Source organism: Bombina bombina, chromosome 6 (assembly GCF_027579735.1).
Source record: "Bombina bombina isolate aBomBom1 chromosome 6, aBomBom1.pri, whole genome shotgun sequence".
Taxonomy (NCBI): Eukaryota; Metazoa; Chordata; class Amphibia; order Anura; family Bombinatoridae; genus Bombina; species Bombina bombina.
Window position 1 is genome coordinate 208,379,015 of NC_069504.1, and position 72,089 is coordinate 208,451,103.

Genomic DNA, 72,089 nt, shown 5'->3' on the forward strand with positions numbered 1-72,089 from the left:
TGTATTGGTGATGGTGATATAGGTAGTGTGTGTCTTGTTGCGTGTTGTCTCTATCATTCCATGTTTCTAGTATCTGTTTATATGTTTGTCTTTCAGATAATACCTGTCCTGATGAAGGCCCACTGAGGGCCGAAACGTTGACCATGTATTAATGTTCTAGGAATAAAGAAAATATTTGTCTCTATACAAACCCTGAGAGTGCCCTTCTTCTACATTGTTCTTTAACTATCTCTTATAAGGATTGCACCCAGGTTGTGGCTGCTCCACCTGGTTGGAGTTCTGGGCTATACGCTATTTTGACTTTTGAGATATATATATATATATATATATATATATATATATATGTATACCTATCGCAAAATAAGCATAGCACATAAATTATAATAGTAAAACTATATAGCAGAAGAGTGGAGGTAAAAACACCTTAAACGTGTTTCACTCCCTACTTTATCAAAGTCACACCTGCTTTTCTAAGCTATTTATGTTTGAATATTTTTTATTTTTCATAAATAATAATAATGATTATGGGATCCAGAGTGTAGGTTTGTACATAATCCTTTCTAAACAGTATATGCTACAGTTAATAATTATTAAAATTACTCAGACATTGCTACTGAAGTTTACACACCTATGGAGGGTTAACAGTTAGAGATTAAAAACTTTATCTTCACACTGTCGTGCAATCCTTGGTAAGAGATAGTATAGTACTTGTGTCTGATAGAAGGTTTGCCCTTCGCTGAACCCCACCAAAGCTTTTAAGTCGATCAGAGCTAACCTACTCAAGTCACATACTGCTGAACTATTAAAGAATACAACTCTAAGGGGAGGTGAGGTGAGGTAAAATAGGTTATCAAGGGTCAAAGGGGGAAGGGACGGGGAGGGGGGGTGACGACACATTGTATCTCAGTGTTTGTTATATATACTGTGATAGATAGAGGAATCGATGTGCAGAATAATCACCTAAGGTTGACTTTTCCATTAGTTTCACGTGTCTAACCTTCATTTCGCTATCCAATAGTACCATATTGCCTGGACTACTTCCTTATTGTCTAAGGCGTTGGATGTTAAGTCGTACATGTTATATGTGTACTGAATTTTATTGTATACCTCTGTCCAGGTGGGGCTACCTGTCTTCCAGTACCTGGCTATACATGTCCGGGTAACTGTACATACTATCCTAATAAATGTATTTATGTGCTTGTAAAATCTATTAATAGGGATGTGCAATAAGGCTTGTTGAATTGTGAGATCTATCTTTTCGTTCAGGATCCGACTAAGGAAAGAAGATAGAGTTTTCCATAGGCCTGATATTATTCCGCAGTCCCACCACATATGTCTATATGTTCCTCTTTCTCCGCACCCTCTGTAACATAGTGGGTTTCCCTGTGCATGCATATGGGCCGTTCTAGTGGGTGTCAGGTACCATCGGTGTATAGTCTTGGTAATGTTTTCCTTTAGGTCCACACTTAGGAGTCCTTTGTCTGCCCTTTGAAATATTAATTCCCATTCTTTGTTGTCTTTACTAATATGTAATTCCCTCTCCCATGCCAACATGGTAGTGGTTTTGGTCGTGATCTGTGAATCCTGTATGGCTATATAGAGAATGGATATAGTGTGTCTAGTATGGTCCTTTGTTTTACACATGTCTTCTAGTGGTGTTGTGTGGCCAACTCTAGTTTTCCTTATATATGAGTGCATTGCGGATTCTATCTGCAAATATAGATACCAATGAAGTTTAAGGGGGCTCAGTTTTGTCTGCAACTGAATGAAGGATAGTATAGCTCCGTCTTCCAGAAAGTCTGCTACTCTATACAATCCCTTGTTTTCCCATTTCTGTATTTGAACCCTGAGTTCTTCAGGTAAAATGTATGTGATCGGGATGTATAGGGAATGTTGTGGTAGAAGCTTAAATTTATTACTTGTTTTTTTCCAAGTGTTTATAGTGAGATTTGTAGTATAAGGTTTATCTGTCTCACTAGAGGGCGGTGTTTTCCCCGGGTCCCAAAGTATAGCGTCAGTCTCGTCCCATCCTCCTAAAGTCGCTTCTAAAGTGGGCCATATGACTTCTGTGTTCCTTTTTAATAAGAGGCTATCTTGTGCTAATCTGGCAGCATTATAATATTCTAGTAGATTAGGGACCCCAATACCTCCTAGATTTTTATGTCTGTATAAAACTGGCCTCGCTATTCTATTTGTTTTGTCTCCTCTGATATAGCCTAGTATGTCTTTTTGTATTGTCTCTAAATCTGTTTTAACCATTTTAACAGGAAGGGTTCTAAATAAATATAGTATCCTTGGTAGGATATTCATCTTAACCGAGGCCACTCTGCCTAGCCACGAGAACTTGTAAGTTTTCCATTTTGCTATATCTTTCCTAATCTGCCTGAACAGCGGAGGATAGTTAACTTTATACAGTAGTGTCGGGGAGGAGGGGAGGTGGATCCCTAAGTATTTTAGAGTATGCTTCATCCATTTAAAGTGAAAATTTGTTTCTAGTATCTCCTGGGTCTGTCGAGGGATCGCTATGGGGAGAGCCTCACATTTCTCTGCATTAATCTTAAATCCTGAAATAGATGAGAATGTGTCTAGTGTTTGGTGGAGAATAGGTAATGAGATTAGGGGGTTCGTCAAAGTCAAGAGTATGTCGTCCGCAAATAGGGCCATTTTATATTCCATCTTATTTGTCTTAAGTCCTGTTATATCTGTCTGTGAACGAATTTTAGCAGCTAGGGGCTCTATGCAAAGAGCAAAAAGCAGTGGAGACAGAGGGCACCCCTGTCTGGTTCCATTACGAATTGGGAAGTGTTGAGATTTATATCCCGCTGATGAGACCTGAGCTCCCGGCGTGGAATAGATGGCCCTCAATGCTTTCATAATGGCTCCCTCAAACCCCATCTTATGTAAGACCGAAAACATATATCCCCAGTCAATGCGATCAAACGCCTTCTCCTCATCCAACGATAGGAGCAGAGAAGGCGTTTTTGATTCTGTCAGGGCCTGTACCAGGTTAGTTACTTTGCGTATATTGTCTGGGGCTTCTCGACCTTTGATAAAACCCACCTGATCCGGGTGTACCAGGTGGAGTATGATATGTTTGAGTCGGTTTGCTAATATTTTAGTAAAAATTTTAAGGTCCTGATTAATCAGGGATATTAGACGGTAGTTTTGACATTTTTTGTGATCCTTCCCAGGTTTAGGAATTACCACTATCTTTGCAGCCAGGAGCTCTGGTGGAATGACCCCTCCCTCCATAATATGGTTACATATTTTAACTAGATGTGGGATTAGTATGCCTTTAAATAGTTTATAGTATTCGCCGGGGAATCCGTCCGGTCCCGCCGCCTTCCCTGGTTTGAGGTCTCTGATAGCCCCAAGCACCTCCATAGAGGATATGGGGGCATTTAGGGTTTCTCTCTGTTCCTCAGAAAGAGTCTGCAATAGATCTTGACTGAGAAAGGTTGAGGTTAGTTCCTCTGTCTCTTTATCATGTGAGATCTTTTTGCCATCATATAGTTCCCCATAATAAGTTGCGAAGGTGTCTACTATTTCTTGGGGGTGTGAGGTCACTGAGTCACTAGATGTCTCTATTGATGAAATGACTGAGGCTTTGCATCTTTCTTGGATTTTATGCGCCATGTATCTGTCTGGTTTATTTGCGAATAAAAAGTATTGTGCCTGATAACTTTGACTGGCTCTAATAGCACGAGATTGTAGAAGAGCGGCCAGGGCAGTTCTTTTGGATTGGAGAGTTTTCTGAATGGCCACTGTTCCACTAAGTCTATGCTTCCTTTCCAAGTCTTCTATTTCTGTATGTAGTTGTTTTAACTGTTGTCTGTACTTTCTAGTTTGTATTGCTTTCTCCTTAATAAGTATCCCCCTTAATACTGCTTTGTGGGCCGCCCACGTGATCCCTGGGTTAGTCACTGTATCAGTATTAATATTCCAGTATTCAGTGAGAAGTCTAATTATATTGTCATGTGTCTGGGGGTTTCTGACACACGACCCATCAAAGGTCCATGTCTTACTTCTGTGTGGGTCACAAAGTCCTTCTAGCTGTAAAGTAATGATCGAATGATCAGACCACACACAAGCATGGATCTGTGAACCGTGTAACAGAGGTTGCAGTATTTGACTTACATATATGTAATCCAATCTGATGTAGGATTTATGTGGCGCTGAATAAAACGTAGTGTCATTAGTCAGGCCATAAAGTGTGGTCCATGTATCTATCAGGGAGTGAGGTAGTAATGTGTCTTGTATTGTTTTGACAATACGGTTATGTCTGGTTTGTTTGTTGGTTAAGGGTCTTTTTGCTGTGGGTTCGATATTTAGCATTGTAATATTAAAGTCTCCTGCCATAAATATTTTAGTATGGGACCATTGTGTAAGTAGATATGATATGTGTTGGAAAAAGTTATGTTGGTTTTCGTTCGGTGCATAAACATTGCATAGAGTAATTTCAGTGTCTAATATTCTCCCTTTAACTATTATATACCTCCCTTCAGTGTCTGCAATTACCTCTTCTTTTATGAAATTAAGTGAGGAGTGGATAAGGATAGATGTGCCTCTTTTTTTAGTTGTTGTTGTGGAGTGGAAGTGGGAATTAAAATGTTTTGCCCAATATTTTGGAATTCTATCGTTAAGTAGGTGGGTCTCTTGGAGAAATAATATATTGGCATGTAGGGAGGTATATTGTGTCATTTCCATGCGTCGTTTTACGTCAGTATTTAGTCCCCTTACATTATGGGACAATATCTTTATCCTAGGGATCATGTTATTGTATCTATTGTGGGCTGGTGCAAAAGGAAGATTGTTACCTGTGGATCTCTGGTCTGGAAATCTAATGGTATAGAGTGCAGGTACTTGGAAATATATATGGTGAACTTTTCTGTGTCGTCACTGGGGATGGGGAGGGAGCTAAAAGAAAAAAACAGTGTTAATAACATCAAAAGCAATATTTCCGGGTCTCCAACAATAGGACCCTTAATAGTTGAACTTTGGAAAAACATAGGAACAATTTATAAAATAAATTAACTTATATTATTATACTCTGGGGGAAACTAAAGGCCCCGCAACATCTTATTACATCTATATCAATAGATTTGTGAGAGTCTCTGAGAAGGAATGTCAGATGAGAGGACTACGCCTCCTGGGGAAGGAAACCTAAAACAGTGGCTTCAGATAGTGTAATGGATGTCCAGAATTATCTCCGTTTAGTGTTTCTTCTGTCAGCCTTCCCACCTCTCAGACTCTAAGAAAAGAAAGAAAAGTCTTCAAGAAGGAGATGCTGTCATCTATGATGTTTTCCCTCTTGTTTCTTTAATTTTTTGTTTTTTATAGTTGATATTCTGCCATTTAGATGGATCTGGTGGTCTGCTTGGGTTTTTATTCTTCTCTGGGTTCAGTTCTGTGGTTGGGGTGATAGGTGTCTCAAAAGCCAAAATCTTGCAAATTTCAGGGATGTCTTCTGGGTCTTTAAGTGAGATTGTTTTAGAGTCTTTTGTAATGTGTAAAGCAAATGGAAATCCCCATCTGTATAAAATCTGATGTTTCCGGAGTAGAGTAGTGAGAGGACGAAGGGCATTCCTCCTTTGCAATGTCCTGACACTGAGATCCTGATAGAATTGTATCACGTTGCCTTGATGTTTATATGTGGGATGTTTCCTGGCCGCTTGCAGGATTTTCTCTCTATCTGGGAAGAAAGTTAGTTTGATAATAATGTCTCTTGGAGGAAGACCTGTTTTGGGTTTGGCTTTTAATGCCCTATGTGCTCTCTCAATATGGAAGATATAATCAGCTGGGGAATTTGTAAGCTGCATGAAGAGTTGAGTGAGATAAGCTGGGAGTTCTGTAGGGCTCACTTCTTCTGGAACTCCTTTGAGGCGTATATTGTTCCTTCTGCTCCTGTTTTCCAGATCTTCCAATTTATCCTGGAGCTCTTCCATCAGTTCTTGTTGAGAGGACACTGATTGGGACATTTCATCCATCTGATCTACCATGACATCCTTTTGATCTTCTAGTGTCTCAATCCTGTTACCCATCTCCATCAAGTCAGATTTAAACTCAGAAAGGCTATTGGTGACAGATGTGTGTATAGAATCAATTTTCTCCCATAATTTTTCAAAATTATCTGTAATATCTTTCTTGGAAACCAAATTTCTGAGATCAGCTTTCGTTAGTGGGCTTTTGTCTTGTGGAGCTAATTGAGAATCGATGTCAGATTCTTCTTCCATTTCTGCATCTGTTTGCTGTTTATTATTTTGAGAACTCTTAAAGAATGTGGATACAGGTGTAGATTTTATTGTTTTATCCCCCTTAGTGGGTCTTCTAGAGGTCATGGTGTAGGGGGAGGATCTAGATCGCTATTGATTGAAGTTGTTCGTTCAGATTGGGTAGTCAGTTGCATAAACAGTGACCCTGTGCAAAAGAAATGACCCTGCAAAGTTGGCTTTATATTAGTTAGTCAGGCAGATAGTTCATTTAGGCATACAAGAGGTTTTGTTTTCCCTCTCAATACATGGTATGATTTATTTCGATGTTGCAAGCATTATGGAATAGAATTTACAGGTCCCCCCACAGTAATTAGGTTGTTATTCACATTATCCTCTCTGATATGATTATCAGTCAACTATCAGCAGATATAAGCCACTGTGGGTATAAAGGAGGTAACTTTGTGGCTCTTATCTCCCCAGTGGTTATGCTAAAATAACTTTCCAGAAGCAGCTTTTGATGTAGGGTGGGTCCCTGACTCCCCTCTCTCCAGAATGTATAATCTCAGATGCAGTTGATATATTGATATTATATAGAGATATGTTGGTATCTCCCCTCTCCCCAGGGAACTTATCCTCACAGGATGATCACGGCAAAAGGTTTGTGGGGTATGACCTATCAGCACTACGGTCTGACAGGAAAGGGGGGGGGGGAGAGGGTGAGTAGAGAGAATCAGGCCAAAAGAAAGGAAGATGAGAGGAAAAAAAGCTGTCTTCCCTTTAAAACTGTCCCTTAGATGTGTGATAAAGTATTGCTGATAGATCTTAATAAATCCAGCAGGGGTCAGTGTTGTACTGCAGCCGAATGGAAAAGTTCTTAAGATGTATCATGGAGATGGGACAGTGAATGGGGTGTAGCATAGATTTAACCCTTTTCCTTTTTATTGTTAAACTTGTGTATCTGGTGTAACAGTGGGGGTTGGCTATCAAGTGGTTGTTCCTCCGCTTTTCACTTATTTTAATTATCCAGTTGCGGTGCGGTTATTTTGCCTTCTAGCTATTCTCTAATACTTCAGAGCCGTCAAAGTAGCTGTGTAAGAGGCAAGAATCACTAAGGCAGCTCAATGTGCACATTTATATCCGCTGCTAGCTTGCACTATGCTTTCAAATGTGAGCCCCTGTGTTCCGCTTCTCTTCCCACCTGACGCTAGCCCACAGCTTTACCAGTTAGGCGTCCGCCACAGAACTCACCCCCTCCTTCTCTTCCGGTTTATGTATGTGACGGCTCCGAGCAATGGCGCTATTTCGCGCCCTTTTACCGCTTTCCAGCTGCACTTCTCTCAGGTAAGCTCCTCAGTGTTTCTGGGACCCACCGGGGTTTTCTTGAGTGTCCGCTCTGTTAAGTTGTATCGCAGGTAGGAAGGAGTGAAGAATCTCCGGTCCCCGGAGCAATATGTAGACAGCTGGAGGGTCCGTTAAGGTAGTTCTTATTATTTGTATGCTGAGGCAGAAGTCTCTTATCCGCTCGGTTCCTCAGGTCTCCCCTCGCTCAATAGTGTCGATAGTTGTTCCAAATATGTGCAATAAAGCACTTTTATTGTGTAGAAAGGACCAACTTTAGCGAGAGCTCAGACACAGCACGTCTGCTTCCTTTGCTAGGCTAGCTCCCTTTTCTAAGCTATTTAAGGGGACAGTTTAGCCTAAATTGATATTCCCTTTAATTTGTACCCAATAATCAATTTTACCTGCTAGTGTATTACATTGTTTACTAATAGCTCCTTTGCCTTTATATCAGCATTTAAAGTAGCTGATTTTTCCTGTGATATCCCTACTGAAAGTTTCTATATTTCAGTATAGACTATTGACAAGCTATGTAAACATAGCCAGCAGAAGTAGTTACACTCCCAGTGGGGTGCAGAAGAGATAAGTAATAAAATGTTAATTTTCAATTATTCTTTCTAAGTATTGTATAGAGACAGAGATAAGAATGGAAATACAAAAGAAGAAAAAGGGCGCCTCCTAGTGTAGCCAATAACTCACAGAAAATAAACGTGTGATAAACTCATACTCACAAATTGTGAAGGCAAAGATAATGCCTAGGTAGACGGACTGGGAACTCAGCAGTGTCCCAGTAGACTGTGCACCAGTGCAATGGCAGCTCCTCCTGGAATCAGAATCGATTTCTGTAGTCTAGAATATGGAAGGAATAAAGAGGGCGACTCCTAGTGCAGATCAATTAGGTATAAGGTACCCACCAGCTGTTCCCAACAAATGGATACTCACAGATTGTATTGCACACTGTAGTGCAAATGGAACATACTGGGTATATTATAGTGACCCAGTGCACATAAAAGCCAAGGTTATACTCTGCTTCAGTGGTAGATAGCTCCAAACAGCAAATAATGAAAAGGAGACTCCAGTATATTAAAAGAATATATATTTTTCAGATAACATACCTTGTAAATAACACTTAACAAATATAAAAAATATAAAAATATGGTCAGTACAATACGCTACGCGTTTCTAAGCGCTAACCACACTTTTTCCCCAGGCAAGTTGTATTGACTAATGCCTGGAGACTCCTATTTATACAACCTAGAGCCCATGTTGTTACAGGCTGCACCTTATTACACAGGTGTTATGTTAATTAATTAACAGACTTGCATTGTATAGCAGTATGATAAAATAAACATATTGAAAGAACAACATTTGTGACAAAAAAGTTGAAAACAAATAACAAAAACATTGTGCATTACATTATAACAAAAGAACCGAAAATAATAAAAAGTAATCTTATAATAAAAATAACTGTGTGTGTTTGTTATATTTTTCTCAGATCTGTCCGGGAGAGGTATACGTCATATAGGCGGTTTTAAGGCTAACATAGAAATGATCCTCGTAAGAGTCATGCTATTATTTTTAAGCTGATTAGTAATATAGTTGTTCTCCAAAGTTCGAAAAAAACTAACAGCCTCAAATATATATTATAATATGTTCGTGAACAGCGTGTTGGAAATGTTACCATGCTGAGTCAATCTACCAATTGTCATGATGATAATGGGGGTGTGTAAAACTCAACCAATAACGATGCACCATATACCCTTTAGGCTACACCTCCATTGCGAGGACTGAAACCCTGTGTGAAAAAAACAAGAGTAGAAAAATGAAAGCTATTATTTGCAATTAGAAATGTATAGGCTATTAGTCAATTCATATGTTGCATAATGTCATTTAAACAGGTTCATATAGATCATATATATATGTTTTGAACAGCCAATAGGATTTAAGTAGCTCTCATCCTATTGGCTGATTTGAATTTTAAGAATCAAATCAGCCAATAGGAATGCAAGGGACGCAATTTTGAAAAGTCTCCCTCGCATTGAAGATCCTTTGTACGGCGGTGACCGTATGAAGAGGACGCTAGCAGTGTTAGGTTGTTTTTATTAATTAATTTCATTTTTTTAATTGATAGTTATTTTAATTTTAGTATAATAGTTTAGTATAATAGTTATGTCAGGTTAATTGTTAGTTAAAACTTAGGCTTTTTTACTTTCAGAGGTAATTTTTTATTTATTTTAAGATAGGAATATTGTAATTTTATATTAAAGTTAGGGGGTGATAGGTTTAGGGGTTAATAGTTTAATTTATTATTGGCGATGTGGGGGGCTGGCGGTTTAGGGGTTAATAGGTTTAGTTCGTGGTGGTGGAATAGGGGTTAATAACTTTATTATAGTGACGGGGATGTGGGCGGGCGGCAGATTAGGGGTTAATGAGTTTTAAATAGTGTTTGTGATGCGGGAGGTTGGCGGTTTAGGGGTTAATAGGTAGTTTATGGGTGTTAGTGTACTTTGTAGCACTTTAGTTATGAGTTTTTGATTGTGTGATTGATGTTGCGTTACAGGCTAAAATGCTTGCGGTATAGCTATACCGACACGAAACGTAATGGCTGTGTTACTGTTTTAACACTGAATTTGCCATTTTTTTCAGCATTAAAACCGTAACGCAAAACTCGTAATCTAGGTGTCTATTAGCTGTTCCCATTGGAAATAAAGGTAAGGAATCAAAATTCAATATTTTTCCGAACAAAATGCCTGCAAGGACGAAATTCGGCTAAACCGAACGTTTTGAAAACAAATAGAAATACATTTTTGCACATGACAAAATTAATAATATTAGAAAAACAATTATTTTTTAAATAGATTATAAAAAATGTCTGCATTCAATTTGCCCATTTATGGCCAGATTACAAGTGGCGCTCTATTTAATGCTCAAGCGTTAACTGTCTAGAAGTAAGCTTTTTACATGCGACGGGTTGCCCTCATATAACAAGTTGTAAGTAAACTGATTTCGCTCTCGGGCTAACCTCACACATGTAAAAAAAGCCAAAATTAGGATATTGCACACGCGATAATACATCCCCCATAGAAGACAATGGAGAAAAAAACTTAAAAAAATAAAACCGTACTCCCATGCAAACAAGATCACATATTCTCAAGTGCACCAACCCAGCATGAAAATATGAATATTTCACATTTCAATATTCTTCACATAGAAGAATATGTTCTATTTATTTATAAATACATATTTCTATATATGTCTGATGGTATTTTGCACAAATATATATACTGTAGATGATGATATATAGGTATAGATATATACAGATATATAATATCTATTTATAAATACATAGAACATATTCTGCTATGTGCAGAGCATTGTAATGTGAAATATTTACAGTACATACAAACTATAATACTTTATTAAAGGGACATTAAACACTTTGAGGTGATAATATAAAATGATAAAACGCATATATAAAAAAAAGTCTGCAATATACTTTCATTATTTATTTTTTTACTCCTTTTCCTGTAATTCTATTCTGAAATTGTGAACTTTTAATTTCCTGTTAGAAAATGGAAGTGCAGGACACTATTTTATTCCAACCAGCCATTGGCTGAAAACTCTAATGACCTATTCATAACTGTCCCTAATTGGCCACAGGAGAGAAAGTAACCTAAGTTACAACATTGTTTTATTGACACTAAGGGGACGATTTATCAAGGGACGAATGGTCCCTGATGCTCCTGTTTCCGCGCGAGCCTTCAGCCTCACTGGAAACAGCAGACTGCTGCTCCTTAACTGGTTTGCCGCCTCTGAGGCTGCAGACATCAATCCGCCTGGTCGTGTACGATCAGGTTAATTGACACCCCCTGCTAGCGGCTGATTGGCTGCAAATCTGCAGGGAGCCCAATTGCACAAGCAGTTCACTAGAACTGCTTGTGCAATGTTAAATGCCGACTACGTATGCTGTCGGCATTCAGCAATGTCTGTCGGACATGATACGCTACAGCGTATCATGTGAGACAGACATTAATAAATTGGCCCCTAAAACTTTACACTTATTTTGTCAATATTTAAACAGCTAATGAAACTTTAAAAAATACATCTAAATGTTATTCTCAGACTAATCTTTTCTTTGACTGCATCATTCTATCTAGCATTTATTTAGGGTCAGATTACAAGTGGAGTGCAACCGTGTGTATATACATTTATGTGAGGTGGGCTAACTGTTGCACACACGCAAAAAGGGAGTTATCACGTTTGCGACCGCTCGATAATTAACCAGCCATTACAAGTGGCTGGTTATTGCTACCACAGGCTTGTGGTAGCAATTAGTGCTTATAAAATTAACCAGAGATTAGATCTCTGGTTAATTTTATAACTCTGCCCCAAATGCCCCCCCAAATACAGTCTAGTGTATTTTATTAAAAATAAAGATGGCAGCATTTTAATAAAATAACTGCACTAGGAAGTATCTTGGGGGTAAAGTTGGCAGGACGGAGTTGTTAGAAAAAAAAACAGCACTGAAAAGAGCGGTCTAAGGGAACTGTGTGTTCCCTGTTAATATATATACGTATATGCTTATATACATATATATTTATGTGTTTATATGTGTATTTAGATATATATGTATATAATCATATACATATACATTTATATTTGCTGCCATCGCTGCACTACTTACCTTTGCTGTGCTTAGGTTCTGATGCCGCCTCTGACCGCACCAGAGCGATACTCCAATTGAAGCCTGTGGAAGCAGGCTCTCGTGAACGCAATGCTCAAACACGAGCTTGCGTTCACATTGCTGACAACTTGTAATCAAATTACAAAGGGAAAAGGATAAGAGAAAGGGAATAGAGGTTTAAGGGGCACTATCATCCACTATAAAATATATACCTTTATTTAATTTTATTCCATTAAAAACATCCAGGTTTGGGAAATAATTTAGATTCGCGGCCAGTGAGGTATATCAGAAAATGAATTGATTAAATTTAACTACAATAACTGCAGTTGTAAGTTTAAAGGTTGCGCTGATACCCTATATACTGTATATGCTCAACTGCAGATAAAAATACGATAATTTACAATCCTAAACCAGTTAGCTCACAGTTATGCACATTCCATGTATGCCTGGCCGATAATCAAGATACCTCGGCGTCGGTCTGGAAGTGTATATGTGGCTTCCTGGCACTAGTGATGTAAAAATAAAAATAAAAATTTGGGTTCGCGAACGACGAACGCAAACTTCCACAACTGTTCGCAAATGGGCGAACCGGGCAAACCGCCATAGACTTCAATAGGCAGGCGAATTTTAAAACCCACAGGGACTCTTTATGGCCACAATACTGATGGAACACCTGGACTGTGGCATGCTGGAGGGGGATCCATGGCAAAACTCCCATGGAAAATTACATAGTTAATGCAGAGTCTGGTTTTAATCCATAAAGGTCATAAATCACCTAACATTCCTAAATTGTTTGGAATAACATGCTTTAAAACATCAGGTATGATGTTGTATCGATCAGGTAGTGTAAGGGTTACGCCCGCTTCACAGTGACAGACCAAACTCCCCCTTTAACGCACCGCAAACAACCGCAAACAACCGCAAACAGTCCATTTGCACAACCGCAAACTCCCCATTTGCACAAGGTTGGATACCAAGCTAGCCATGTCCCGTTCCTTGTCCTCACTGATGTAATTGAAGGTCTCTTCCTCCACCCAGCCACGTACAACACCAAGGGTCCCCAAAAGGTGACAACAAGCCCCCTGGGACGCCTGCTGTGTTTGGTCTTCCACCTCCTCAAAGCCACCTTCCTCCTCTGACTCCTCTTCTTCAGACTCCTCTCTCTGCATTGCCTCTCTCTGCGTTATTATAAGGTGTATTAAGTAGTACTATTCTTATCAGTTTAATCCCTGTTATGTCCCCTATCAGGGGACGTGTATATGGCATCGATTTTAGGAACCGGGAGATGGAAAAAGATGCTTGGTCGGTCTTCCTACTTCAAATTTGGGGCACTGCGCGTACAATATAATGTGCCACCAGATAGGAGTGGTGTGTTAAGTAGTACTATTCTTATCAGATTAATCCCTGTTACGTCCCCTATCAGGGGACGTGTATATGGCATCGATTTTAGGAACCGGGAGATAGAAAAAGATGCTTGGTCGGTCCTCCTACTTCAAATTTGGGGCACTGCACGTGCAATCTAATGTGCCACCAGATATGAGTGATGTGTTAAGTAGTACTATTCTTATCAGTTTAATCCCTGTTACGTCCCCTATCAGGGGACGTGTATATGGCATGGATTTTAGGAACCGGGAGATGGAAAAAGATGCTTGGTCGGTCCTCCTACTTCAAATTTGGGGCACTGCACGTGCAATCTAATGTGCCACCAGATAGGAGTGGTGTGTTAAGTAGTTCTATTCTTATCAGTTTAATCCCTGTTACGTCCCCTATCAGGGTACGTGTATATTGCATCAATTTTAGGAACCAGGAGATGGAAAAAGATGCTTGGTCAGTCCTCCTACTTCAAATTTGGGGCACTGCGCGTGCAATCTAATGTGCCACCAGATAGAAGTGGTGTGTTAAGTAATACTATTCTTATCAGTTTAATCCCTGTTACATCCCCTATCAGGGGACGTGTATATGGCATTAATTTTAGGAACCGGGAGATGGAAAAAGATGCTTGGTCGGTCCTCCTACCTCAAATTTGGGGCACTGCGCGTGCAATCTAATGTGCCACCAGATAGGAGTGGTGTGTTAAGTAGTACTATTCCTATCAGTTTAATCCCTGTTATGTGCCTTTTTTTTGTTTGGTTTTTGAAGCCACAGTGCAGCACCAGAGGCCAGAAAAATTAGGCATGTACACATGCCTGAAAAATTAGGTATTGTTTCCCAGGCAGAAAGTGCCCTAAAACATTGCGACTTGAACCCTAGTTGGTGGTGGATAAGTCACGCAAGTCATCCAGCATTCAGAGATAAAATACCGCAGTGTGGGGACCATTTTTAGCCCAAGGCAGCTCATCTCATCAGGCCTTTTTTAGTCGAATGTATCGCCCACTGTCAGTCCCTTCAGGATCCATCCCTCATTCATCTTAATAAAGGTGAGGTAATCAAGACTTTTTTGACCTAGGCGACTTCTCTTCTCAGTGACAATACCTCCTGCTGCACTGAAGGTCCTTTCTGACAGGACACTTGAAGCGGGGTAGTCCAGAAGTTCTATCGCAAATTGGGATAGCTCAGGCCACAGGTCAAGCCTGCACACCCAGTAGTCAAGGGGTTCATCGCTCCTCAGAGTGTCGATATCTGCAGTTAAGGCGAGGTAGTCTGCTACCTGTCGGTCGAGTCGTTCTCTGAGGGTGGACCCCGAAGGGCTGTGGTGATGCGTAGGAATTAAAAAGCTCTGCATGTCCTCCATCAACAACACGTCTGTAAAGCATCCTGTCCTTGCCGGTGTGGACGTGGGAGGAGGAGGATTACTTTCACCTCTTCCCCTGTTAGATTCCCGTTGTTCTGTGACATCACCCTTATACGCTGTGTAAAGCATACTTTTTAATTTATTTTGGAACTGCTGCATCCTTTCCGACTTGCGGTAATTTGGTAACATTTCAGGCACTTTATGCTTATACCGGGGGTCTAGTAGCATGGACACCCAGTACAGGTCGTTCTCCTTCAGCCTTTTTATACGAGGGTCCCTCAACAGGCACAACAGCATGAAAGACCCCATTTGCACAAGGTTGGATGCCAAGCTACTCATGTCCCATTCCTCGTCCTCAGTGATCTCACTGAAGGTATGTTCTTCCCCCCAGCCACGTACAACACCACGGGTACCAGATAGGTGACAACGAGCACCCTGGGATGCCTGTTGGGGTTGGTCTTCCTCCTCCTCCTCAAAGCCACATTCCTCCTCTGACTCCTCTTCCTCACAATCCTCTTCCAGCGTTGCCGCAGGTCCAGCAAGCTATGCTGATAAGGCTGTTTCTGGTGGTGATGGTGACCACAACTCTTCCTCTTCACGCTCATCTACGGCCTGATCCAGCACTCTTCGCAGGGCACGCTCCAGGAAGAAAACAAATGGTATGATGTCGCTGATGGTGCCTTCGGTGCGACTGACTAGGTTTGTCACCTTCTCAAAAGGACGCATGAGCCTACAGGCATTGTGCATGAGCATCCAGTAACGTGGCAAAAAAATTCCCAGCCCCGCAGAGGCTGTCCTAGCACCATGGTCATACAAATATGTTGGAGCAGGCAGTCGAACATTAGGAGTGTTGAATTCCAACGTATCGGGCTGTCGCAAATCAAGCGCCTCACTGGCATGTTGTTTCGCCGCTGGATATCTGAAAAGTGCGCCATGGCCGTGTAGGAACACCTGAAATGGCCACACACCTTCCTGGCCTGCTTCAGGACGTCCTGTAAGCCTGGGTACTTATGCACAAAGAGTTGTACGATCAGATTACACACATGTGGCATGCACGGCACATGTGTCAACTTGCCCAAATTCAATGCCGCCAACAAATTTCTTCCGTTGTCACAAACAACTTTGCCGATCTCCAGTTGGTGCGGAGTCAGCCACTGATTCACCTGTGCATTCAGGGCGGACAGGAGTGCTGGTCCGGTGTGACTCTCTGCTTTCAGTGAAGTCAACCCCAAGACGGCATGACACTGCTGTATCCGGGATGTGGAATAGTACCTGGGGAGCTGGGGGGTGCCGTTGATGTGGAGCAAGACTCAGCAGCAGAAGAGGACTCAGCTGAGGAGGTTATGGAAGAGGATGGAGTAGGAGGAGTAGAGGAGGTGGCAGCAGGACTGCCTGCAAGTCGTGGCGGCGTCACCAACTCCTCTGCAGAGCCACGCATTCCATGCTTGGCAGCCATCAGCAAGTTTACCCAATGCGCAGTGTAGGTGATATACCTGCCCTGACCATGCTTTGCAGACCAGGTATCAGTGGTCAGATGGACCCTTGCCCCAACACTGTGTGCCAGACATGCCATTACTTCCTTTTGCACAATTGAGTACAGGTTGGGGATTACCTTTTGTGCAAAGAAATTTTGGCCAGGTACCTTCCACTGCGGTGTCCCAATAGCTACAAATTGTTTGAATGCCTCAGACTCCACCAGCTTGTATGGTAAAAGATGGTGGGCTAAGAGTTCAGACAAGCCAGCTGTCAGATGCCGGGCAAGGGGGTGACTTTGTGACATTGGCTTCTTACGCTCAAACATGTCCTTGACAGACACCTGACTGTGGGCAGATGAGCAGGAACTGCTCAAGGCGAGACATGGAGTGGAGGATGGTTGAGAGGGGGCAAGGAGGACAGCAGTGGTTGACGTGGCTGAAGATGCTGGACCAGGAGGAGGATGGTGGCTTTGAGTTTGTGTGCTGCTTGTACTCATGTGTTGATCCCATAGGCGTTTGTGATGTGCGATCATGTGCCCTCACAAAGCAGTTGTACCTAGGTGGTTGTTGGACTTCCCACGACTCAGTTTCTTTTGGCTCAGGTTGCAAATGGCATCGCTGTTGTCAGAGGCAGACACACAAAAAAAAATGCCACACTGCTGAGTTCTGCAATGACGGCATTCTGGTGGTGGCAACAGCATGCGTTGATTGGCGTGCTGTCTGGCTGACCCTGGGTGCCGATGCATGCTGTCTGACTGTGCCACTAGCTCCTTGTGACAACCTCCCCCTGCTTCCAACTCGTCTCCTCCTCCTCTCTGTCTCCCCATCTGAACTTTCCCCCTGTTCTTCTTCTCTTCTAGCGGGCACCCACGTGACATCCACGGACGCATCGTCATCATCAACCGCTTCACTTGTATCTGACAACTCAGCAAAGGAAGCAGCAGCGGGTGCAACATCATCATCATCACACCGTACGTCCATGTGTGTAATGCTGCCTGACTGAGACATATCCCTGTTATCTACATCCTCTGGCAATAATGGTTGTGCATCACTATCACTAATTTCTTCCAACTGATGTGTAAATAACTCCTCTGACAGATCAAGTGAAGCAGTGTGGTGCTAGTGTTGGTGGTGGCAGCAGGCGGGTGAGTGGTAACTTGAGAGGTGCCCGAAGCTAAGCTGGAGGAGGATGGTGCGTCAAGGTTCTGAGCGGAAGCTGTAGAAGATTGGGTGTCCTGTGTTAGCCAGTCAACTATGTCCTCAGAACTGTTCGAGTTCGGGGTACGTGGCCTCTGAACACTGGGCATTATTCTAGGGCCAAAGGGAATCACAGCACCACGAACATGACGGCCCCTGCGGGGTGGCCTGCCTCTGCCTGTCATTTTTTTTCCAATTAGTGGTACTATGCGTGCAAGCTACTGTGAGGACAGATATGAGTGGCACTGTGCACTGGCAAAAGTTGGCAGAGTAGACGCTGTAGGCCTGACACACACGCTTGCAGACAACTAACTGCTATTCAATCTATTACAGTCAAAATTGTATTTTCTTTTTAAATGTACACTACTGTTACACCAGATATGAGTTGCACTGGTGTGACACTGTGCCCTGGCAGGCACTGAAACGCACACGTGTGAAGGAAACTGACTGCTATTATTTAACACAGTCAAAAAAGTGTTGTTTTTTTTAAATGTACACTACTGTTACACCAGATATGAGTTGCACTGGGGTGACACTGTGCCCTGGCAGGCACTGAAACGCACACGTGTGAAGGAAACTGACTGCTATTATTTAACACAGTCAAAAAAGTGTTTTTTTTTTTTTAAATGTACACTACTGTTACACCAAATATGAGTTGCACTGGGGTGACACTGTGCCCTGGCAGGCACTGAAACGCACACGTGTGAAGGAAACTGACTGCTATTATTTAACACAGTCAAAAAAGTGTTGTTTTTTTAAAATGTACACTACTGTTACACCAGATATGAGTTGCACTGGGGTGACACTGTGCCCTGGCAGGCACTGAAATGCACACGTGTGAAGGAAACTGACTGCTATTATTTAACACAGTCAAAAAAGTGTTGTTTTTTTTAAATGTACACTACTGTTACACCAGATATGAGTTGCACTGGGGTGACACTGTGCCCTGGCAGGCAGGCACTGAAACGCACACGTGTGAAAAAAACTGACTGCTATTATTTAACACAGTCAAAAAAGTGTTGTTTTTTTTTAAATCTACACTACTTTTACACCAGATATGAGTTGCACTGGGGTGACACTGTGCCCTGGCAGGCAGGCAGGCACTGAAACGCACACGTGTGAAGGAAACTGACTGCTATTATTTAACACAGTCAAAAAAGTGTTGTTTTTTTAAATGTACACTACTGTTACACCAGATATGAGTTGCACTGGGGTGACACTGTGCCCTGGCAGGCACTGAAACGCACACGTGTGAAGGAAACTGACTGCTATTATTTAACACAGTCAAAAAAGTGTTGTTTTTTTTAAATGTACACTACTGTTACACCAGATATGAGTTGCACTGGGGTGACACTGTGACCTGGCAGGCACTGAAAAGCACACGTGTGAAGGAAACTGACTGCTATTATTTAACACAGTCAAAAAAGTGTTGTTTTTTTTAAATGTACACTACTGTTACACCAGATACGAGTTGCACTGGGGTGACACTGTGCCCTGGCAGGCAGGCACTGAAACGCACACGTGTGAAAGAAACTGACTGCTATTATTTAACACAGTCAAAAAAGTGTTGCTTTTTTTAAATGTACACTACTGTTACACCAGATATGAGTTGCACTGGGGTGACACTGTGCCCTGGCAGGCACTGAAACGCACACGTGTGAAGGAAACTGACTGCTATTATTTAACACAGTCAAAAAAGTGTTGTTTTTTTTAAATGTACACTACTGTTACACCAGATATGAGTTGCACTGGGGTGACACTGTGCCCTGGCAGGCAGGCACTGAAACGCACACGTGTGAAAGAAACTGACTGCTATTATTTAACACAGTCAAAAAAGTGTTGTTGTTTTTTAAATCTACACTACTGTTACACCAGATATGAGTTGCACTGAGGTGACACTGTGCCCTGGCAGGCAGGCAGGCACTGAAACGCACACGTGTGAAGGAAACTGACTGCTATTATTTAACACAGTCAAAAAAGTGTTGTTTTTTTAAATGTACACTACTGTTACACCAGATATGAGTTGCACTGGGGTGACACTGTGCCCTGGCAGGCACTGAAACGCACACGTGTGAAGGAAACTGACTGCTATTATTTAACACAGTCAAAAAAGTGTTGTTTTTTTTTAAATGTACACTACTGTTACACCAGATATGAGTTGCACTGGGGTGACACTGTGCCCTGGCAGGCACTGAAACGCACACGTGTGAAGGAAACTGACTGCTATTATTTAACACAGTCAAAAAAGTGTTGTTTTTTTTTTAAATGTACACTACTGTTACACCAAATATGAGTTGCACTGGGGTGACACTGTGCCCTGGCAGGCAGGCACTGAAACGCACATGTGTGAAAGAAACTGACTGCTATTATTTAACACAGTCAAAAAAGTGTTGTTTTTTTAAATGTACACTACTGTTACACCAGATATGAGTTACACTGGGGTGACACTGTGCCCGGGCAGGCACTGAAACGCACACGTGTGAAGGAAACTGACTGCTATTATTTAACACAGTCAAAAAAGTGTTGTTTTTTTTAAATGTACACTACTGTTACACCAGATATGAGTTGCACTGGGGTGACACTGTGTCCTGGCAGGCACTGAAACGCACACGTGTGAAGGAAACTGACTGCTATTATTTTACACAGTCAAAAAAGTATTGTTTTTTTTAAGTGTACACTACTGTTACACCAGATATGAGTTGCACTGGGGTGACACTGTGCCCTGGCAGGCACTGAAACGCACACGTGTGAAGGAAACTGTCTGCTATTATTTAACACAGTCAAAAAAGTGTTGTTTTTTTTAAATGTACACTACTGTTACACCAGATATGAGTGGTGGCACTGGGCAAGTGGGCACAGTATACGCTGTGAGCCTGACACACACGTTGGCAGGCAGGAAACTGCAATTAGATTACACAGGGGAAAAAAAGAAAAAAACGCAGACTGATGTTCTAGCCCTAAAAAGGGCTTTTTGGGGTGCTGTCCTTACAGCAGAGATCAGATGAGTCCTTCAGGACTGTAGTGGACACTGAATACACTAGACTAGCTATCGATTTCCCTATTAAATCAGCAGCAACTACACTGTCCCTCCTCTCACTAAAAATGCAGCTTCCAAATGAATCTAAAATGGCTGCTGTCCAGGAGGTAGGAGGGTCTGGGAGGGAGGGTCTGCTGCTTATTGGCTGGAATGTGTCTGCTGACTGTGAGGTACAGGGTCAAAGTGTTACTCAATGATGACGAATAGGGGGCGGATCGAACATCGCATATGTTCGCCCGCCACGGCGAACGTGAACAAGCTATGTTCACCGGGAACTATTCACCGGCGAACTATTCGCGACATCACTACCTGGCACTAATTACAGACACAAGCATTAAATAGCACAAATGCATTTCGGCCCGTAAACGGATGCATTCAGGTATTGTCAAATTCAAGACAACTTCACATTGACAAAGGTCTGTTTACGGGCCAAAATGCATTTGTGCTATTTTATGTTTGTGTGTCTGTAATTAGTGCCTGGAAGCCACATATACACTTCCAGACCAACGTCGAGGTAACCCGATTATCGGTCGGGCATACATAGAATTTGCATCACTGTGAGCTAACTGGTTTAGGATTGTAAAATATCGCATTTTTATCTGCAGTTGAGCATAATAATAAATAATAAAGGTATATATTTTATAGTGGATGATAGTGCCCCTTAAACCTCTACTCCCTTTCTCTTATCCTTTTCCCTTTGTAATTTGATATCTGCAATTATTAGAGGTAGGGTGCACCTAATTTAGATTTCCAATATAAGGATCTTTTTTAGTTTAATTCCACCTTAACTTGCACAGTGCCAGTTAATACACATTTGACAACTTGTAATGCCAGCGCACACATTAGCATGCGCTGGCATTACACAGAGGAGCGCAAATATCGCTTGCATGAAAGCAATATTTAGCGCTCCACTTGTAATCTGACCCAATATAGGTAAATTAAATATATAGTTCAGGAAATTCTTTTATTCACATCTAGGCAAATTTAATAGCATTTTAAATCCTTTACCTACATCGTTTAGGATTGTTACAAATTGTTTTTCCCAGCAAAATAAATATATACATATATATATATAAATATACAGTATATATATATATATAATAAAAAAAACAGCTACAAACAAACGTTAGGAAATTAAATCCTACAAAGAAATAGAATTTATTTCCGTAACATGTCCCAGCTTACAGATGTCTTGTGGACAGGGCAATGTAATACTTATGTTCTTCAAATAATTATATCAAATTTGTGATGGAATTACACTGCTAGTGCCTTTCATCAGGGAAAACAAGGTTTTAGAGGATTGTCTTGGTCTTGTAAAAGCTGATAATAATTGATGAATGACCAGCCTGCTTCACCCTGACAGCCGAGTTGCCTTGCCCTTTGCACTGTGACAGATCAAGCCTTACAAGTGTGAAATACCCAATTACTACAGTAACTATTGAAAGTAAAAGGCCAGTGAGCATATTGCTACTTTGGGGCTTTGTCAATGGAAGGAAGCCAAGATAAAGTTCTTTTGTGAGCAGCTGATCCCAGCTAGGCTTATTAATTCTATTGAACAACTAAAGATGAGAATAAGGTATTTCCCCCTTCTTCCTTTGGGTATCCTTTTTATTGACCTGAAGTTTATGATGCATGATATAATCTTGTAAAAGAAGTCCTAATTTACACATATAAATCCTGCTTTTTAAAAAGCCGTTAAATAGGTAATAGGGATAGTCCTAGCCATAGATTTTGTGCAAAAAGCATTAAACAATATTTTTTTTTCTTCCTTGGAATGAAAAGTCATACAGTGTGCAGTGTGCTAATACTTAGCAGCCATTTGCTATTGACAGAACAATTTGTCTTGATATAAGACAGTGAAAAATTCCAATCTATTCACTGACATCACATTATCAGCAGTAATATATGGCTGCATCTAAATATAAAGTAGAATGTGATACAGCTGAGAGGCTCCTGGTAATTTTTCTGTAAATATACCATGTATTGGACAATAAGCAATTTATACTTTTACTATGTAATTGAATGACCTGTGTCATGGAAGAGTGGAAAAGTTTCAGTATGCTCACTGGCATATAACATAATATTTCCCTTTGGATAACCTTTTCCTTAAGACAATTTCCATATATGTCAGGAAAACACTAGGTTTGACCTTGTAGATAATAAAGACTTCTTTTAGTGGTTTTAAACAAATGTGATACCCATTAAAATGTTTACTTAAGGAAATATAATACAATTGCATTATACATTTATTTTTTTTTATAATTTTTTTTGTACGAAAATAAATCTATTCTTGCACCTTTCATTTTATAGAGTCTGTAAATGCCCAAATAGCTAGGGCTCAATTTATCAATCCATGGCCCCCGTCCGCCCGAACTCTCCTCTGTCGGGCAGCAATTCACTGCCTGAATTTAACATTGCACACAATCGCTCCTATAGGCTCATGTACGACCCCACCCCTGCCTGTGCACAACGAATCAGGAGCTGTCAATCTCCCCAGTCGGACAAGTTTGGGGAGTTTGAAATTCTCCACCTAAGAGGTGAATAACAGGGTAGAGAAGAAGCGGTCCAATAACCGCTGCTCGATAAATCCTTACTGCAGGTTCTATTGTGCAAACCTGCAGTCAAAGGGAGGAGAAGGGCTTGATAAATTGAGCCCTTAAAATGGCATTAAAAACATTGATTTTGTTTAAAAATTGTGCATGTCCCACTCGCCATTGGAAGACAGAAAGCAAAATCTGTAACCTGCAAATGCTGCAAATTATTCAGCTAGTTTATGCATTTTGCAGCATTTTGAAAGCCTAGGTTACAGATTTTCTTTTTTGGCCTCTCTATGGACATACTGTATATAGACACAATTTAACCAATCCCTTTGCAGCATGTAGGAGAGTCAAATTTCTTCATTCCACAGAACATATTTCACCTTCTCTGGGGGGGGGGGGGGGGGGGCAGTTGATCCCCTCAGAACCCTTCACAACCTCTCCTGATTCTACAGGAGGTACCCCAGCAGTACTCCCCACTCCACTAAAATGCAAGCCCCCCATCACCAGGATGGCCTAAAGCTGGACCCCACCACCACCCAATGCCTTTAAAACGAACTCTCTCACCCAAGGCCTTTAAAACCACCTCATTTAAATGAAACCCATCTCTCAAAAAGAAGCATCTGCCCGATTCTCCTTCAAATTCCACGTGCCAAATAGTCACCCCACCTTTTGACTGCACAAATGTACTCAAAATTCTGTTAACCTTTCTCCTCGAAGTTTCTAACCTATCAGCGACCCATGCCGCCCTCCATACTAACCGAGATTCAATCTCGGACCACACTAACACTAAGCCAGGAAAAAGCTCCAATAGTCTGAGCAAATCACTTTTGATACCCATTATTAGGTCTTTTTGAGAGATAAAGCCTGAATCACTACCCTCAGCATGAATCAATAACATACCAGGAGGCCTGAATAACCTGGCATATTCAACAACCTTACAAATAACTTGGTCCCATCTCAAGCCTCGAACACAAAACCATTGCACCCGAACCATGTCAGCATCAAGTTCAAGCTGACTCCCATTATCTTTAATCTTTGCGGCCTGCCTGGCTCAATAGATGAAGGAATGGCTGATGATCCAGCATTCAATGGGACCTAAACAAGGGAATATAAAACAAAACTACAGAACCAAATCACTTCTAACATATAACAAAATCTATTTGAAGCCCACCTCCCAATCCCCTTAATACTTTCATCCGACATACCCAACATTCTCGCTTCAGTGGCCTCCCCTATCCGAAATGAGTGCGACCCAAAGTCAAAATGCGGGAGCCCCAACATCATTAACACTTTTCTAAATAACGACACAAATTGGAAATGGGATAATGTATCCCCATTTTTGTGAATCAGCAGAGGGCCTGTACCCTCTGGTCGAATTCTAATCAATGCCGAAACAGCCCCCACTGAGCAACATTCCCCCCTTTTGACTGCTAGACCGATTACTCTGCCCCTTCCTCCTTGATCAGTCTTAGACTGCCGCAACCAAATAAACAGCTTCTCATCTTGGATCCAAACATCCCCCCATTGAATACCCCCCATCCATTTTAGTTGCCCCTACAATCTCTGAAACCCTGAACATGGCAAAAAAATGCTAGAACGAAAGCAGCCCTGAAAAGAACAACTTCATATTCATTGGAACACACCAAAGTCAATGCACCCACCACCCTTTTCAACAATGAAAAAAATTACTAGATGCCTTGAATTCAACTTGCCCCTTATCCTGCACAAACCTCTGGCAGCCATCACGGACCAAAAATTACTTAGTGATATCCTCCCAACCTAGACATTGATACAGAAAAGCTACTGCTGCCAGTCTACGCCTCACCATAGCCCTTGACACCTTACTCCCCCTCCACTCCGCCATCCAACACAACAGGACCTCCAACCAACTCTGGGCGGTAAAAGCCCCCCAGCCCATTTTAGCACTCCAAGCCACTCCTTCCATACCTCTGAGTAGGCCTTCCATGTAGACCCAACTAGTGCAAACCTCACTATCATTAACAGGCCAAGAAATTCACCTTCCACAAGTCCTTTGGGCAATGCATTCCCATGTCTTCTGCCATCAGGGCGAGTTCCCAGAACCTGTCCCACTGAAAACGGGAAAGAATATCAGCAATCCCATTCAACTTACCAGGCACATGTACAGCCCTAAACAACACATTGCACCTCAGACATTCAAGGACAAACAAAGGAAGGAGAGCAACCACTGGTGGGGAAGATGCAGTCAAGTTGTTAATGACCAACACTACCCCCATGTTGTCAGAGTTAAACATAACCTTCCTATCCCTCAACATCCCCGGCCAAATTGAAAACATCACAAATAGGGGGAACAGTTCTAAAAACACCAAATTCTTTGTCAAGCCCACTGCATGCCTCCCAAGCGACTACTTACCTCCCATGTACGCTCCAAACCCATAAGCCTCTGATGCATCTGTAAACAAATGAACATCTGGGTCCTGCCAACCTACCTGCTGAATTAAAGACTTCCCATTAAATTCCTCCAGGAATCTCAACCAAACCAATAAGTCTTCCTTCACAGATTTTGTCAGACGAACATGGTGGAATGGCTCCTTCACACCCACCGTAGCCAAAGACAGCCGACAGCATAAAACTCTCCCAACCGGGATAATCCTACAGGCAAAGATCAATTTGCCCAACAAAGACTGGATCTCCTTCAAGGTCAGCTTCTTCATAGCCAGAGCCCCCTTCAACAAACCCCTCAAGCCAATCACTTTTTCATGCGGTAAACTGCATTCCATCTTACCCGAGTCAATGTGAATCCCCAAGAAACTCAACTCCAGTGTTGGTCCTTCCGACTTATCCTCCGCAACTGGAATACCAAACTCACCTGAAACCCACCCCAATGCCTCCATCAAGCACTGACAATCCAAAGAATCCGGGGGGGCCACAAATAAAAAGTCGTCCAAATAATGGACCAGAGAAGACAAATCAGAAACTTGTTTAACAACCGATTCCATGAAACAGCTAAACTTTTCAAAGTAAGAACAGAAAATGGAACACCCCATGGGGAGACACAAATTCACAAAAAACATTCCTTCAAAACAGCAGCCCAACAAATGATGACAAGATGGGTGGACCGGAAGCAACCTAAAGGCAGCCTCGATGTCCAGCTTTGCCAAAAGAACCCCCCGACTTACTTTTCTCACCATCTCAACCGCATTGTCAAACAACGCGTACCTGACAGCAGCCAGCTCCGGATCTATCCCATCATTCACTAAAACACCTTTTGGGTATGACAGGTGATGAATCATCTGGTATTGGCCTGGCACCTTCTTCGGTACTACTCCCAATGGGGACAGTCCTAGGTTAGATAATGGTCTGGACGAAAAGGGGCCAGCCATATGCCCCAAGGAGACCTCCTTCCCCAATTTTTCCCAAACCATCCCCAGAAACTCTTTAGCAGACCTCAAATTCCCTGACAGGGGATGCAAAACTGAGTACTAAAACCCGTTAGAAGCAGTTCCGCATCCCCTCTTTTCCCCCTCATCTTAGCGTACCGCCTTAGCCACGGGACCATCCATCTGATGTCCACCGGCGTCCGTGCCCTGAATACCCACTTCTCCTGGCCTATTTCCGGATTTCCCTTTCCTGAAACACTTAGCATAGGGATGGATCCTGCTGCATCCTGAACATTCGTGCTTATATTTGCATGAAGACCCAAATCGGCACTGCCCATCGTTGAATTGAAAACATAATCTATTTCGGAGGGCCACTGCTGAACTGTTTGCCACAAAACCTGATGGGCCAAATCCCCCTGCCCAAAAGCACTGCCCCCCACGCAATGGAGTCATAATCTCCAGCCAAATCCCCGTATTCCTATCATCCCATCTCATATCAGGATGGACTGCTATCCTTTGACGAAACTGTTCGTCATATCTCCACCAAGCCATACCCCCATTCATACAGTAGGCCGATGAGATTTTGTCCAAGTAGCAGAAAAGAGCAGAGCCCTGTTCCAGAAACTTTTGTGTGATCACACTGGCCAGAATGCAAAACGCTCTGGACCAATTGACAAACGTCTTAGGAATCTTGCAATACCACTTTTGCCTTTCTTCCTCCATCTTCTTCCCCTGCTTGCCCTTAGCATCTTCCTTAACCTCGATAAATTGATCCAAGGGCAGAAGAAAAAATAACTCTAAGAATTCCCTCTTCCAAATCCTGTCATTTGCTAAGTGCAACCCCAACGGGCCTATAGAGCATAGACATGGTCTACGCATTGCCTTGTCAGCCACTTTCAGAGACCCAGCTCCAGTACTCCCAGTTGCCGTACTTGCCCCTGAGGCCGACGCCTCAGGACCCAAAGCCGGCATTATGCTGGCTACCCACAGCCAGCATTACGCTGGCCCCACCACAGACTCAGCCCTGTTCACTAGGGCCCAGACTCTTCCCCCGCTGCAGCTGATGCCACCGCTCCCGAGCTCCCCATGCTAGGGCTACTGGCACCCCATGCCCCTGCTGGACTCTCCTAAGACCCCACCCCTTTTGCATTCCCAAGGACTGCTCCACCCATGTTACCAACTCCTTCAAACCCTTTAGCAATACATTCTGTACATCACCCACTCCCCGGCTCTGATTGATAACCCCACTCACACTTTTTGGTGCCTCACCTGTTGTCCTTTGCGCCGTCCCAGCTCCCGATTCATTTGCAGCCAAACCCCTCTCCGATCTTCTCCTCTCCCCAGATGGGGACTCCCGATGTCTTCCTGTGGATCTCCTCCTGTTCCTGGAGTCTCTCCTTCTGTCATCGCTCCTGCCCCTCGGTGTTTGCTCCATACATGCCCATGTAGGCGACATCTGACCTTCCCAGCTGGGCCTGCCCCTGATGGGTGAACGAGACCTTCCTTATCTCCGACTGGCTACTGCCCTCACACTAGGTGACCGATCTCTTCGCCGTCCTCCACCAACCTTTAATGGTACATCAAAAACAGTTCCCATGACATCTCTTTCCCTCCACGTCCTCCCACCCGATCTCCTTTCCCTTACCCTGGCATTGGGCCCGCCTCCGGTCTCCACCGAAACCTCTCGGCGGAGAAATGGACCCTAAAAGCTGCGCCAGAGCATTCAGCTCCCCCACCTGGCCAGCTGTAATCTGCTCCAGAATGACACCATCCTGAAGTCCGTCATCATCGAAATCACTAAGGAGATCCCCAATTACCAAGGAGTCCCCATCTCTCTCCCAAATACTGCCACTGCTATGCCTCCTACTTTTATCCTATGTCAAAGTATGCATCACTGCAGGAGCAGCCAATGCCGCATCTAACGCCACCTCCGCTCCAGGCCCAACTGGCCCCGATGCTGCTACCACGTGACCATCTTCCTCCCGTGAGAGCAGCACAGAGATCTCTGCCCACTGTTGGCTCTGCTGCTCCAGATTGCGCCGCTCCACTTCCTGTAGGTCGCACCTCCTTCCAGCCGGATGTCCTCTCGACCCTCTCCTCGATGCTCTGGATGCGCTGACTGCAGACCTGCCCCGTCTGCTTCTAACCTCAGGACTGAGGTGCTCCAGTGGGCGTGATCTTCTAGCCGGTCTGGACCTCGGGGACAGCACCTCTGCTGCTGTCTGCTCCGGACTACCGCTGCCTCCTGGAATGGCCCCAGCAGCCTGCAGCTGAGCCAGCAGCTACTGAGGGCCCCTTTCCTTGGCTACAGCCGCAGACGCCGTCAACAGCTCCTGCAACTCTTCCATGTGAACAGGTAAGTCCTATCATGTTCTCTCCGGGCTTGGTGTAAGTGAGAAGAGGGTAAGAGCTTCTTCTCACTGTCAGGTCCAGATAGAAAGAGGCACAGGACTTCCTGTTACACACAGATAGAGCCTACCTACTAAGACCCACCCACTGACCTGCACTTCACCTTCATACATTCTCCCTGCTCTGGGGTCATATGCCCCTCCTCAATATTCATTTTTCCAGGGCTGCCAATAGTGGAAAATTGCACACCCCATCTTAATCATGAAAGTTTAATTTTGACTTGACTATTGGGCTATATTTCAAGTAGAGTGCAGTTGATACCGGTTGGTTAAATATTTTTTTTAGCAAGCCCCAGGGGCGTATTTAGGTTTTGTGCTGCCCTAGGCACTCAAAATTCTGCTGCCCCCCACCCCCCACACCACCCCAGGTTTAAGGCCTTTGTTTAGACATAATATTTTTGGGGCATGGTGTAAAAAAATACACACACACACACATATATATAATATATATATATATATATTAAGACATTATTTTGCAAGTCAGATGATTAAAGTGTTTATATAAAAAAATATCCTTCACTGTATGATAGTTTGTCAGTAGGTAGTTGTTTAACCTTAAACATCTTATTTGGTGATTGACAGTTCTTTAAGCAAAATATCTGCTTGGATAAATATGTAATGAATATACAAACTGGCCTTTAAAAGTACTTAAAAAATACAACAGTAGTTATGATAGGTTTAGGAATTGTATCCAAGGGGATAAAGTCACATGATACAATCATAATAAAGTATATACTTGTATTGTTTCTGAATGTATTAAATGCATACAACATATTTTCAGTTGTGTTTTAAGTCACATAGTTGTATAGATTCAGCAATAAATACTTATTCTTTGCATGTATGACAGATAGACAAACAGTAAATGTACAAGTATTTAGTGACTAATCCGTTTAAGTATTTTAATGCCTAATGAAGATGTATTGAAGGGAGGGTGGAGCGAGGAAGAATACTGCATTCCGTCTCAGTCCAGGCCAAGCTGTGCAAGTGAGCTCCGCCTCCACTGTCACCACGTCATGCGCACCCACATACAATCCCATAGGATAGCAATAGCCGGGCCAGCCATTTAAGTCATTAGTAATTGGTTGATTTAGCCACCCGGCCCTGAGTTCAGTAGAGTGGCCCTAGGGACTCAAAATTCTGCTGCCCCTTAAAAATCTGCTGCCCTAGGCACCGGCCTTGTTGGCCTATGCCTTAATACGCCCCTGGCAAGCCCTTTACGTTTAAAGGGTAATGCAGAGATAGTGGTGAGTTAAGTGTTGAGTTCAAGTGCAGTCCAAAATGTTGCTGTGAAGTTTACAGATTTTTAAGGTCTGATGCAAACCATTATAATTATTAGTACATTACTACATGAGGAACTCCACTACTTGCGCAGCCTCAGTTTAGTGCACCATCAGCTTAGTGTTTGAGAGATATCGGACATTAATTTTACTGCGCCCCTATAGAAGTCTAATATATAAGCTAACGCAACCTACACTATCACTTAAACAATTAAAGATAACTTTGAACCTGTAATATGTGAGCAAAAATAGAAGTGCCTTTGATTTGCTTGAGTGATGCTAACATTTTATTTGCATTCAACTTGTAATCTAGGCCTTTATGGGGAATAAAATGTTGTTTTAGATGTCCCTTTAAAGGGATGGTCTGGTAAAAATTAAACTTTCATGATTTTGTTAGGACATACAATTTTAAACCACTTGCCAATTTACTTGTATCATCAAATTTGCTTTGTTCTTTTTGTATTCTTTGTTGAAAGGTAAAACTAGGTGGGCTCATATGCTAATTTCTAAGTCTTTGAAGGCCACCTTTTATGTCAGTGCATTTTGACAGTTTTTCACAGTTATACACTGCTAGTTCATGTGTGCCATCTAGATAACATTGTGCTCACTCCTGTGGAGGTATTTATGAGTCAGCACTAAAAAGCAAGTATGTCAAAAGAACTGAAATAAGCGGGCAGTCTGCAGAGGCTTAGATACAAGGTAATCGCAGAGGTAAAAAGTTTATTAATATAACAGTGTTGGTTATACAAGACTGGGGAATGGGTAATAAAGGGATTATTTATCTTTTTAAACAATAAAATTCTGGAGCAGACTGACTCTTTAAAGAACAAAACATGGAACAAATAATTGAGGAAACTGTAATCAAGAATTTACTGTTGTAAAAAAAAAACTACCATTACGAAAAATTGTGACAAAAAACTACCAGCCACTAACATGAACCCCCCCAACCCTCAGCCCAACTACCCAGGGTAGAGTAAGAAAGTTAGCAGATTGTGGTCAAAGAGAGGAAACAGGAAGTTTGAGAAGTTTGAAACAGCACAAAGATTGGTAAAGGCCAGGTCAATTGAGTTGCCTTCACACAGTGGGTTGGATATGTTGTCCACTAGGACAGGCCAAAAAAGGTTGTAAGAGATAAAAGTTTAGAGGCAGCAGGCATGTTAGAATTGTCAAAGGCATTGTTGAAGTCCCCTAAGATGAGAGAAGGGACGTTACAAGAAAGGAAGTGTGGGAGCCAGGCTTCAAAGTGGTCTAGAAATTATGATGCTGCACCAGCAAGCCAATAGATTATATCAACATGGAGAGCTACAAGAAGAGACGGATAGTGTGAACTTCAAAAGATGAGAAAAAAGGGATGTGGTGAAGGAATGCAGGGGACAGTACAGTATGGAGACCAAAGAATGCCTACCCCCTCTCTTTGTCTGTCTCCTGGCCTGGGAGTGTGACTTAAGTGCAGGCCATCATAAGACAGAGAGGCTACATCAGTTGTGTTAAAGTAGGCGAGCCAGGTTTCTGTGAGGGCTAATAGGTTAAGTGATTGTGAAATAAATAGATCATGAACAGAAGTGAGTTATTACAGAGTGTGCATTCCAAAGGGCACAAGAGAGTTGTGAGATATTTACAGAAGTGCAGCTAATGAGGTTAAGAGGGTTATGTGGGCAAGTTTTTGGAGGTGTCAGTCAGGGTAGTGAGCAGAGAGAGGCAGAGGGTGGATTTGAGTTAATCGAGACATCCCCAGCTGCAAGAAGAAAGATGGTAAGAGAAAGAAGATGAGAGTATGTCTTATGTGAGTGTATCCTCTTAGTATTGGTGGAACATGGTTGGCTGAGTGATGTAAGATAGGAATAGAGTGCATGTGTGTTGTAGAGGGGTAGAAGGTAGAAGAGAAGACGCTATATAAATAGAGTGCTGTTTGTGAAAGGAAGAGCTGTGACTTTATGAAAAAAGGAGGAGACGGTAAAGGCAGACAGGAGAAAGTAATGCATGTTTCGCTAACAGAGTAAAGTTAGGGCGATTAGATATGTGCCTGTTTTTTATTTGTCTACTCCTTTGTCTAACGCTGTGTATAACTCTCTACTATTTGCATTTATCTTTTATTATGATTTCATTACAGAGTTCTAAGTCTGTAAAAAAAACACAGCTGCAGAGTGGGCACTTTCCTTCCCCAGCAGCTACTACAGGAGCCACAGATGGCTGCTGGCACTCTATTTCTGATTGTTTGGGTCACGACCTTCGACTAGTGTTACACAAACATTATGTGTGACTGACTGACTTAAAAAACCTAGCAGTACCATCAGCATTGCTATGCTGCTCCTGTGACAAAAACACCAAATGTGTCAGTGTCCATAACCTTCTCCAGTTCCTCCACAAATCTGAGCCTCTGAGCACAGGCAGCTCTGTCTGCAATAAGTTAAAAATCACTCTTACACTTCCCTCCCTCCCCCTGAGAATGCTGGTTGGCCAGAATACATCACAGGCTTCCACTGACAGGCTGAAAGAAACTGTCACTCTATTCTGCTGCTTCTTCCTGGTTTGCTTTCATTGGATAATGCCTGATTACATCATAAAAAACAGCATCCACTAACCCAAAACGAAAACGAAAATTTTAAAAGAAAATAAAGAATTTTTAGTTTTCTTTTTCATTATTCTCTTTAGGCATTTTAGTTTTTGGTAAAGCAAAGAATATAACGAAAATGCCATTGTTTTTTATCCTTCCAAAACAAACGAACATCTGTATCAATCAATAACTTCATTATAAGGGTATTACATCTGATACGATAAATGAATGTAGATGAAATATGGTTTATATTTGTATTGGCAATGACTATAACATTAAGCAATTTGAAGGCAATCATTTAACACGCTTTTGAAAAAAATAAATGTGAAAATGACAATTTCTTAACCAAACAAAATATGTTTTTGTGCACATGAGCAGTTGATGAATAGAACACTGCATTACAAGTTTTTTGGTTTCCCCATACTTATAACATCATATTGGAACTGCCAGTTTGACTACAAATGGAAAAATCCTTCTCTTATAGCTGTCAGATGTCCATCAAATCCAAGTATAAGAAAACCTAATGTTGAAACCCCAGAGTTAAATAATGCATTAGTATTAACATTGCAAGTCCATGGTTAATATATAGGGGCCAATTTATTATATGGCTGGCGGACATGATTCGCTGTAGCTGTCGGCATTTATCATTACACTAGCATTTCTTGTGAAATGCTTTTGCAATACCGCCCACTGCACATTTGCGGCCAATCTGATCGGGATGATTGCAGTCTGCCACCTCAGTGGTGGTGGACAGGTTAAGGACTTATGGGTTAAGGTCTTATGACAATGCTTCTTAACTCCTGATTCCAGCGAGCCAAAAGGCTTGCGTGGAATGAGCAACATACGCTGCTTAGTAAATCAGCCCCATACTGTACATGTTAGTATAATTCATGCTACAAGATTCATGTCAGATAGCACAGATGTGCTATTTCCGTCACATAATAGACTTCTATGGGCACTCGCACTAAAATTCACGTTGTATAATGCTTGAATATTAATCTAATGGAGTGCAAAAATTGTGCTTAGTTAGTGGAGACTTTGACTAAATGATTCCCTCTATACTGACAATCTTTTCTTTGCACAGTAGCAAGCAATAACAGTTAATACTTGTTTTTCAAAAGTACTAAAGCAAAAGAGGTATTTTGGAGTAAATAGAAAGGCAACACTATACCGTCAACTTGTAATAGCAATTAGTGATATTAATAATAATTAATAATTAATACATGCTTTGATCTGGGAGCCCTGGGACTCACTGGGGGAAGGCACGATCCTCTCCATGTAAAAAGAAGATAGCCGATACCAACAGCTGACCGTACCAGTTGGGAGTGGACTGTATTACTCTCCCCCTCCCCAGGACTGGCAGATCATTTAAAGGATTACTTTCCTTTTTTTTTTAAGTCTAAAACGGAACATAGATTTTGCATATAAAATATGATATAAATGTAAAGTACCTTCTTATTGTTTTTAACGAAGCTCCCTTTTGCCGTAAAAGTATATTTTATTTTATGGCCATGACATCACGTCATCCAGCCCACAAATGTGGGCCGTCTAAGGGCTAACAAACTCGCCAATCATATCTCTTGATTTTGCATATTAGTTACATATATTATTGGCATTCAACGCATGCGCAATAACATTTCCTTTCTCTCGCATGCGCGCATTGGGGCACTCAAGCCAAGATGATAGCTGACAGGACGATGACATTAACTGCGCAGCGAAGTCTATGATGTTGCGCTAACTCGCGCATGCGCAATCCGTCTCAGAGTCGCCATGTTCCAACTGCAGTTGTCAGCCCGGATTGGGAATCCGTAACGGCAGACAACTAAGTGGGTTTGGAAAAATTAATTATTTCAAAATGATATATTGTTTAAACGGTGCATATTTAATATAGCATCCCAATTACAAAAATGTTTATTTACATGTATACTTGTGTGACATACCCATTACAAATCTGACTACAGTGTCCCTTTAAGGATGTTTTCCCCCTCCCCCCTCCCTTTTTTTTTTCTCTTCCCCCCCTCTCCTCTGCCTCCCCTTCCCCTCCTCCCCCCCTCCCCTTCTGACCAGCCTCCCCATGGGATTTTCCTACTGGAAGATTGTCAAATAGACCTCTACCTACCCCTTGGCACGTAAGTGCTTTTTGTTAAGCACACTGACTTAGTCTCTGAACTACAACTCTATAACAATATTTGCTTCTCTAAAAGTGGTTAAATATATTTAAAATGTTGAAAAATTCTTTTATTTTGAGGATTACACCCGCATGGGTTGACTATACTTTGTATTAATTCTTAACCTTTCCATGTACTGTATCTGAACGGGAAGGCTGTCTTCCGCCATGCTTTTGTTTCCAAAATGATTTTGAAATACTCTTGTACATTGCTCTGCGAAATTGACCTCAATAAAAATTATTCTTTATAAAAAATTAATAATCAATAAGCAAATAAGTAAAAATAAATATGTAGCTTAAAATGTTACCACTGAATTATATAATATAACTATTAATTATAATTGATTAAAACAATATAATAAAGGTCCGATAGTCAGGAAATCCCAGGGCAGCACTCTTCACCGGTTCTGGTTATCATGTATAACTGATAGATAAGAAAGACAAGCCGTGCCTCATAAGATAGTAACATCAGAATAAAGTTGTATGATTAACTGATGTTAGTGCTCGTAGAGCATGCTGGAGATTTAGATTAATTCAACTGAACCCAAACCATGTCAAGATAGGAACCAAAGTACTGCAAACCGCCCTTCTTTGTCTCGGCATCTGCCTTAGGCTCGGCATGTGATATCCCTTTACCAGCAAAACATACCACAATGCAGAAGAGAGCATCCAAAATGTAGGGGTAACCCCCGACAGACTGACTGCAGCCACAAACCCGCAATTCTACATCAACAGCTGCATTTTAACACATTCTGTGGATGTGTATCACAATAACTTCCATATATACAATAACAATATAAACATGACATTTTCTGATAATATATCATTTCCTGATGCACACGAGTCTGTGTCTATTTGTAAGAGCAGTATATCAGACACATACAGCAGGCACACTTAATTGTGAACTAAAGCTACTACACTAAGCATAGAACTTGTAGCTACACTGACGGCTGAGGGTTGATAGAGCATAATTCTGTATTAATGTCCCGCATCTAATAAGTGAATTCAAAACTGATATAGCACCAAGTGGCTAAATTCAGAACTTCAATATTAAAACATGGCACCTGGTAATTGGAACAGCATATTTAAATATTTTCAAGATTCCAAATTTACTGATATCAATATATATTCCGTTTCTCAGTTCACACATCAGTTTTGAGATTATAAGGTGGAAGTCAAAATTTGAAACTATATTATACACAATGCGGCATACTTATCAAACCGTCAATTGTGCTGCATTCGCCGGCACCAATACGCTCGCCTAACATCGCGCCTGCGGACCTGAATATGCTCTCCAAATTTATATAAAAAGCTGTCAAAAAGCCACGCACCAAGTACAGGGCAATGAGCAGCGGACTGTTGTTAAGTGACAGTCATCGATCTCGCTGCCATTTGGCTTTTTCACAGCAATGCCCATCCAAATGCCCTTTTCAGGGCAATGGGGAGCTTAGGTTTTTTTAGTTAGGATTTTATTTGGGGGGGTTGGTTGTGTGGGTGGTGGGCTTTATTGTTGGGTTGGGTATTTGTATTTTTTATTTACAGGTAAAAGAGCTAAATTCTTTGGGGCAATGCCCCGCAAAAGGCTCTTTAAAGGGCTATTTATAGTTTATTGTAGGTTAGGTTTTTTTTTTATTTTGGGACTTTTTTATTTTCATAGGGCTCTTAGATTAGGTGTAATTAGTTTAAATATTTGATCATTTCTTTTTTATTTTGTGTAACAGTGTTTATTTTATTTGTAACTTAGTGTTTGTTATTTTTTGTAACTTAGTTGTTAGTTTTTGTAGCTTTGTAATTTTTAATTGTAGTTTTAAATTATTTGAGTAGGGTTAGGTGTTTAAATATATAATATATTTAATTAAATTTTTAGTTTAATGTAATTTAGTATAATAGTTAGGGTAGATTAATTATTAGTTGACTATAGTTTAATGTAATTTTAGTATAATAGTTAGGGTAGGTTAATTAATAGTTTAATATAGTTTAATTTAAATCTAAAGGTGTTTAAATTTATTATAAGATAGGGATGAGTTAATATTTAATATAAAGTTAGCGGGTTGTTAGGTTTAGGGGTTAATAGTTTAATTTAGTTTATGGCAATGTGGGGGGCTGGCGGTTTAGGGGTTAATAGGTTTAGTAAGTGCTAGTGATGTGGGAGGCCAGGGGTTTAGGGGTTAATACATTTATTTAGTGACGGTGGGCTCCCGGAGCAGCGGGATAGGGGTTAATAACTTTATGGTGGCGGGCGGCAGATTAGGGGTTAATACGTATAATGTAGGTGGCGGGGCGGCAGATTAGGGGTGTTTAGACTCAGGCGTTATGTTAGGGTATTAGGTGTAAACATAACTTTTATTCTCCCATAAGAATCAATGGGATATCTGACAGCAGCGAACATGAGCTTTTGCTGCTTTCAGACTCCCATTGATTTCTATGGCATCCGCCGCCTCCAGGGCGGTGGATTGAAAACCAGGTACGCTGGCCCGGAATAGTGGCATTTGTTAACTAGCAAAAGTAGTGCCGAATTTGCATTTGGAACATCTGTAGTGACGTAAGCATCAATCTGTAGGCTTTGATAACTAAGGGGAATCAGGCTCTCCACAATTATGCTGCGGAATTCCAGCGTATTTGCGGTTGACGGCTTGATAAGTAGGCCTCTATTAATCAAATTAAAGTATTTTGAATATTTTGAGTAACGTTATAAATGTCATGTAACAAAATCATGTTTTAGCCACACTGAAGAAATAATATAACTGCTATGTATTTTAATAAAACACCGGATAACATAGAAATGCAGATCATTACATTTACTTGCTTAATCATTTCTAATCCCACATCTCAACACACATTGTTTAAAAAGAACCACTATAAAATGTAATAGAATTCAAAATTCAAACAAACCAGGTACCCAGCAGATTTGTCTGTGATGACCATAAAACCATAAATGTACTGAGCTGTGAAAAACATCTTTAAAATAGAATAAAAAAAAACAGTTGGTAGTTTCCACATAGCTCAGTGGGTGCCTTTGCAAACGATGGTGCAGCATTTTGTTACTATACCACAGTGTTTCTTTTGTTAAAACACAGCAATTTCTTTTTAATGAGAAATGACTTTTTGTTAACATTTTGAAACAGAAATCCGCCTACCAATTATTTTCATTTTTTACGGTATAAATTGCTGTTTTATGTCATATTCTGTGCAATGTGAAAGTCTATACGTACCGGAAATTCATTAACTGCACCATCTAATGTTCGCCATGTCATACTATGCTTTTCATTACTTTACTTTTCCACTTGTGCTGTATAAAGGTTAGCAATTCACGATAGCCCTTTAATTGGACAAACCTGATATACAGTGTATATATATATATATATATATATATATATATATATATATATATATATATATATATATACGTTGGTGTTTTTTTTTATATCTATATATATATGTTGGTGTTTTGTATATCTATATATATATGTTGGTGTTTTATATATATATATATATATATATATATATTTATATAGTGGTTGTATGTATGTACATACTATTATCTGCTGTGTAACAGTTTTTCGCATTCCCATGGGCATATATGTAGAAACAGTAGCTTTTTCCTCCTACTCATAAGGTAATGACGTTATAGTTCTTAATTCTAAACGCTTAAATCTACAATAAAACTCTATTATACTATTACAAAGCAGGAAAACCATAGTTTATCTCATCTCTATTCTTCCTTATCTGTTCTCCATATTGATTATCTCTGTTACTAGAAGCAAGGGCAACACACAGGGGCAATGCCTGATGGGATATTTAATCCCTAGGGTATAATATCTATCTGTTCGTATAAAGTATCAGCACAAATTGTATCTCAACATACTAATTGTTTCCTTATCTAACTTAAAAACAGATAAATTACTAAAAATCCGCATCGACACCCCATGTTAAACAAAACAATAGACTGAGGGTTTTTTTTTTTTAAATAGTGGTCACTTGTGAGCGTTTCATATGTTTTAATGAGATATTAGACTGGAACAACTGAAGACAGGTAGAAAGACAGCTTGTGTATATGTTTAAATTACTCTGCATAACTTGGAATTAGTTGATGTTACTGTCTTATTTGCAAAACTAGGACTAGATTATAAGTGCCGCTGTATTTTTATTTCTTTGCGATCACGAAACCTCTGCTAAGATTTTCATTTTTGCGCTTGTCAGGTTGCGTACATAGTACAAATAAAAAAAAAAGGATTTTGCACTAGCGTTAACATGAATAGCGAAAGAAACTTACAGCTAGATTTAGAGTTTGGCGGTAGCCGTGAAAACCAGCGTTAGAGGCTCCTAACGCTGGTTTTAGGCTACCGCCGGTATTTGGAGTCAGTGATTAAAGGGTCTAACGCTCACTTTTCAGCCGCGACTTTTCCATACCGCAGATCCCCTTACGTCAATTGCGTATCCTATCTTTTCAATGGGATCTTTCTAACGCTGGTATTTAGAGTCGTTTCTGAAGTGAGCGTTAGAATTCTAACGACAAAACTCCAGCCGCCTGAAAAAAGCAGGAGTTAAGAGCTTTCTGGGCTAACGCCGGTTCATAAAGCTCTTAACTACTGTACCCTAAAGTACACTAACACCCATAAACTACCTATGTACCCCTAAACCGAGGTCCCCCCACATCGCCGCCACTCGATTAAATTTTTTTAACCCCTAATCTGCCGACCGCCACCTACGTTATACTTATGTACCCCTAATCTGCTGCCCCTAACACCGCCGACCCCTGTATTATATTTATTAACCCCTAACCTGCCCCCCACAACGTCGCCGCCAGCTACTTACAATAATTAACCCCTAATCTGCCGACCGCAAAGCGCCGCCACCTACGTTATACTTATGTACCCCTAATCTGCTGCCCCTAACACCGCCGACCCCTATATTATATTTATTAACCCCTAATCTGCCCCCCTCAACGTCGCCGACACCTGCCTACACTTATTAACCCCTAATCTGCCGAGCGGACCGCACCGCTACTATAATAAAGTTATTAACCCCTAACCCGCCTCACTAACCCTATCATAAATAGTATTAACCCCTAATCTGCCCTCCCTAACATCGCCGACACCTAACTTAAATTATTAACCCCTAATCTGCCGACCGGACCTCACCGCTATTCTAATAAATGTATTAACCCCTAAAGCTAAGTCTAACCCTAACACTAACACCCCCCTAACTTAAATATAATTTACATCTAACGAAATAAATTAACTCTTATTAAATAACTTATTCCTATTTAAAGCTAAATACTTACCTGTAAAATAAATCCTAATATAGCTACAATATAAATTATAATTATATTATAGCTATTTTAGGATTAATATTTATTTTACAGGCAACTTTGTAATTATTTTAACCAGGTACAATAGCTATTAAATAGTTAAGAACTATTTAATAGTTACCTAGTTAAAATAATTACAAAATTACCTTTAAAATAAATCCTAACCTAAGTTACAATTAAACCTAACACTACCCTATCAATAAATTAATTAAATAAAATACCTACAATTACCTACAATTAACCTAACACTACACTATCAATAAATAAATTAAATACAATTGCTACAAATAACTACAATTACATAAACTAACTAAAATACAAAAAATAAAAAAGAACTAAGTTACAAAAAATAAAAAAATATTTACAAACATAAGAAAAATATTACAACAATTTTAAACTAATTACACCTACTCTAAGCCCCCTAATAAAATAACAAAGACCCCCAAAATAAAAAATTCCCTACCCTATTCTAAATTAATAAATCAGCCAATCAGAATCAAGTTCAATCCTATTGGCTGATCCAATCAGCCAATCAGATTGAGCTTGCATTCTATTGGCTGATCGGAACAGCCAATAGAATGCGAGCTCAATCTGATTGGCTGATTGGATCAGCCAATCGGATTGAACTTGATTCTGATTGGCTGATTCCATCAGCCAATCAGAATATTCCTACCTTAATTCCGATTGGCTGATAGAATCCTATCAGCCAATCGGAATTCAAGGGACGCCATCTTGGATGACGTCCCTTAAAGGAACCGTCATTCGTCGGGAGACAACGGAAGAAGAGGATGGATCCGCGTCGCCTGCTTCAAGATGGACCCGCTCCGCACCGGATGCAAGAAGATCGAAGATGCCGCTTGGAGAAGATGTTTGCCGGTCCGGATGTCCTCTTCTTGCCGGATAGGAGGAAGACTTTGGAGCCTCTTCTGGACCTCTTCAGCCACCGGATGATGGATCGCCAACCCCCGCTTGGGTTGGATGAAGATTTTGGAGCCAGGACGGATCGGTGATACCTGGATGGTGAAGACAAGGTAGGAAGATCTTCAGGGGCTTAGTGTTAGGTTTATTTAAGGGGGGTTTGGGTTAGATTAGTGGTATGTGGGTGGTGGGTTGTAATGTTGGGGGGGGTATTGTATGTTTTTTTTTTACAGGCAAAAGAGCTGATTTTCTTGGGGCATGCCCCGCAAAGGGCCCTGTTCAGGGCTGGTAAGGTAAAAGAGCTTTTACATTTATTAATTTAGAATAGGGTAGGGAATTTTTTATTTTGAGGGTCTTTGTTATTTTATTAGGGGGCTTAGAGTAGGTGTAATTAGTTTAAAATTGTTGTAATATTTTTCTTATGTTTGTAAATATTTTTTTATTTTTTGTAACTTAGTTCTTTTTTATTTTTTGTACTTTAGTTAGTTTATGTAATTGTAGTTATTTGTAGCAATTGTATTTAATTTATTTATTGATAGTGTAGTGTTAGGTTAATTGTAGGTAATTGTAGGTAGTTTATTTAATTAATTTATTGATAGGGTAGTGTTAGGTTTAATTATAACTTAGGTTAGGACTTATTTTACAGGTAATTTTGTAATTATTTTAACTAGGTAACTATTAAATAGTTCTTAACTATTTAATAGCTATTGTACCTGGTTAAAATAATTACAAAGTTGCCTGTAAAATAAATATTAATCCTAAAATAGCTATAATATAATTATAATTTATATTGTAGCTATATTAGGATTTATTTTACAGGTAAGTATTTAGCTTTAAATAGGAATAAGTTATTTAATAAGAGTTAATTAATTTCGTTAGATTTAAATTATATTTAACTTAGGGGGGTGTTAGGGTTAGGGTTAGACTTAGCTTTAAGGGTTAATCCATTTATTATAGTAGCGGTGAGGTCCGGTCGGCAGATTAGGGGTTAATAATTGAAGTTAGGTGTCGGCGATGTTAGGGAGGGCAGATTAGGGGTTAATACTATTTATGATAGGGTTAGTGAGGCGGGTTAGGGGTTAATAACTTTATTATAGTAGCGGTGCGGTCCGCTCGGCAGATTAGGGGTTAATAAGTGTAGGCAGGTGTCGGCGACGTTGAGGGGGGCAGATTAGGGGTTAATAAATATAATATAGGGGTCGGCGGTGTTAGGGGCAGCAGATTAGGGGTACATAAGTATAACGTAGGTGGCGGCGCTTTGCGGTCGGCAGATTAGGGGTTAATTATTGTAAGTAGCTGGCGGCGACGTTGTGGGGGGCAGGCTAGGGGTTAATAAATATAATACAGGGGTCGGCGGTGTTAGGGGCAGCAGATTAGGGGTACATAGGGATAATGTAAGTTGCGGCGGTGTACGGAGCGGAAGATTAGGGGTTAATAATATAATGCAGGGGTCAGCGATAGCGGGGGCGGCAGATTAGGGGTTAATACGTGTAAGGGTAGGGGTGTTTAGACTCGGGGTACATGTTAGGGTGTTAGGTGCAGACGTAGGAAGTGTTTCCCCATAGGAAACAATGGGGCTGCGTTAGGAGCTGAACGCTGCTTTTTTGCAGGTGTTAGGTTTTTTTTCAGCTCAAACAGCCCCATTGTTTCCTATGGGAGAATCGTGCACGAGCACGTTTTTGAGGCTGGCCGCGTCCGTAAGCAACTCTGGTATCGAGAGTTGCATTTGCGGTAAAAATGCTCTACGCTCCTTTTTTGGAGCCTAACGCAGCATTTGTTTGAACTCTTGATACCAGAGTTAATTTTATGGTGCGGCCAGAAAAAAGCCCGCGGAGTGTTAACAGCCCTTCTACCGCCAAACTCCAAATCTAGGCCTTAATTTTCTGCGTGCTCATGCATGTATTTCCCCATAGAAATCAAGAAGAAGAAGAAACCAGAGATCAGGCAAATGCAATTGGATTTTTGCATTCCCCATAAAAGTCAATGGAGAAAAAAATTGTTGGAAAAAAAAACACCCATTGCGCAAACAACATAGTATATTTGCATTAGAAAATGTGAAATATTTGCAGTAAATACAGAGTTAAAAACTTTATTAAATATGAATATTGCATAAATATATTTTCATTTCCTTAATGGCAATGGGATATAATGCACTATATATGTCTATATACTGTATGTGTACATATATTATTGTTTTTATATGTGTATATATGACTGTAAATACATGTATACACGTATAAATATATTAATATGTATGTACACTTATATAAATATATATATATATATATATATATATATACACACACACACATATACAAATACATATTTTGCAATGTATATGCATGTGTCTCAATGTTTAAGCCATTTGGCTGCTTTTTTTTTCTCGAACACCCGAGATTTCCAATCTTTGAGCCCTTGTAATTTTTTTGTGCAATATTTTTATTAACAATTTTTAATTAGAGATTGTTAATATGAATGTAACTGAACTTGAATGTACTTTTGAAGTGCTTTGTGCAACTTTTTTTTTCCGGAAAACAGTTATCCACAGCTCTGAGATTGCGATAAGGATTGAAGCGTAATGGGGGATAGCGCTAGTGTAATTGCTATTTTGCTCCACTTTCAGCAAAATGAAAATGGCTCGCAAAAAACACGATTACGCTAGCCCAAAACCGTTTGCACCTCACTTGTTATCTAGTCCTTAAAAAGGTATTCACTTAAAGCACCGGTAAATGCAGTATATTTACATAATCAACAGATGCACAATAAAAAGACAATACAATAGCTCTTAGTGGCCAATTTATTAAGCCCCATATGGCCCTGTATTCACTTGTTTCCGCGCAAGCCTTCAGGTCTTAAGACCGCTGCTCCTTAACTCGTCCACCACCTCTGAGGCGGCGGACAGCAATCCGCCTGATTGCATACGATCGGATTAATTTACACACCCTGTTAGCGGCCGATTGGTCGTGAATGTGCAGGGACGTCATCTAAAATGCAGCAGAGGTAATAGGAAACTTTTAAACAAATGCAGATTAATGCCTTTTACCATTTGTACTTTAGAGATGTCAACCACTAGGAATAAAAACACAAAATTATATTGTTATTATACTTCATAATGTAAGAATATTTGCATTAGGCATGGGCTTTTTATCAGAATTTCACATTTTAATTCTAAACAAATGCCAAATATGACCACAGGCAGCAGCATTAGTTTATTTGCGGAGCCGGATATCAATGGGAAATGCAACACAAAGATCTGGATTTGCACAGATCTTCAGAAAAAACACATATGCTTCATCTTTAAGCTTTCCAGTTTAAATCATATAAGATTTCTAGTTTAAACTTACCATATTTTCACAAAGTTAAAAAAAACATTCTTTTTTGTAAAAGCTTAGATGCCTTCTTTTTCAAATAAAGATAGCAAGAGAACGAAGAAAAAATGATAATAGGAGTAAATTAGAAAGTTGCTTAAAATTGCTCTATCTGAATCACAAAATATTTTTTTTTGTTCAGTGTCCCTTTAATATTTAGATTCTAGAATTTCCATCATGCTTAGGAATGGTTCTGGGGATATTAAAATACTATGGGTCATATATATTATGTATGGAATGCAAACATTTGGGGTAAGGGGTTTATTGCAGGTGTTTGCGCTCGTCGGGCTTACCGCTGGTATTATGAGTTAAAAGTAAAAAGATTTACGCTAGAATGATTGCTGCAACTTCAGAGCTCTGGTTAACTGTTTCAAGAAACAAAAAAGTTGCACAAAACACATAGAAAATACATTGCAAAGTACAGTTACACTCATAATAACACTATCTAATAAAAGTTATTCACAAAAAATATTGCACACAAAAGTTATAAAGGCTCAAAGATATGAGATCTCAGGTGTTAGAAAAAGAAAAGGCATGCAAATGGCTTTAACATCGAGATACATACATATACTTGTCTAAAGATGGCTAAGTATTTATAATATATATTTATATATATATATATATATATATATATGTATGTCTATATATCTATATATGTAAACATATGTATTTATATGTGTATATATGTATTTACAGACATATATACACATATAAACACATATGTACACATATATAGAAGTGCATTGGAGGTGAGCCCTTTGCAGTTAAGTAGATGAAATCATATAATAGCTTATTTATGCAATATTCATATTTATATTTAATAAAGTGTAGTACTGTGCATTTACTGTAAATATTTCACATTCCAATGTTCTGCACATAGCGTAATATGTTCTAAGTATTTATAAATAGATATTCCTATATATATCTGTATATATCTATACCTATATATAATCATCTATAAATCATCACATTTATTTATGAATAAATAGAATATATTATTGTAAGTGAATGGGAAATATTCATATTTTCATGATGGGTTTGCTTTCATGAGAATATGTGATCAGGTTTGAGCGAGAGTGTGGTGTTAGTTTTTTCCACTTTAATTTCTCCATTGACTTCTATGGGGAATACATGAACGCACACACAATATTCTAACTTTGGCTTTTGTGTTTGTCGGGTTAGCGCGCAAGCAAAAACAGTTTACTTTCAATACATAATACGAGTGCAACCCGATGAGCGCAAAAAGCTTTCTTGAGTGGGAGCGTTGATTAGTGCTCCACTTGTAATCTGGCCCTATGTATTTATTCATGTGTCTAAAGAATTGCAATATGAATCTTTGCATTTGAATCTTTGTATCCTATTTCAGTTTATTTAATTGTATGTGTTGCTTATTGGAGATGATGCAAGAAAAGCCAAATACATAATTTGATGAAGAAGAACATTTGACAAAAAGAGGTGCATTAAAGAGCTATATAATTTAGCTAAATAGCTCCTTTGTCTGTAATGATGTACAGGGGGTCTGACCATTCATGCGTCCATTGTCCCCTGTCCAATTCTGCCATAGTATTACTAATGATTGATGTCCGGTACACCTAGTCAAGCACTAAATACTAAAGGCTAGATTACTAAGGGATTAAATGCCCTACATCTCCTGAGTGTCTGCTTGTAACTTAACTTAACTTAACACTTAATATAACTTAACAACTAATAAATAACAACACAACACAGTTCTGTGGGTGAAAGACCCGTGGGTCACATTTATTGGTACCAGCCGTGGAACTGGCAGTTAACTTATCCACGGGTGGCGGCAATCGGGGCCTACATCTAACTATGAATAACCCCTTCTAGAAAATGGCCAAGGGACACCGCTGCAGACCACAAGGCGGAGTTACTCACGCAGCTTTCATAATTAGGGGTTTTCCGGCCTAACAATACTCAGCCCGAGCACGCCCAAGCATACCAAGCCTGTGACGTCACCTTGACCGCAATGGCCATTACTCAAACCTCCTTCCAGTCTGCAGCCGTGATCCTGACCACCCGCCAGAGTAGGGTGCAAGCATTATTAACTCCAAACCTGTAGGTCCAGCCTTGACTTGACGAACAGCATGTCAATAACTGGGGAGTTCAAAATTACCGTCCTTGGTCTTAGGGAAGTAGTTCGAGTAACCCTCTTCCTGCCTCAGACACCTAGTCTCGAATAGAGACCTAATGACAGACCGATTGCCGCCTGTTATTTCTTTGACTGAATCAATAGAGCATTACCAGTGCCAATCAGTAATGCCTATCATCGAATCAATAATGCATTACAAGTGCCAATCCGTAATGCATAACAAATCCATCCGGGTGGATGACAAGACAAAACAACAGTGCATAACAAATTCAACAACAGTGCATAACAGGGCTGGGAGGGTGGGGAAAATTCTTCTGGGAGTCCACAGGAACAAAGAGGAAGTAGAATTCCTGTGCATCCTTCTTATAAGGTTAGTAAACCCCTCCCAACATAATGCAACATTGTAACTAATACACACACACAGCAGCACTCACTCCTACAGGCCTTAACCCTTAGCTACGCTCCGGGCTATTTGCCCTGCACTTTCTTAAGGGATTAAATGCCCTACATCTCCTGAGTGTCTGCTTGTAACTTAACTTAACTTAACACTTTATATAACTTAACAACTAATAAATAACAACACAACACAGTTCTGTGGGTGAAAGACCCGTGGGTCGCATTTATTGGTACCAGCCGTGGAACTGGCAGTTAACTTATCCACGGGTGGCGGCAATCGGGGCCTACATCTAACTATGAATAACCCCTTCTAGAAAATGGCCAAGGGACACCGCTGCAGACCACAAGGCGGAGATACTCACGCAGCTTTCATAATTAGGGGTTTTCCGGCCTAACAATACTCAGCCCGAGCACGCCCAAGCATACCAAGCCTGTGACGTCACCCTGACCGCAATGGCCATTACTCAAACCTCCTTCCAGTCTGCAGCCGTGATCCTGACCACCCGCCACAAGAGACTGACCTGCATATACAATGGTCCTGACTCTTGCCGCCACCCTATACTCTTAGGAGTAACTCCTGCCTGATGTTCTGCAAGAACAAATCTACTCCTGCCGGTTCTAAATGAACCCCATCCTGCCTATACAAACCCTTATGGGCTGCCAAGATGTTCACGTGCTCTACCACAAAACCCTCGAGTTCCACTACCTGCTTCCTCAGGTCCCTATTGATCTTTTTCCTGACCTGGAAAGCTGCCTTATGACACACCATGTGCCTCCATCTTAATCTAGGGATCACATTCGACCACCCGATTCTCACACCTGGAAACCAGAGTTTGAACTGCCTCAGGTCTGACTGCATTGCCCGGATCAGATCCAATGTGGGAATGGCCCCACATCATTGCCGCCAGCATGAATTATCAAAATGTGAGGTTTCTCCCACCTTTTCGCTGCGGTCTGGAGCAATGCAGGCAGATCTGACCAAGACAAGCCTCTGCGCCCTAGCCAACGTAACACAGCCCTGGACGATTCAATTCCTAGCTGCTGTCCTCCTGGCATGGCTGCAGCTCTAATTGCGGCCCAGTGCACATATGAAGGGCCGACGATCCACACCCGTACAGGACCTGGACGTGTTTCTGAAACAAAGGAAACAAGAGTTAGCCCGCTTGCAGTAGACCAGGTCCACAACCTTGGCCCATAACCTTCTGGTATCACCTCCGCAAGCCCCCCAACTCTTGCATGCATGACCCTTGATCCCCGATCTCAAACATACAGCGGCCTAACGTAAGATTTATACCGCTGCGACCTCCACCGCCCCAATGAGCGGATCCGATCCGAGGACCAACCCAGCTCTGCTGCTGTCGTCGCTGCCCCCACCCTGAAGGAGTGTGGGGCAATCCGAGACCCGTCTAGGCCAGCCTTTTGCGCTGCCTTATCCAATACCTTGCCAAACTGGTATCTGGTCAGCGGGTCTCCATTAGCATGTATCAAAAACCTGGAGGAGCCTCCTGGCCGTACTCCCAGGTAAGATGACACTAGCCGCACGGGGCAACAGGCAACACCCTGCTGCCCCGGCAGTGAAAGCCAAGCTCCCCGGCCCTCCTGGTCCGTTTTGGACCTGGGAATGAACAATAGCACGGAGTCCTCCACCAACCGAACATGGCTGTGCATGACCCCCCCTGTGGCCGCCGTTCTGGCTCGCGGTACCAACTCACCCACCCTTAATGCGCCGTGAAACGCCAAGCCAAAGGCCGCCCCGAAGAGGCGAGCCTCAAAAGGTGAGGAACATATCTCTGGCAGCACGTCCAGTAATTTTACTAGCCGTTCTGCCGTAATGGGCTCCCTAGTGTCTCGTCGTGGAACTTCCAGACGGCCCCAGCCCCTCAACAGCTGTTTAACGAGAAAGGATCGCGACTCGTCTTAAAAGGCGTATAGCCTGCAGAAAAAAGCCACAGCGGATAGTCTTGCTACCACCGCCCCCTTCGTTGCTCCTTACCTCTCAGCTCCGCCAGCCAGCGCAACAAAAACCCTTGTTCACCCTCGCAAGAGGGGAACTCACGAAGGTCGCAAAAGCCTACCCATTCACTCCAGTACCTCACATATGCCGACCATGTGCTGGGTGCCAACGAAGCCCGCAACACCGGGATCAGTTGCTGTAGTCCTTCGCCATCTGCCACAAAAAGAGAGGGCAAGAAAGACCATTAGGAGCCGCGGCAGGCGCCGCAGCCCTAAATGCCCCCCACTGGAAGCGCGACAATGCATCCGCAACTATATTCTGCACCCCTGGCACATGCCATGCCCTAAAGTCAATGTTCAGTTGCAAACATCTCAACACCAGGTGTCGCAAATAATGTACGACCACAGGCGATGAAGCAGAAAGCCTGTTAACCGCAAACACCACGCTGAGATTATCCGTCCAGAAAATCACAGTCCTGTTACTAAACAGGTGACCCCACAATTCCACCGCAACCAGGATAGGAAACAATTCCAGAAGACAAAGATTGCGTGTAAGCCCTCTGGTCGCCCATTCGGTCGGCCAGGGCTCTGCACTCCAAGCGCCTTCAAAGTAAGCCCCATACCCGGATGCTCCTGCAGCGTCCGTGAACAGATGTAGCGCTTGGTTAGATATCGGCTCCATTCGCCACATGCAGACGCCGTTAAAGTCCTGGAGAAACCTCTCCCAGACCTGCAAATCCGCCACGAGGTCCCTCGTGATGCGAATATGCGATGCCGGAGCCCTACCTCCGCCCAAACACCGCTCTAGTCGCTTGCTAAACACCTTCCCCCACGGGATCACTCTCCCCGCAAAGTTAAGGAGGCCAAGGAGCGATTTCAGTTCCCGCAGCGAACATGTCTGCGTTGCAACCATGGCCCGTACAGCCGCCAACATCTTGGCGACCTTTTCCTTAGGCAGCCTGCATTCACCTGCCACTGAATCGATCTCGATGCCAAGGAACGTCAAGCACGTGCACGGCCCCTCCGTCTTATCCTCTGCCAGAGGAACCCCAAACCTGGCCATCATGAACCTCATGACTTTCATTAAGGAGGCACATTCTTGCGAGTTGGCCGCCCCTACCAGGAGAAAGTCATCCAAGTAGTGCGCCACTCTATCACTCCCCGCCACTGAGACCACCGCCCAGTGCAGGAAAGTGCTGAATGCCTCAAAGTAAGCGCAGGATATCGAACAGCCCATGGGCAGACAACGGTCGACATAGTAACCCCCTTCAAACCAACACCCCATCAGCCCAAAGGATGATGGGTGAATCGGGAGTAGCCTAAACGCGGATTCCACGTCTAGTTTCGCCATTAATGCTCCCGGGCCCCGTTCCTTAACCAGAGCCAGCGCGTCGTCAAACGACTGGTAACGGACCGAGCTCAATTCCTCCGGAATAGCGTCGTTTACCGACCGCCCTTTCGGATAAGAGAGGTGTTGTATGAGCCTGAACTTACCTGTCTCCTTCTTGGGGACCACCCCTAGTGGGGAGACAACTAAATCCGGTAGCGGCCGGTCCCTAAAAGGGCCTACGACCCTACCCAAGGCCACTTCTTTGCCCAGTTTTTCCCTGACTGCCTCAGGGTATTGGGAAGCCGATTTCAGGTTTTTCCTGTCACGTGCTCCCCCTACCCGGCCTACTACCGGGATCACAAAGCCCTCACGCAACCCGCTATCCAGAAGCTGAGCAGCCGCCCTATCTGGGTACCTACGCAGCCATTTACAAATGACCTGGACTCTAAGTGGTGAATCCGCCCTTAGCACCAGCGCCTCCTTTGCCCCCAAACCGATCAGTTTGGGTGTCTCGCTTTTTGGAGCAATCAGCACCGGGGTGCTGCCCGCTGCAAAACTTGCAGACGTGCTTGAACGTGCACGAAGTGCCCCGCTCACACGCCTTGTCCTGGTATCACCAGCATACACCCCCTTGTCGCCGTCGAAAGCGCAGAGTCTGCCTAGCCCCGGGCGATGTCGCTATGGCGCCTCCTTGCGCCCTCCTTTCCGCATCAAGATGCGCCCAGAGGTGCAAATCCATCGTACCAAAATCAAGCAGTGGGTTGCCCACTTTCTTTTTCCGGTATAACATATCATACTCCCTCCAAGCACCATCGGCAAACTTTCTGTGTATTGCGTCGATGGTGTCAACGTACTTAAAGAGGGCAGTCCCCTGATCGGGAAACCTCTCTAAGTAGCAAGTGGCGTAGACCCGGAAACACCGATGCCACTCCTCAAGGGTATCAGGCCGCCTAAATTTCATAGGGCCCGTACCATCCTCCGCCATCTCCTTAAACTTAAAGGCCTCTGCAGACAGCTCAAACATGTTAACATACTTACCGTCCTGGATACGTTTCACAGTTTTAGTTTTAAGGTGTGCATGCAAACTGTGTACCTGGCACGAATAAGTATCCCCGTGTACCGCTGCCTTTCTGTTCACCGCCTGTGGTGACCCCCCAGCAACCCCTAAGAGTTGAGATGACTGCGCCCCACTACTGGCAATGTCATCCCTGTGATTGCCCTTACTCATCTTCCTCAACATTCTATACATCCTCCTATGCCCTTTCGTGTGCAAACCCAGGGACCCATCTATCTCAGATCCTGACCCTGACCCACTAGAGCTGGAAGAATTACACCGCCCCCTAGGTAAACCAAGTTGCATTTCACCAGAGGAAGCGCCCGATGTGGCTTGGCCTTGTCCAGAAGCACTGCTGACTCCTCTAGGCACGAGAGCTCCGGAACTCTGAGTCGCCATATCCCTGCTGGATGAGGAAGTCCTGGGTACCTGCAAAATAGAAGCCAAGAGGGGAGTACCTCGGGAAGGGCCAGCCATCTCTTCCCTATCCCCCCTTTCCTCAAATTCTAGATAACCCTCCCGGTCACTGTCACTCACACCGCATGCCACACTCACATCATCATCCGTACTGGTGGCTAACCCGCTAGTCGAATCCTCTTGAAATCTCACGGTCCTACTCCGACCCTGAGACTTCGATCCCCTAGCCTGTCTTGCCTGTCCCCTCCCGGGGCTCTCTAAGCCTTCCCCAGTGCCAACGCTAATGCTAGCATGCCCCCTTTTGACAGCCCCCCTTGTGGCTATTTGCTCAGATCGTGCTGGTGAAGTCCTGCTGGGCGTCATGATACCCTGCAGGCCTTGCCCCTGGGGCTCCGCTATTGCGGCCTCGCCCCTTGAGCTGTGTGCCAGGATGGCCCCCTTATTCGGGGCCTTTCCTTTACTTTGGGCCGCGGCGCGTGCGGGGGCCGCCTTAGCTTTGTCGGCATCCCCCCCCTTATTACTGTGTCCAGCTGCGGCTCTTGTGTGCACACCCTGTTGTGATGCCCCCGGAGTGCCCTCCGTGGGCCCCTGCTGCCCCGCTCACAGTTGCCCCATGATTCAGCATCTCTGCCCCTCTATCCGGCCTACCATGCGCCCCCCCGGCCTCCTGGGCCCCATCGTTCTTGCCCCCAAGAGCGGGTGTGTCCCCCCGAGGTGCTCCCTTCTTACCTTCGGAGCCCGGGGGGAATGATCCGCTCTGCTCGCTGTCCAGATTGCGACTGCCGCGAGCGGAAATGACGTCACCGGAAGTGACGCGGGAGCGCGCAACGCCATTTTAGAAGCCACGAGGGACGACGGACCGGAGGCCTGTACCTCACCGTAGGCCAAAGCCGGGGCCTGAAGTACCGCCGGACCCGACGACGTACCCGCGAGGACCGACGCCAAGGACTGGAGGAGAGCCACCGCCGCCGCCACCGATTCCCCGGAGAGGACCACTGCCGCAGGTGAGGCCGCACTGCTCCCACTACCCGCGCCAACGACGCTCACCCCCGAGGTGCCCGCACTTCCTAAGGCCTCGCTGGGCCCTGCCACTACAGGCCCCTGCCTAAGGCCGACACCGGAACCCCCGGTTACAGAACCGGGACCCCCGGAGCCGAACCCAGAGCTCCCCTGGGACCCCCTAGGCCCGAAAACCGACCCGTCAGGCGCTCCAACTCGCCCCTCAGGCCCAATCTCCCCTGAGGGCCTACAGTCTGTCTCACACGACGGATAGGCTATACCGGGGCCACCATCCCCCTCTAAATTCTCCCGTGCAGGAGAAGGGAACAACAATGGGCTACCCCCCCCCCCCCCCTAAGGGAGAAACAGGCAGACACAGCCCAGACCCACCGTGACAGTTCCAGATGGGGATGGTGCGACCCACTCCACGTCCTCTAACTCCATTTCTTCCCATTCTCCAGATTCGCCTTCCATTGGAAAATGCTGCAAACTGCTAAGCTGAAAATTCTTCTGGGAGTCCACAGGAACAAAGAGGAAGTAGAATTCCTGTGCATCCTTCTTATAAGGTTAGTAAACCCCTCCCAACATAATGCAACATTGTAACTAATACACACACACAGCAGCACTCACTCCTACAGGCCTTAACCCTAAGCTACGCTCCGGGCTATTTGCCCTGTACTTTCTTTGTGGCGTGCTTGAGCGCAAACACAGCTGGAAGTAAACTTTTTACGTGTGTGGGTTAGCAGAGGTGTTACAAGTTTAAAGTAAATTATTTGTGCGCACGTTAAGTAAAAGACTTTGGATATCACAACCATGTTAACTTCTTTTCCCCATAGACTTAAATTGACGGTGCTACTGAAAAAAAAATCCTATACCTGTTTATATATATATATATATATATATTTATACTGTATATATTTAAATAAATATTAAAAATAAAAAAGAACATTTTCTTCTTTGTGAAGAATATTGGAATGTAAAATATTCATAATGCACTTCGGGTCTTGTGCTGTAGATCTTAGTGCACGTGAACAATTAGTTATCTTAAGGTGTGTTATGTAAATATTAAATAATGAAAATTAATAATGAATAATTATAGTTACTAAAAAATATAGATACATATTCATATTATTTTTTATTTATTTTTTAGAATATTTCAGTACATCTGTAATATTTATTTACATTAATTATTAATATTAATTATTAATATTTTTATTTTTTTATATTTAATAAATTTATAGTGCACCTTAATATAATTCATATTGGGTTAGCGCAGAAGAATTAGTGTACTCCTGTCGGGTTTTGTATACATAAAGGTGTATTTAAGTAGTCTGAGAAAATTCACTGTTATTTGATTCAATTTTTTTATAAAAATATGTGGTGATAAAAAAAAAACAAAGTAATATTCAGTATAAAGTAAATTATTGCTCATTTTGGGGCCAGTTTTACGCAATGGGGAGATGTTGGTCTATCTTACCTTATATATACCTTATATATTCTCTGTGAATCACACTACTGTTGTATTTTTTGTACGTTAAAGTTTTTTTATTTAATATATTTTTTATAAATAAACAGCCATTATATATTTTACCATGATGCTTATGCAATATTTTGCAGCACTAAAAATGTCAGTACTACCTTCAGTTACTGCTATTAACTTAAGTGTCATTAGGGAAGCAATATCCTCCACTGGTCTCATTTCCTTTAAAATTGTTTTTGCTGATGCTTTTAAGCAAGAAAGCATAAGAACAACTCTTGCTATTGGAGTCATTGACCATTTAGGCATAATTTATTATCTGAGTATATTTTATAATTGTTGTTTCTCATTGGATATGCTTAAATATCTAGATTGTAAGTTTCCAAAGGAATAGGGCCCCCAATTCGCCCTTTATTTGTCTGTAAAATTTTGTCTTTTATTGTACTGTTTCTCCGTTGTACTTTTACCTTTGTACCCATGGACAGCGCTGCGGAATCTGTTGGCGCTTTATAAATAAAGAATAATAATAATAATACATATTTGAATGCCTGTGGTCCATTTTACATTACTGATTAATCCAACTACAAGGACATTTATAGACATCTAAGGGCATAATTAACCATATATATAGAGGAGCACAAATGTAGAGGGTCTACTTCTAATTGCCTATGTCAAAGATATCATAATCAATCATCTATATATGTGCCCTGTACAAGCCTATATTCTTTGGAGACTTATCTCACCAGGGCCCTGATGATCGAAATAGCCGCAATATGGCGGTATATTCAAAAGGGCTCTGTTTCAGGAACGAGGTTGCCTGTGAAATATTGAAAAAAGTAGAAGACAGTCACTATACTATACTATATACTTTACTATATATTCCAGTGGGTTGCGATGCTGGCAATATTCTCCAAACTGCATCACCATCTACATTTAAGATGTAATATAAAATGATCCCTTTTACACATATCACACAACTGAATAAATGAATGGCAGCCTCCACAAATTAAAAGAATAAAGAAAAAATGTATTAATGAAAATTCTGATACATTCGTTTATTCCTTTTACTTTAATAAAAAAACAAACCAATAAAACGCTACACAGCCCTACCCTATTAACCCCATTAAGTGACATAACCCCCAACGCAACCTAAACCCACTATATTATTAATCCCTTAAGTGACATAACCCCAAACGTAATCTAACCCCTCTACACTATTAACCCATTAAGCGCAATAACCCACAATGCATCCTAACCCAAAGTAAACAACAATAACACTAAATTAAGCAAAGTACACAACCATAAATAAACACTAAATTAAACTTAATACACAACAATAAACAAGCACAATGATAACCAAAATACACAATAAAAAAGCATAAGAACAACAAAAAACACACACAAAAAAGCACAAAGATAACAAAACGTTTAACAAAGCAGCAGTAAACAACAAATCATTTTTACTCGCCATCAGAAGTAATCCACAATGATCCTGAAGAAAAAAATCTAAATAATCCAGGAAGCCAAAAAAAACAAAACAAAAAAAAACAAAACGAAACGAAACAAAGGGTCCTCTTCTTTTCTTCATCAGATGTGCTGCAGCTCCTCCAGACCTCTGTTGCGGCATCAGATCCTCCAGTCCTTGGGGGGCAGCAGTGGATTCTCCTCTTCATCTAACTGATCTTCATGCTGTCCGACATTTCTATTGGCTTATTTTTTAATAATAGAAGGATTTCTATTTTTTTTTCTACTGGCTAATTTAAAAAAACAAAAACAAAAAAAACCCACATAGAAATCTTTCTATTGACAAAATTTGAAAAATGTAAAAAAAAATCATCCAATCAAAAACCCAGCACACCCCTATAAAGGGGAGGGGTGGCTGAATTTTTTTTAGTGTGCTGTTGGACAGCATAAGATCGGTTGGATGAAGAAGAGGATCCTCCGCCACAGAGGAGCAGCCTCTGCCGCCTAAAGGACAGGAGGATCCAAGGCTGCAGCAGAGGACTGTAGAGGAGCCAACAAGAAGTAGAGGACCAGAGGAGACCACAAGAAGTAGAGGACCAGAGGAGACCACAAGAAGTAGATGATTACTTCTGATGAAAAAAAGGAGAGGAAAATAATTTTTTTGGCCTCCTGAATTTTTTTTTCTTCAGGATTGTTGTGGATTAAATCTGATAAAGATTTCTGATGGTGAGTAAAACCTATTTGTTGTTTTATGCTTTGTTTTCTTTGTGCTTATTTTTTATTGTGTTTTTGCTGTCTTTGTACTTGTTTTTTTGTATATCTTGTATATCTTTGTGCTTGTTAATTGTTGTGTCTTTAGTTTAATTTTAGTGTTTATTTATGGGTGTGTACTTTGCTTAATTTAGTGTTATTGTTGTGCTTTAGTTTAATTTGTTGTGTATTTATGGTTGTGTACTTTGCTTAAGGGGACATTGTACACTAGATTGTTCTTTTCATAAATGTTTTGTAGATGTTCCATTTATATAGGCCATCGGGGAGTGTTTTTGTAAAAATGTATAGATTGCTTATTTTTTAATAACATTGTGCTGATTTTCAGACACCTAAACAAGCCCCAAAGTATCATATGTAGACTGAAGTCTACAGATTACAGTTTTTTTTGTGTAATCTGTATTTTCATATGCAGGGGTGAATGGGTAATATCTGCTCTTCCTGCTTTCCCAGACCCTTTCACTGGGTTTCCCAGCCTAACCTCGTCAACAGTACTCAACTGGGAACTTCTAAGTAAGTTTTTAAAAGGTTTATACTGGATTATTAGATCAGTATCTGTGCATATTCTTCTTTATAGTAGTGTCTATTACATGCAGTTAAATGAAAGTCGGTGTACACCGTCCCTTTGATTTAGTGTTATTGTTGTGTCTTAGTTTAATTTATTGTTAATTGTTATTGTTGTGTACTTTGCCTAATTTAGTGGTAATTTATGGTTGTGTACTTTTATGTTTATTTAGTCTTTATTTATTGTTGCGTACTTTTGGTTAATGGTATATTTATTTTGTTGTATTTTACTGTTGTGTGCTTTATTTTATTTTTTTACTGTAGAGGTGTAAGGTTGCGTTGGGGGTTATGTTGCTTAAGGAGTTAATAGAGTAGTTGAGTTAGGTTGTGTGGAGGGTTATGTCACTTAAGGGGTTAATACGATTAGTGTAGAAGGGTTAGGTTGCATTGGGTGTTATGGTGCTTAAGGGGTTAAAAGTATAGGGAGGTTAGTTTGCATTGGGGACTATGGCAGCTAAGGCGTTCATAGGCCCATATTTATCAAGCTCCGTACAGAGCTTGAAGGGTCTTCAGACTCGCCAGAAACACAAGTTATGAAGCAGCTGTATAAAGACCGCTGCTCTGTAACCCTGTCCGCCTGCTCTGAGAAGGCGGACAGGAATCGCCGGAAATCAACCCGATTGAATACGATCGCATGATTGACACCTCCCTGCTGGTGGCGGATTGGCCACGAGTCAGCAGGGGGCGGCGTTGCACCAGCAGCTCTTGTGAGCTGCTGGTGCAATGTTAAATGTGGAGAGCGTATTGCTCTCCGCATTTAGCGAGGTCTTGCGGACCTGATCCACACTGTCGGATCAGGTCTGCAAGACCTTTGATAAATAGGGGCCATAGTGTAGTGGGGTTACGTTGCGTTGGGGGTTATGACGCTTTATATGTATATACAATAATTTTTATGTATTTTATTGAATAATGCAATAATATGTTTTTTAAAGTATTGCTTTAATTTTAGTAAGATATTATTTTTATTTTTGCATTATTATTTTTTTGGAAGATGTTTTGTTAGTTTTATTAATATGTATAGAAGGCAGTATCCACAACTTTAAAGTTTTACTTAAATGCATTTCTTTAACTTTGCAATGTTAAAAATAATGCAGATATTTAAAACTGTAAAGTAGTGGCTTCTATCTTTTATAACATATAATATCAAGAAATATAAATCTTATTCCTACACACAAAAATAAATATTTTTTTAATAACTTTTTACTTTCAACTCATAATACCAGCACAATCCAACGTAAGCAAAATGTTTACTTCTAGCGCTATTAGCGCTCTAGCGGAAGAGCTAAATAGTGATCCACTTGTAATCTGGCCAAAAGAACAGTTAAAGGGACAGTATACACTCATTTTCATATAACTGCATGTAATAGACACTACTATAAAGAATAAGATGCACAGATACTGATATAAAAATACAGTATAAAATGGTTTAAAAACTTACTTAGAAGCTGTCAGTTTAGCTCTGTTGAAAAGGCAGTTGGAAAGCCCACTGCAAGTGGGAAATAAGACACTCCCCCCCCCTCCCTCTTCTTTTGCATATGAAAAGACCCTTTACACACACAGGAGCAATCTGGAGAAGGTAGCTGACTGTATTCAAATAAAACTTTGGGGCTTGGATAGAAGTCTGAAAATCAGAGCAATGTTATTTAAAAATAAGCAAAATTATACATTTTTAAAAAAAAAAAAAAAACTTTATGGGCTTTATAAATAGATAATTTACAAAACATTTATACAAAGAAAAAATGAGTGTATAATGGCCCTTTAAACACAGTATTAAATATGAATATTGCTTAAATATGATTTTTTAGTTACTTAAAGGGACATGAAACCCATTTTTTTCTTTCATGATTTAGAAATAAAATTCAATTTTAAACAACTTTCAAATTTACTTCTAATTATCTAATTTGCTTCATTCTCTTGATATCCTTTGCTGAAAAGCATATCTAGATAGGCTCAGTAGCTGTTGATTAGTGACTGCACATAGATGCCTTGTGTGATTGGCTCACCCATGTGCATTGCTATTCCCTCAACAGCGGATAGCTAACGAATAAAGCAAATTAGATAATAGAAGTAAATTGGAATGTTGTTTAAAATTGTATTCTCTATCTGAATCATGAAAGAAAAATTTTGGTTTTAATGTCCCATTAACTGTAAAAAACTCCAATATATACTAATATATGTCTTAATATTTATAGATATTAATTTATGTGTTTATATGTTTAAATATGATGGTAAATAGATATAAACACATATAAATACATATGTACACACATATAAACATATATCTATACTATAATTGCTATACTATAAACGCATCCATCGGTGTCGCCAGTTGTGCACGCATCCTCAAAAGAATGTTGGCTGCCACGCAGCCAAAAAAATCCACCTGGATGCAGCATAGGCAAACGAAGCATTTTAAAAAAAAAAACATGCAACAGAACGCACAAAATAACGAAAAAACACGTAACCACCAACAAGAAATAATAATAAAAAAAACGAACTGCCCGGGGGCGGAGCCGGCACTGGAATGAGATGGCCGCACATTAGGTGAGCTCCGGTGCTTCAACTTGATAAGTACACCTAAAACAACTTCTGACCGCACATGTGGCCATAAGATAACATCCCTAATGTTTCTGACACAAGACTAAGAGTAAGAATATTCAGCTGGAATGGATGCCGCTTGAAGGACACGCTGTGCAAGTTATATAATATGCATCGCAAGCTATAGAACATAACTACCAGCTGTAGACTATCTGAGGACTGGTAAAAAGTACCCATCTGCACTAATCTAAAGGCCGGCTTGAGTTTTTGGGGTAAGGCTGTCATGCACACATTCACACGCAAGCTCCGACACTTACAGGAGAGATCCTAGAAACAATTGCGGCCGCTATCTTAGCGCGATGCACGCACTTTCAATTCAGCCTCTGTCTTCCACAGCTGCATAAGAGACAAGCTGTATAAGGGGCAGTGACAGGCGGTAATAGCCCAATTATTGCAGATAAAGAACCCGGTTCAGGGGGAAAATATTACCTTAGGATGCAAGGCTGAGAAGAGTGTGAAATTGGAGCTAGTGCCTATATTTGCTTAAGCTGTTATATGAAGCTTGCGGCCTATGTCTGCTACACAATGAAGATATGTTTTGTCACATCACATGCCTACTAATGTTAGTAAAGAACTCTTAGTGCCTTAGAGAAAGGATACAGTTTGTCTATGAACACTAAATTAAATTAGCAAAGCATTTTATCAGGGGCATATAAAAAAAAAAAAAAAAAAAATCATCTTCCCCATTTTGATTCAAATTGATTCAGCTATAAACTGAGTTATTTGATGTACAAGAGACATATCACTGGGGCCTAATACATATAAGCTTGTCAATAAAGACTGTCATTCACAAGTGCATCTCCATAACTGTTATATCTGTGCAGTGTCACCCTGTGCTAACTCGATATAGTTTAAAATAGAGACTTTTCCCAATTAAAGGTGTCAGCAGAGAATAAAACTGTATACCATCACATGACGTGGCAAGGAGTGACTTTGTTACAGAGATCTTAAGAGCTCATAAAGCAAGCCGGAGCTCAAATTTAAAGGATCTTAGTGTTATCAACCAACAAGATGTCGCCCAGAAAAACTCCACAAAAAAGTAAACAAAATAAAAATGGAAACAAAGGGACTCCATCAATGGACAAGTTTTTCAAAACAACTGTTTTGTCATCAACAACAGAGACTCCCACAACCCCGCCAGGTTCTCAGCATTCATCTAGCTCCTCAGAATCTGGTTCAGATGGGGAAGATACCATGGTGTCAGTACCGCAATCAGTTTTATCCTCTATCCCCTCAAAAAAGGACTTCTCCTCACTCATCACACAAGTTAAGCAATGTATTAAGGACGAGATTTCTGAACTAAAGAGTGACATCGCAGAAATCGGTAATAGGGTAAATACTCTGGAAGAAACGGTGCAAGATCAAGATAAGTGCATAACGTCAGTGAGTGAACAGATGGAGCACCAAGATCAAACAATCCGCCAGTTGGAGGATAAACTAGAGGACCTAGAGAACAGGTCCAGAAGACAAAATATCAGAATACGGGGTGTCCCGGAATCTGTCGATGCCTCAACCCTTCAGGAATACCTACAGTCTCTGTTCTCACAACTTAAAGATCCGACAGACAACACTGCGGTAGGAATAGATAGGGCCCATCGCGCCCTGAGACCAAAACCCCCTGAATCGGCACCTCCTAGAGATGTGATAGTAAACATTACCAACTACCAGATGAAAGAACAACTCATGACAGCGGCAAGAGAAAAGCGCCCCATACAAAAAGACGGAGTCACCGTGCAATTTTTCGCTGACTTGTCAGCCAGGACCATAACTAGGAGAAAAGAACTAGCCCCGCTCACAAAATACCTGCAAGCAAGAAACATAAATTATAGATGGGGACATCCCTTCCAACTCATAGTCATATGGAAAAATAGGAGAGCAAGCTGCTCCTCGCCTGCAGAGATTGAGGATTGCTGCAAGAAGCTCGAAATTCCCCCACCACCATTGGATATGGACACAGACAAAAGGCAAGACCCCACGATCAACACAAATTCACAAACTCCCCCTTTACCACAACGCAAAGAATGGCAGACGGTCCGAAATAAAAGAACAAAGACTTCCTCATCTTCGGACACTAGAGCTCAGATAGGCTGAAAAATCTTTTCAAGAGTTCTGTATCCTTTGAAATTGTTTAACAAGAGTGGGTAATATCCCTTAATAGTTAAATAGAGAGAGACAATGATAAATGGACAGATCAAATCTTGATTAAATGTTCAAGGAATGGCATTTTTGAAAAAAGAGCAGGTCACAGAGAATGTTTTATAGATATTTGTACTTAGAAGGCTGAATGATTTCCGTTAGGGATTTCCTAGCCAATTCCCTCTATTTTTGACATAGAGAAAAAGTTTTTCATGTTAATTTTGTTTGCAATGTTGTTTCCATTGTTTGTTTTTGTTAGAGTGTTTTTAGGAATTGTTCTGCAGAATAGTAATACCATGCGATGGGGTGAGGAGATCCATAGGCATAGAATGAGAATTGAAAAGGTAAGGATATGACAGACACCTGTATTCATTTTATAACACAAAATGTGAAGGGATTTAACATTCCAAATAAACGATCATTAGCCCTTAGAGATATTGCACAAAAAGGAGGGGATATCATTGGTATTCAAGAGACTCACTTTAGGAAAAATTCCATACCCAAATACCTACATAATAGTTTTTCTCAACATTATCATAGTGCACACAACAACAAAAAAATTAATGGGGTAAGCATTCTTATTCGTAATTCAATCCCTTTTAAAATAATAGAACAGAAAAAGGACACTGAAGGCAGATTTCTAGCCATCAGCGGAATACTTTATAACAAATTCGTAACGCTTGTAAATATTTACGCGCCCAACCACAAACAAGCAGCCTTTTTTAAATCTCTACTGCCACAAATACAAGACATACAAAAAGGTCAGCTAATAGTCATGGGAGATTTCAATCTGCCTATTAATCCTAAACTAGACAGCTCAAATTCAAACATATATACACCCAAAAATTCACTCAAATCCATATGGAACCTTACTAGGATCCTTGGGTTGCATGACTCGTGGAGGGTTTCCAATCCGGAACGGAGAGACTATACATTCTTTTCGAACCCGAACAAGTCTTATTCGAGGATTGATTATATTTTCATAGATCACTTAACATTATCCCAGGTAAACTCCTCGAACATCATACACACAGCATGGTCCGACCATTCCATGGTCAGGTGCTCCATTGGTTGGCCCTCAGCTCCAGTGAGAGAGTTTAATTGGAGACTAGATGAGACACTATTACTAGACCCAGTCGTGCACAAGACTGTAGAGTCAGAGATTCAGGATTTTTTTCACATTAACGCCCAAGAGGATATGACTCCTTCAACGGTTTGGGAAGCTCATAAGAGCTATATAAGAGGAATACTGATTAAAATCAGAGCTAACAAAATTAAACAGCAGAGAGAGGAATATCAACATATAACTCAGGAAATTACACAGCTAGATTACCTACATAAACTTCAACCACAAAATAAAGGCGTTCTTAACCAATTGAATTTCTATAGAGCCAAACTGACATCGCACTTACACATAAAAGCACAAACAACAGCATTTAAACTCAAACAAAAATTTTATTGCGAAGCAGGTAAGCCGGGACGCCAATTGGCAAGATCACTTAAAAATAAGCAAGCAAAAACATATATACATTCAATCAACAATGCTAGAGGTGAGAGAGTGGAAGATTCCAAACAGATAGCAGAAGTGTTTAAAAACTATTACCATACCTTATATAATCTTTTCCCTAACAGGTCACTTTCAGATCATAAAGATAAGTGCATTAGTTATCTTAATAACATCCAGGTCCCGATAATCTCTGAAACAGATAGCGAAATGTTACAGGCCCCAATAGGTCTCAAGGAAATTAACGACGCAATTAGAACTTTGAGACCAGAAAAAGCTCCAGGGCCAGATGGATTTTCTGGTTCATATTACAAAATTTACTCTCAACTCTTAGTACCCCATTTATTAAACACCTTCGGACAGATAGACAATGGAGGCGCTCTGCCAGATTCCATGTTACAGGCGTACATAACAGTCCTACCTAAACCGGGTAAAAAAACAGATATACCAGCGAATTTTCGGCCTATATCCTTATTAAACATAGATCTAAAAATACTCGCCAAGGTCTTGGCTGCTAGGCTTAATAGTATATTACCATCATTGATCTCACCAGATCAGGTGGGCTTTGTGCCGCAGAGAGAGGCAAGGGATAATACAGTAAAACTACTTAATATTTTGGAATATATAAATAAGAACAAAATACCATCAGCATTTCTATCCACAGACGCTGAGAAAGCGTTCGATAGACTTGATTGGACCTTTCTAGAAAATACCCTTGCTAAATTTAATATACCACCCTCATTTGTAAACAAAATAATGGCCTTATACTCATTCCCCACAGCTCAAATTAGAATAAACGGAATACTCTCAGAACAATTTGAAATTCATAATGGCACTCGCCAGGGATGTCCTTTGTCTCCACTCTTGTTTATTTTATCATTAGAAGTTTTGGCCAGCAAAATTAGATTCAACAATAACATAAAGGGCATAATTATAAACCATAGAGAATATAAATTATCTATGTTCGCAGATGATGTCCTGATGTCTCTGTCAAATCCCTTAGAGTCTCTCTCTGCGGTATGACATGTACTACACGAATATGGCGAGGTGTCAAATTTTCTGATAAATACAAACAAGTCGGAACTCCTACCACTACACATACCTCCCACAGAAATTAACCACATACAAAACAAATGCTCATTTGCGATTCAGCTGAAATCCATCAAATACTTAGGTATATACCTGTCTAATAGTTTAGAGTCAACTTGCACAATCAACTATTCTAGGCTGTTTAAAAATATCTATAATCAAACCTGGTCCTGGATGGCGAAAAACATTTCTTGGATAGGAAGAGTAAATACGGTCAAAATGGTACTGCTGCCAAAGATCTTGTACATATTACAAACCCTACCCCTACCAAACACTTCCACATACATACAAAAGTTACAAAAGGTGCTACACAATTTCGTATGGAAGAAAAAACCGTCACGGGTTAATAAACCCTCCATGTATGCACATAAAGATATGGGGGGACTTGGCGTTCCTAATATTTTATTGTATAAACAAGCCATATCTTTACAAAGAATACTAGAATGGTGCAGATATAGTAAAACTGAACCAAAGCTTTGGATTCAACTAGAGCATGACATCTCAGGTATATCTCAATTAGGGGGGCTGTGTTGGTTGCCAAAATCATTATCCAAAACCCAATATAGCTACACAGCCACAGTAATGAACACTCTATCAGACTGGAAATACATTCGAGATGGTTACAAGGGTATTACAAGTAATTACTCCCCACTGACACCAATTCTGGCCAACACAGAATTTGTAGAGGGCCTCATACACAACACAGGGGGAGATAATAGCCTAAATGGATATGTACCTATCGCATCAATAACTAATTGTGGGAAAATGTTACTTAGATCTGAACTACTAGATGTAGGAAATGGATTTTTTGACCAATGGCTACGTTACCACCAAGTCAACCATTACATATCAACACATAGAAACAGGACAAATCTACTAAGAATACCGACACAGTTTGAACAAATGTGCATTTCTAGCCTACCTCAAAAAGGGATCATTTCAAGAATATACAAAATACTGCTCACGGCCACATCCCCTAATCCACATAAATATGTGACGGGTTGGGAGAGGGAACTGTTGGGGAAATTGGAACCAAAATGCTGGAGAGACATTTTCAGTAGTATAGCTTATTCTGCACACACCACTTACGCCCTAGAAACAAACTACAAAATATTGTTTAGGTGGTACCTAACACCTAACCGAATGAAATACCTATTCCCTTCAGCAAATGAAAAATGTTGGAGATGCAAGAAGGCAGTGGGCACCATGGGGCACATTTGGTGGTCTTGTACAATAGTTAATTCTTACTGGAAGGGGATATTAGAAGAAATAAAGAAGGTAATATCTTGTAACTTATCATTAATTCCGAAAGTTTGTTTATTTAATATGCTAAAAGAAGTCAAATGTGGAATCAGGCAAAATATAGTACATATTATGTTAAACTCAGTGAAACAGTTGATAGCGGCAGCATGGAGGTCTGACAGGGTCCCTTCAATAGAAGAATGGAAAGAAAAGGTGTTGAGAACCCTAATGCTAGAAAGATACTACTACTTCAAGACCAATAGGTTAGCAATGTATAATGATATGATGTTTCTCTGGGACTCTTACATTGGTTCTGTTTAGGAAACGGAAAGCTTATAGGCGGAGGCCTCAAAGGTTATAGTTATTAAGTTGGAGCATTTAGGAGGATCTCCCACCCCGCGGAGATGGTCACATTCATAATACCTATAGTGGGTAAATACTCATTGTGGGTATAAGACATATTACTATGCAGAAAGTTGTAGTTATTGTTATTTTAATGGTTTATTTGCTATTGTCTCACAAAGATAATGTGGCGTTTCGGTGTCATCCTGCTGCTCTAAGACGTCTGAGGACAATAATAGTAATGGACTCTAGGAGAGACATGGAAATTTAATGTGCAGGAGTAGGTTATGTTATTGAATTGCCATATTACAGCCATATTACATTGTAATGTATCTGATATAGTACATCAGACTGAAGTCCAACATGTTATTGTATATGTACCTACTCAGAGAATTTATGTTGTATATTGTAAAATTTTCCAATAAAGAAATAATAAAAAAAAAAAAAAAAAATATATAAAAAAAAAAAACGAACTGCCCGCACAAAGTATTAAAAAAAAAAAAACTACCCGCCCGCACAAAGTATTAAGAAAAAATAAACCTAAACGCCTGCACAAAGTATTAAGAATAAAAAAGCCTTAACGCCCGCACAAAGTATTTAAAAAAAACTAACCCTTAAACCGTCAAACCCCAAATAAATAAATTACAATATTAACCCCTAAACCGCTAACCCCCCACATCGCAATAAACCTAATTAACCTATTAACCCCTAAACTGCCAACCCCCCATATAGCAATAAACCTAATTAACCTATTAACCCCTAAACCGCGAACCCACTACATAGCAATAAACCTAATTAACCTATTAACTACTTCAGCGCCAACCCCCCACAATGCAAATAACTATTTTTAATTTTTTTTTAATTTTTATTATTTAGGTTATACAATATATAAACAGGAGTAAGGTTCTAATATAGTATGTGACATAAGCATATGTCTGAGTATTAGCATCTGAATGATACAAAATGTCACCAATGCAGAATTTATACATTATAAATAAAATATAACATCTTAGAACACAAACATAATCCTTGATGGGTGATTAACCTATGTACTCTCAATCAAACCTCTTTTTATTAATATTTGGTTGCCGATTTTAAGGCAATGTAAATCTTATCAAATTCCTCCTAAAGTGGAGTGTAAAAGTAAACTAGAGAAATTTACACCTCATGTAGAAGGCGACGGTCTCTCTTGGACCTATGGTACTATTATATGGTAGTTCAAGGTTAAAATAGGGGGTATGCAACAAATAAAAGACATATAGAGTCGTGGACCCTTAGTAATATGATATATGATTGTGACAAAACTTAAACATGGAACAGCAAACTAACAAGAAAACAGTTTGTCACATGAAATTACCATTATAGATACCAGTATATGTGTATCAATATATTTAATAATATAAGGTAAAATTTCTATAGGATGCATTTTTCTATATTTACAATGTAAGCACTATGGAGTACGGGGGGGGGGGAGCGGTCTGGGATGTTTAAGTAAAAAAGTTAGCGAAGATTGCATTAACCAAGTATCGGTTTCCAGCCATGAAAGAGGAACTGTGTTACATTAATAAGAGTAAAAGGAAAAAACAACCACCTATTTATATTATGGGCAAATTTCTTGGTACTGTGGTATTGAACAGTGGGCTAATCCACACCTCAGACATGGAATTCTGAAGCCAATAAAGTTACTCGATAGCATAGGAGTACAGGAACAATCTCTCTCGGAATATATTGTGGTCGCTCTTGGAAATTTATTTACCAAGCTAGGAGTGTAGGTATAAATTAGTGATAAAATTATGTATGGGGTCTACCACGTGATTAGATAACTACTCATGGGCTTATTGAGATTGAGTGGCAGGGGGGTATTGTGCCACAAGATTGCTTGTGAGTTAAAATTGGTATTACCTTATAGACAACTATCAACAATAATTTTGAGTGTACACTTTTTGAGCCGTTCTATGGACTCTCAAAACTAGAAGAGCGACGCCACCCATCCCAAGGTGTGATACAGCTAGATAGGATTACAGTACTTGCTTTGAAAGTAGGCGAATAACCATATAAAGGAGGTCTGACTGCCTTTTAAGATAGCATGGAAGTTATTATTTCTAGGTACTCAAATGGCATCAGTTAATATTAGTGGTTGTCTATATAGTTGACAAAGTGTTGGAATCAATTAAGTGTGAGGACCCCTATTTGTGTAAATACAATATCTACAGTCCTATATGCTATCTTCTTTTCATTTCAGGATGGTATTCACGTGTACATAACAATAACATGGGGCACATCACACTCTCTGCAATGCTTATCTTTGTACATAGTGTATACAATGTTATGTTTGTCAAATTATTTGGCATATGTTAATCAGAAAGAAAAAAAATAAGCAATAAAATATAACCCACTCAACATATAAACAAACGATTAGGCTAGATCTTCAAATAAACAGTAAAGCGAATAGGTAACCTCGGGCTTCAGACTTGGAGGGCATCATACGAGGTTGAAATAAGCAAACAGAAAATGTGAGTGTTAGATTTGAAATACTTTGGGAGACCCAAAACAGCAGCCGCCTGAGAAAGTTTCACATATATGTGAGTGGGAAACCCAAGTACTAACAGCATGTCTGAGAAAGTTCAACCAATGCCTATTTTGGTATCACAAAGAGGTAGCAAACAATTCTTATTTTGTCCCATACAGTCTGTTAGGGAAATAGACAGGGGATTCATCTGTAGCGGTCCCACAGCATACTCAGATCCTCCCAAGCTGTGCCGCATTCAGGTGTCACTTTGTTTGGCTCTTCTCTCATCGCTACCCTCGACCATATTAATTGGTCACCTATGGGATTGGAGTCCCGGTCTGTTTGTTTGGCTTTTTCAATGCCTGGGCCGATACGTGGGGGAAATGTGGTATCTTCTGATCCCTAAGGCTGCAGTGGAAAGTCCCTTATTCCATCCACTTCTACTGTGAAGTCTGCAAAGTGCAGCTTGTAGTTGTCATCGTCCTAGAGTCTCTCACCACTTCCCGCTTCTGGCAATATGTCGCCCTTAGGGTGGGTAGTCTGGGTTAGGTAAGTCAGCTCTTGCAGGAACGATTACCTAAAATTTTCAAAGATGGTATGTAGAATGGCAGGGAGATCATCCATATTGTGGGTTGTAGTGTAAGAGACAGGATCAACTCTGTTGTCAGTGGCTTTTTCTAGCGTGTTGATATGGAGTGAGTTGGCTGTCTAGACCCCGGAACCAGCCGCATGTTCTGTCCGAGGACCCTAGATCAAAATATGGGCATATTCCAAGTACTAGACGCCATAGCTGTATGGATAGATGATGTTCTCACTAAGTTTTTATTGCTGAGTCATATATTAGGAATTAGACTGAAAAAAGTTGAATAAAGTCAGGAGCTCTCATGATATGCATCTTACTCCCTTGGCCGCTGGCCCAGCCCCCGCAAATAACTAATTTAATTACTATGCTAAGTAAAAGAGCTGTTTAACTTAGGGCAATGCACTATAAAAGGCCATTTTAAGGGTTATTGGTAGTTTAGTTAGATTAGGGGGTGTTTTTATTTTGGGGGGGGATTTTTTTTTATAGGAGTAGTAGTTTAGGTTTAAATTTTTTATTTTGGATAGCTTTGTTTATTTTTTTCTGTAATTTTACTTTTTTTATTTTTTGTAACATTAGCTTGGGGGTTTGTATTTTTTAAACATACACTGCCCTCTAGGCAGCCTTATCGCCTAATATATATATATATATATATATATATATATATATATATATATATATATATATATATATATATTATACACATATATACACATATATACACATATGTAGACAGGGTCGGCTCCAAGACGGGGCGTTGACGGGCAATGCCTGCCCAAATGGAATGCTGTGTTCCCTGTAAAAAACAAAATTTATGCTTACTTGATAAATTTCTTTCTCTTGTGGTGTATCCAGTCCATGGGTTCATCCATTACTTGTGGGGTATTCTCCTTCCCAACAGGAAGTTGCAAGAGGACACCCACAGCAGAGCTGTCTATATAGCTCCTCCCCTAACTGCCACCCCCAGTCATTCGACCGAAGACAAGCAAGAAAAAAGAGAAACTATAGGGTGCAGTGGTGACTGTAGTTTAAAAATAAAAAAAACACCTGCCTTAAAGTGACAGGGCGGGCCGTGGACTGGATACACCACAAGAGAAATAAATTTATCAGGTAAGCATAAATTTTGTTTTCTCTTGTAAGGTGTGTCCAGTCCACGGATTCATCCATTACTTGTGGGATACCAATACCAAAGCTTTAGGACACAGATGAAGGGAGGGACAAGGCAGGAACTTAAACGGAAGGCACAACTGCCTGCAAGACCGCTCTCCCAAAAATAGCCTCTGAGGAAGCACAAGTATCACATTTATAGAATTTAGAAAAAGTATGAAGCGAAGACCAAGTCGCCGCCTTACAAATCTGTTCAACAGAGGCCTCATTTTTAAAAGCCCATGTGGAAGCTACCGCTCTAGTGGAATGAGCTGTAATTCTTTCAGGAGGCTGCTGGCCAGCAGTCTCATAAGCTAAATGGATTATGCTTCTCAGCCAAAAAGAAGGAGAAGATGCCGAAGCATTTTGGCCTCTCCTCTGTCCAGAGTTGACAACAAACAATGCAGATGTTTGACGAAAATCCTTAGTAGCTTGTAAATAAAACTTTAAAGCACGAACCACGTTAAGATTGTGTAATAGACGTTCCTTCTTTGAAGAAGGATTAGGACACAGTGACGGAACTACAATCTCCTGATTGATATTCTTATTAGATACCACCTAAGGAAGAAATCCAGGTTTGGTATGCAACACTACCTTATCTGTATGGAATATCAGATAAGGGGAATCACACTGTAAGGCAGATAACTCTGAAACTCTTTGAGCCGAAGGGATAGCTACCAAAACAGAACTTTCCAAGATAAAAGCTTGATATCTATGGAATGCAGAGGTTCAAACGGAACCCCTTGAAGAACTTTAAGAACTAAATTTAAACTCCATGGCGGAGCAACAGGTTTAAACACAGGCTTGATTCTAACTAAAGCCTGACAAAATGCCTGAATGTCTGCCAGACGCTTGTGAAGAAGAATAGACAGAGCAGAAATCTGTCCCTTTAAGGAACTAGCTGACAATCCCTTCTCCAATCCTTCTTGGAGAAAGGATAATATCCTAGGAATCCTGATTTTACTCCATGAGTAACCCTTGGATTCACACCAATGAAGATATTTACACCATATCTTATGATAGATTTTCCTGGTGACAAGCTTTCAAGCCTGAATTAAGGTATCAATGACCGACTCAGAGAAACCACGTTTTGATAAAATCAAGCGTTCAATCTCCAAGCAGTCAGCCGCAGAGAATTTAGATTTGGATGTTTGAATGGACCTTGGATTAGAAGGTCCTGCCTCAGCGGCAGAGTCCATGGTGGAAGGGATGACATGTCCACCAGATCTGCATACCAAGTCCTGTGTGGCCACGCAGGTGCTATTAAAATCACCGAAGCTCTCTCCTGCTTGATCTTGGCAATCAGACGAGGGAGGAGAGGAAATGGTGGGAACACATAAGCCAGGCTGAAGGACCAGGGCACTGCTAGAGCATCTATCAGCGCTGCCTGGGGATCCCTTGACCTGGACCCGTAACAGGGAAGCTTGGCATTCTGATGAGATGCCATCAGATCCACTTCTGGTTTGCCCCATAGTTGAATCAGCTGGGCAAATACCTCCGGATGGAGCTCCCACTCCCTCCGGATGAAAAGTCTGCTAACTTAGAAAATCCGCCTCCCAGTTCTCTACTCCTGGGATATGGATAGCTGAGAGATGGCAAGAGTGAACCTCTGCCCATAGAATTATCTTTGAAACCTCCAACATTGTCAGGTATCGTGATATTGTCCGACTGTAATCTGATGAACCTGACCGCAGCTAGTTGAGGCCAAGCCTGAAGAGCATTGAATATCGCTCTCAGTTCCAAAATGTTTATCGGAAGGAGGGCTTCCTCCTGAGTCCACGAACCCTGAGCCTTCAGGGAGTTCCAGACTGCACCCCAGCCCAGAAGACTGGCAT